This window comes from Natrix helvetica (genome assembly GCF_964273705.1).
Source record: "Natrix helvetica genome assembly, chromosome: 5".
NCBI lineage: Eukaryota > Metazoa > Chordata > Lepidosauria > Squamata > Natricidae > Natrix > Natrix helvetica.
The window spans coordinates 40,212,082-40,265,749 of record NC_138551.1 but is presented as its reverse complement, the minus strand read 5'-3'; the positions used below and the strand labels follow the sequence as shown (position 1 = coordinate 40,265,749).

At 36.2% G+C, this 53,668-nt stretch overlaps 1 protein-coding gene across 6 annotated transcripts; it reads right to left on the bottom strand.

Annotated features, from left to right (window-relative positions):
- Positions 1-16,114: 16,114 nt before the first annotated feature.
- Positions 16,115-47,428, bottom strand: PER2 (period circadian regulator 2). 6 transcript variants are annotated; one of them, XM_081956162.1, is made up of 22 exons: positions 47,171-47,428; positions 43,186-43,597; positions 41,358-41,512; positions 38,115-38,236; positions 36,962-37,163; positions 35,140-35,191; positions 34,715-34,848; positions 31,413-31,491; positions 30,597-30,703; positions 29,385-29,538; positions 28,305-28,410; positions 26,916-27,047; positions 26,646-26,745; positions 25,994-26,159; positions 25,764-25,894; positions 24,601-24,792; positions 24,126-24,386; positions 22,408-23,207; positions 21,097-21,280; positions 20,817-21,006; positions 18,371-18,521; positions 16,115-16,982 (listed from the first exon to the last, which is right to left on the bottom strand). In XM_081956162.1, exons 2-22 carry the CDS (start codon positions 43,419-43,421, stop codon positions 16,953-16,955), a joined length of 3,684 nt encoding a protein of 1,227 aa, XP_081812288.1. In that variant the 5' UTR covers positions 43,422-43,597; positions 47,171-47,428; the 3' UTR covers positions 16,115-16,952. The 6 variants fall into 6 exon arrangements, with proteins under 6 accessions (XP_081812288.1, XP_081812287.1, XP_081812286.1 ...); XM_081956161.1 differs by lacking the exon at positions 47,171-47,428 and adding an exon at positions 46,933-47,142; XM_081956160.1 differs by lacking the exon at positions 47,171-47,428 and adding an exon at positions 46,937-47,142.
- Between the last annotated feature and the right edge of the window lie 6,240 nt (positions 47,429-53,668).

Sequence of the window (53,668 nt, the reverse complement as noted above, 5' to 3'; positions counted from 1 at the left end):
ATATTTGCAAAAAACACTACATAGTACAATGTGTTGAGATAGTAACTTTGGAACAAATGAACAGACTTCAATTAAGTCTTGCAAGAGGATTTTTCTTCTCACCTTGCTATGTGTTTTCCTTTTGAACTGGACTTTTGCCCCATCTCCCTTGGAAGTGTAGCCGCACAGGAGGCTGCAGCCAGAGGTGGGAAAACACATGACAATTTGGCCACAACAAAACAGAACTGGGGATTGGAAGATGTAAAATAATCTTCCAATTATTTAAAATGTAGCCATCCTCATTAATGAATCTTTGTGGTTATGGAGGTACAGTGAAAAGGCAACAATAAAAGTTCACATATACACTTTATGTCAGCACCACTGGATATAGATAATAGATATGTTGACCATTTCTTCTGTTTTAGAGGATAGAGCAGATAATGGTAAAATCCTGCCCCTGTCATATTTTGCACTATGGTTTTATGTGAGAACTGCCAAATCTTCATTATCAAATCATCTTGATGTGGAAAAGGTCTCACATTTCATGTGCAAAAGCATGTTTGTACGTGTGAAGAAGCCATCAAAATAAGCCAATAGTTAACTTCAGGAACTACAAAGTAATATAAAGTAAGAAAAGGAAACAAAAGAGATCAAAGAGAAAGCTAAAAGTGCAAGAATTTTTAACTTTATATTCATATTAGTTCTTCCCTTAAAAATATTTAATAAAAATTAAATGTAAAAAAATAAACTCCAGTAACTCACCCTCTCAGTTTTACCATGGATAGAATGGCATCAAGGCAACCGCAATAGCAATAGTCTTGAATCAGGTATGTTGTGCATACATATAACATCTGTCATATATGCAAGGTAGAGTCGATCAGTGGAAAACTCCCTAACTGAAAATAAGATATAGGGTTATCCAAGAGATGGGACTCAAAAGGTGAGGGACAGTCTGAAATAAAGGATGATAATTATCCACAATCTATTCTTCAAGACTCTTAAGCGTCTTAAAAATGAAGAAAAAATAGCAATGTTAAGAGTAAATACTGTACCCAATTGTTAATGTCTACTAAAAGGCTAGGAGCATGATTTGCAGCCTGAGTTTACAGTAAATCAACTAGTTTAACCAGTTACAGTGCTGATGATCCTCTTCCCCACTACATGGAAAGGGAGTTGCAGTTATTTTTGCTGCAGTTCCCCTGCTCTATTCAGGCTAACAAATTCTAATGGGGGTGGTGGGAGGGGGAGAGAGAGAGAATTAATAGTTGTGCTTCAAACTGAAGGGAGGTTTGATTTCAGAATTTGAGAAATGTCAATGGTTTTTTTAAAAGGATGTTATGAGTAATACAGTAACAACATAAAGTGGAATTCTGCTGCATTGTTTACTGGCTAAGGCACTAGAATTAAAATAGAAGATAAGTATGTAAAGTTATTCTCCCTTTCAGAAAAGTAGGTTGGAGACCATTTCATTGTTTTCTTTTTCAACTTGCTAATTTATAATTTAAATGACAAAAAAGACATTTGAGAAATGTTAGAGATACTTTAATCCACAAATTAGGTTTACAGAAAGTTTATATCCCTTGATTAGGTGTTACAAGGTTTTCAAGAACTTTCACTTCTTTATTGCAGAGGTGTCAGATTTGACACTTCCTTGATAAAGGCAGGAAGAGGAACACTCCAAGGGATGGGGGAAATGTGATTTCCAGCAGTTATACAAGGAGTATTCATCCTTTTTCTCTTTTTCCCACCAACTTCCTCTTTCCTCCTCTAGTGATTGCTTTGTAGTCTTATTATGCTTTGTAATTACTTTGTTGTTTGTTAAGGAATAAAAAAATTGTAACAATCTATTATTGGGCAGTTATTTATTATATTGGTATAATGCTAGATTTGCCAAGAATTCTCAATACTTTGCAATTCATTTGATTTTAAATGTATTTGATTGTAAACCAATATACATCCCTTACCCTATCATGCTGCAACAAGTAAAAAATAGATTGGAGATCCCTAAAGCAATTAGCTTTAACATCAATAAAGTTTCTTGTGAATAATTTTGATCCCAGTAAAAAGACTTCAAAGGAAGCTTATTGATACTTAAGTATACAACGTCAATGGAGGGGGGGAAATGTTTTTATTTGCTTTATGTCCCATTTTTTGAAAAAGGAGTTCAAAGCAGCATACCTGATGCTTCCTCCTATTTTTCCCACAAAAATCCTGTAAGGTATGTTTGGCAGAGGGGCAGATACTGGTCAAACTCACTAAATGAGCCTCTGTGATTGAGGGTGAACCAGAATTTGGGTCTTCCCCACTCCAGTTCCAACCCTTTAACCCCTACATCACAATGGTTCTCACTGTGTACAGATGATATTGTCGAAATAAGTGCATTTAAGTTTTAACTGGCCAGCAGGGGCAAAAGTGCAGAAGGGGAATTATCCATTAAGGCTTGGAAATGGCCAACTAACCCTTTCTCTTCATTGGTTGTTTAATGTCTATTTGGGCATCCACATGATGGTAGAGTTGATTATTGCTTGCCAGTGTTTGCTCACATGGCACAATAAAGATTCATTTCAAGACTGACTGATGGATTTTTTTGTACTCACGTTGTTTAAACATAAACAAGGTGAGTACAAAAGTCATGAAATCTGTGAATATACTAAAGCAGTCTTGTGATTTGAGGAATTGCTAAAGGAAGTTGATGAAATTAACCCTGTGGTAAAAAGGGCCTCGTAGGATGATCAGTCTATGATTGCTGATGCTCTTTGGTGTTTCATCTGTTGAGGAGAGAGTTGCTTGTTACCTGTGTAAAGCTTATCATGGCTATGAAAAGAGGTAATTATTCCAATCAACTGAATAGGGACTAGATAAGCCGCCCTTCCTATTCACAAAGTCTTAACATGGTGTTGATTGCAATGGAAAAGATTCAGTTCCTGATTCTCAAATTCAGGAAACCATATTGCCTAATTTAGAAAGAACAATTATTTGTTCGAAGGTTTGTCTATCAAACTCCAGTTGGAAACTGTAAGAAGGTAAAGTCAAGAGTTTTACATGAGTCATAGACTCATTATGCATTTGAACAGGTTATGCAGACCTTCTTTCCTATTATATCAATTACTTATTTCTAAATATATAAATCTGTGAGTACTTGTAGGCATCACTCCTTGTCCTCTTCTTTTGATGATGCATTTTCTTTTTGCGTTTTGTATGGCCATTCTACATGTGTACAGATAGGTGATACAAACTCTTGTTATGTTTATGTTTATGTTTATTGGATTTATATGCCGCCCTTCTCCCAAAGGACTCAGGGCAGCGTACAACATTAAAAAAAACACATATTGCAAAAGTTAAAAAGAAATTAGATAGAGAATCCAACAAACCCAATTAGTATGAACAATAACATTTTAAAAATTGGATTAAAATTAACAATTAAATCAAGCATTTATTTTATTTTGTTCAGGCCATGCCAGCGTGCTGGAAAACCCAACTTTTTAGGGTGCGTTGGAAGGACCGGAGATCGGGGATTATGTGAAGCTCCGGGGGCAGCTCATTCCAGAGGGAAGGTGCTCCCTCAGAGAAGGCTCTCCCCCTGGGGGTTGCTAGCTGACACTGTCTGGCCAATGGCACCCTGAGGAGCCCAACTCTGTGGGATCGCCCTGGACAGTGGGAGGCTACTGGTGGCAGTAGATGGTCTCGCAGGTACTCTGGGCCTAAGCCATGGAGCGCTTTAAAGGTCATAATTAGTACCTTGAATCGTACCCAGAAAACAACCGGCAACAAGTGCAGGCTGCCTAAAAGGGGTGTAACATGGGAGCACCTAGGTACCCCCATGATAACCCGCGCGGCTGCATTCTGGACCAGCTGAAGCCTCCGGGTGCTCTTCAAGGGCAGCCCCATGTAGAGAGCGTTGCAGTAGTCCAGGCGAGAAAGGGCGAGGGCATGAGTGACTGTGCACAGAGCATCCTGATCCAGGAAGGGGCGCAACTGACGTACCAGGTGAACCTGGTAAAAGCCCCCCCTGGTCACGGCCGTCAGGTGTTCTTCTAAACTAAGCCGCGTATCCAGGAGGACTCCCAGATTGTGGGTCCTCTCTGAGGGGGCTAAAATTTCTCCCCCTATCATCAAAGATGGAACAAGATGCACAAATCGGGATGACAGAAACCACAGCCACTAAGTCTTGGAGGGATTGAGCTTGAGCCTGTTCCTCCCCATCCAGATCCGCACAGCCTCCAGGCATCGGGACATCACGTCGAGGGGATCGTTTGGGTGGTTTGGGGTAGAGATAAAAAGTTGGGTATCATCAGCATATTGATGATACTGTACCCCAAAATTACAGATGGTTATGGTAGTATATAAATATAAATAGGTTCAAGAAACATCATAGATAAGCAGTATTCATACAAATACTCTAAATACCTTTGTTTCAAATTTCTTCCAAAGCAAGGTGAACTTTCATTCATTCTAAATCCAGAGTAACTGTTTTATTCTAAGGTAATTTTGCTATGTAGAGATTTGGCAGCCACAAGAACGTAACATTTCTCCCCATTATTTAGCTGCAGGGATTATTCAATAGCTAATCCTTGTGCTAATTAAAACACCACAGATTATTCCCGCAGAATTTGCTTTAGGTAAACATATTCTCAAAAAATTCAATGAAGAACATATATATTGTAATTATAGGTAGTTCTCAACTTACAACAATTCATTTAGTGACTGTTCGAAGTTACAATGTCACTGAGAAAAGTGACTTATGACTATTTTTCATACTGATGACCATTGAAGCATCCTCATGGTCAGGTGACCAAGATCTGAATGTTTGACAATTGGTCTATAGACAACTGGTTATGACCGTTGCAGTGCCCGGGGTCATGTGATTCCATTCTGTGACCTTCTGACAAGCAAAGTCAGATTCACTTCACAACTGGGTTATTAATTTAACAACAACTTGTTCCTAATTAAATTAACTATGTTTATTCCAGTGTGTTTAACTGCAGAAAAGTTTTGAAGCAAGGAGTGTGAGAGGATAAAGGTAAGACCTAAAGTGGGTGGGAACCCTCATTCTCTGTGCAGAAATGGGCTACTTTGTTTTGTTTTTCCCAGAATTATGAATTCTTTGTAATCACCTTTTGAAATTAGTCCTGGGGATACAGCTTCTCCTGCCTGCCCTAGTATAATTATAAAAACGTTGACATCTAATCCAGGAGTAACTTTACAAAAAGAATTTTAAAATTCAAAAGCTTGACCTCATCAGGGAGGGAATAAGAAGTCACACTGAATTCAAAGGAATATTCTTAAAATGAGTGGTGTTAGTATTACTGTCAAAAAGCTATCTTTGTGGTGCATGAATGTTTATAATTGATATTAGACTGCAAAAAACAAAGCCATCATATGCTACTGATGAGCCTTCATGTACTTTTACCAGTGTAGAAAAATGGAACTGGTGGTGAACTGGGATAAGAAAGATCACGGTACAAGTCCCCAATATATCAGCCCAAGTTATCTCACAAGAGTGTTCTGAGAAATCTTTGTATGTATTCTCATTGCTGCATAGATCATTGTATGTATTCTTTGTATGTATTCTCATTGCTGCATAGAAATATTTGTATGTATTCTCATTGCTGCATAGATCATTAAACAAGTACAAGAAACCACTCAGGATAGCTTCACCAAAATTCTGGCAGCAGCTAAATGAAAGACAGGTAGCTACTCTCAGGAGGAAAAAAGAACATTTCCATTACTTTTCCCCTTGACAATTGTAGCAAGTAGCATGTGGTTGTTTTATCTTGAGTCATCAGTGCCCTAGACAGGGACAATTTACATTTCATTGACTGACCAGATAACTTATTGACTTGACATGTCCCAAATCTATAACTACTGTAGGTGTAAAAGCATAAACTGTGCATTGGGCTTTCAAAATGTGAGATGTGGAAGAGCAGAGTAACCAACTCGAATGAAAAGAACTCACGGATACAAAGGGCTGCTTCCTTGTCTACTTAAAAAAATCTAACAAGGGACTAAATATCACGGAAAACTGACTTTTAATTATTAAGCTCACAGAAATGCAACCCATATTGTTAATACACTTTAATTCATTTTTGTATGAATTTATTTATTTATCTATTTATTCCTCCCCCTCAGTTCCTGTTCAGCATCTACAATGGTGTGAAGGAAAGATTAAAATTAAAATAAAATAAAAAAGATTAAAATTAAAAAACAATTTATCTTGTTCTTGTTAAATGGAAAAAAGAAACATAAATGGGGGACAGAGGATAGGCAACCTTTCAAAGATATTATGAAGTGGTTTGCTTTCTTGCCACTCAAATATTGCTAATTTTTTAAAAAAATTATACAAGTTAAGGATAGTAGTATGAAACTTGGAAACATCACAGCTAATGATACATTAGTTACTTAGCCATTCCTTTCTCTACTTGCTATATCACTATGGTAGCCATATAATTCCAAAATGTAATATTTGCAATTTTAATGATATATAAAATGGCTCAAAATCATAGTGATTTATAATGTATTGAAATATTAGTAAATAATTATTTTTTTAGTTACACATTAAAGCTTTATATTTGCAAGATAATACACTGTCAGTAAAACTTATACCAACTCTTTAGAATACATTTTAAATCAAAGCTCTCCAATATAACAGATCACCTCTAAAGTATACAGACTTCAGATACTAGGTTTTATGGCATTTTGGAAGACAGCTGTGTCTGGCTTTAATTACAGAATCTCCCTAGGTCTAGAATCCTTCAAAGGCTACACACAACATAATTGTTCAATGACTTCCTCAACATTTGGATCCTTTGATCATGTCAAACGCATTCAACAAAGAACTTTACCTGTAAATATACTGCTGTCAACCTAATGGAGCAAAAGTTAACACCATAAAGTTCACAGGTTTTCTACAGCCTAAATAAGGTGACAAAAGCAGATCTTTTGGACTGCAAGACAATAGACCTCCATTGCAGTGTTTATATAAAGATGCCAAAGACTGCATCAGCTCAACTGAACTTCATGGTCATTTTGTTTCATATTTCATTTGATTAAAAAGTGATTCTTTCTCATATTTAAATTATTTTCCAAGCATGCTCTAATATTTATTGGAAACAGGTTGGGATGGGATTGATTTAATTTTTCTAGCACCCTGAAATAATGTTTAAACTTTTATAGCATATAAAAAAAATAGTTCACAACTACGCATGAGATTGTTTTATGAATTCTAGTCTTTGGATGAAAAACCAAGTACTGTATGGTAGACTATGAAGTGACAAACACATCCCAGAGTGAATGAGACTAGATAAAATTTTAGATTTCTTTGAAGATGAACTCCTTGAAATCTGTAAATACACTCTCCCCCCCCCTTTCTAATCTTTTCTAACCTGGAGCAAATGTGGTGCAATTATTCCTGATATAGCCCAGCTAGCTAATAGATCTGCCCTTTCAACCCATCTGAAAGGTTATAGAAATAGAAAGTCTGGGGATATAGATCCCACCCCCACCCTCGAATTGCCTAAACATTTGTTTGGAATTCCATTCGATAAAGTATTACAAAGTTTAGAGTATCAACTAATTATTGCACCAAAATAAAAACTTTTACGGGATAAAGGAAACGTGTTCTGATCAGGACCAATTTGTCTAAAGTAACCTGGCCCTAGAAATGAAATTCCCATTGGACTTCACTGTTATCTTTTTTGCAGATATGAGGGACTACTTTCTTATGACATTTAAATGTATTTTTTTACAACAAGTCTCCCAGCTTTCAAAACAAAACCATAAACGGTTCTCTTTTTTTCTTGCAGAGAAATGGAATTTCAGGGAAACTGGGGTTTTTGTTGGGATGAGAATCAGATGCCTGGATATACATCCATTCCCCCTTGCCAACAGAATGTCTGGGTAGAGCAGATGGAACATATGGCCTTCAGCGCACAAAACCAGCAAGCAGTGCAGAGAGATAATAGAGATGGAACAAAACCGTCTCAGAAAGCAACTGCAGCATACGTAGCTCCAGCTGCTGCTTTGGGGAAAGTCTCAGCATGTTCTTTATGCTATGTCTTTTCACTATTTTGCCATGTTACAGCATAATGTGTTTCGAAACAAATGAAATCAAGCTTTAAATCTGCATTTCAGCAGCAGTTCTTCCAAAAAAGAGAGAATTAAAAGGGTGACTTCTACATAAACAAAAGGGTTTATTAATGCTTTTTTTATTAAAAAAAATCCCAATTTCCTTTTTAAAATTTGGACAAAAAAAAAATCAGGATAGAAATACCGTCCATTGGGTTGGTCTACTTCAGGGGTGTCCAAACTTGACAACTTTAAGACTTGTGGACTTCAACTCCCAGAATTCCCCAGCCAGCTCTGCTGGCTGGGGAATTCTGGAAATTGAAGTCCACAAGTCTTAAAGTTGCCAAGTTTGGACACCCTTGGTCTACTTGAACCCTACTGAAATGAATAGAAATTCTATAGCATTCATTTTATCCCCATGGTATGTATCTAAGACATTATTTTCCCTCCCACATTTTCCATAGTTCTTCCTAGATATATAAATGCAGATCGTTGTGAATCTCCTCCCCCAGTGTCACTTTTGAGAATCACCACAAGTAGCAGCAGCAATTAATTTTGTGGTCTTCCTGCAGGCAATTTCAGAATGGAAAATCTAGATGGTGCCAACCAAAGCCATCTGCTCAATATTCACATATCATTTACAACTCTCTGCTCAACATCCACTGCAATGACTTGCTGCTTAAATATCAGCTGGGTGAGCAAATGCAACTCACAGTTGAAAGAATGACATTTTAAGGCGTACTTCAAGTCCATTCTTTAAAAATAAAAAGTCATTGAAGCATTTAATAACTCAAAAGCCTTGACATGTCAGCCACATTATTTCATCATTTTATACTAGTCAAGTATGAAGTATCATTAGAAGCTGAGTCAAAAGACGGGGAAAAGAGCTATGGAACACTTTAGGAAATAGAGAAGTAGAGAAGTCCAAATAACAACGAATTATAAAAGGGCAATCTCTCCTTTTCACTAAAACAGCTCAATGAACGCTCAGCCTTTCAGAAAAATGGGGAAACGCAGGATACTGAAATGGCATATTGTGAAAAGGGAGGGGGGAAACACACAGAATTCAGGACAATGGTATGTTTATGAGATGTAGATGCAGTACATCATTTGCTGAAGGCAAACCAGTTCTGTACCATAGCTCAAAAAAGAAGGGCAGATGCTTCCAAAAAGTTACCTCTGATGTGCACACATTTTTACATTTGGTAAGGATGGATAAAACCAGTCAAATTTACTGCTATTATTGTTTAAAGACTATTTTTTTCTTTTCAATTGGCTCAGAAATAAAGGATCTCACTATGCAAAAGACAGTTTGCAAATATGGAATTAGCCTAATTATGTTCCAGATGATCAAGTTATCAGATTCTACCAAACCCAGATATCCAACAATCTTACACTTCTTGGTTGGTTAAAGAAAAAGGCTGGCGTTTGCAAATAATAGAAAATATTATTGTGACTTAATTATGGATACATGATTATGGACACATTACTTATGGATAACGTTCATTTTCCCTTAGCAATTTTGTGTGCCCAAAACAGCTTTTGCATGTCCAGAAGGAGTGACAAAAAATGCAGGAAAAACAGAGCTTCTTTTATTGGAGTGGATTTTGATAACACACTGAACCATAGCTAAGGTAATTTAGGTTATAATCTATCATGGTTAGAGCCTTTGATTAAAGATTGCCTAATTTATTTCATACTCAGATTTTAGAAAACCACAATATATTTTAATATGTTTTGGGAATGCAATTTACATGGCTGTCATTGATCTTAAATACATGCTTTATAGTCCAGTGTTTCTCAACCTTGGCAACTTGAAAAGGTGCGGACTTCAACTCCCAGAATTCCCCAGCCAGCCTTGCTTGGTGGGAAATTCTTCTTTGTAGATATCACAATTCGAATTACACCTAGGATGCTCTCCAAACCAACTCAAGCCTTTTAACTTATTTACAATTGATATGGTATCATAGAGTATGTATTAGGTATACAGCCTTTTCACCTGAAAATAGATTTCATACTTTTGTGTTTATTATATGCTAATGCCATTGCATTGTCTTCAACTAAAGTAGGTCTGTAATGTCTTTCACAAATTTTTGTGACTACTTCAAAAGTAAAATATGAAATGTAATGATTTAAAAAAAGGGGACATCTGTATACCCTTATGAGAATTAGAGAAATAATTAAAACACATATGAGTTTGAGGTAATATTTTATAGAAAATATAAAAAAATGGAAATAAAGAAGTAGGGATGCCTATTTATTCCAAAGCTAGAAGCGTTGGGTCTGCCTGCCTGCCTGCCTGCCTGCCTGCCTGCCTGCCTGCCTGCCTGCCTCTATCTATCTATCTATCTATCTATCTATCTATCTATCTATCTATCTATCTATCTATCATCATTTATCTAATCTATCTATCTATCTATCTATCTATCTATCTATCTATCTATCTATCTATCATCTATTTCCTCATCACTATCAACATCCTCCTCCTCAATCTATCAATTTTTATTTCCTTTAGGGATATTGAAATTTAGTAACTCCTTGGATCATCGTTTCAGATATATTTCCTTATCATATTCCTCAATCCCTTCAACAATATCAGAATTTATAATGTACTTGAAAAATTGTTAAAAATTCAGAGAACTATTCAAAGATGTTTCTGTCTTGAAATTATCCCATGTTGAATTGTATAGCATAGTCATCAGAGTTGACCACAGAAATGTTTAATGACATTTTGTATTATGTCACAAAATGCTTTATGATAATTTTGATGTCATAAAATGTTTTATAAAATTTGCCAAATTTCAATTCTATGGGAGTCATGGGTTCTGGATTTTGAAAGCATTCTGTAAGTTAGCCCACTTGATGTAGCTTGATTTAAAACTTTTGCCATATGATGCATGATTAAAGTTAGTCCAGTGAAGATTACAGACAAAACAAATTTAATAATATGTAGATAGAAAACATTCATAATAGAGTATTAAAACTTTTCCTCTAGTATTAGCTTTTCCTCTAACAGTTTGTTCTGATATCCATGGAGTAGAATTAGTAAATTACATCTATGTAGACACGTGCAGCAATGTTTATAGGAAGAGGGGCAGATCCAACAGACTTGCTCTTTAGTTGCTGAGTTGGTTTTGCGTTTCAGTGTAATTTTGTTTTTAATAGAAGAGCAATTAGCAATTTATTTGTTAAATTTGTATATCTGGCTTCAACTGACTGCAGTATGACAAATGTACCGTTTTCAATCAAAGTTGAATTCTTTGGGAACTCTGTGAATTTAAATATATAAAAGTATATAAAGAGTGACACCTAGAGGATGGAAATATTTGAGAGACAATTTTTCAAAGTTTTGATCATCTCAGGTACTATATATTATTCTCTTCGCGATTTGGAACTGGCAACAGACTTTAATAATTTGGTTTAGTACTGGTTACATACTTAGTTGTCACACTAAATCACCATGTACCCAAAAGTAAATCATATGCATTAAAAAAATCAAAACATTGAAATAGCATTGAATATCTAACAAAACACTGAATATCTAAAAAAAATGATATCCAATGTAGATAAAAGTAAGGTTTTACATTTAGACAAGGAAAACAAAATGTACAGGTACAGATTAGATGAAACCTGGCTCGATAGCAATAATTGTCAGATGGATCTTGGAGTGCTAGTGGACGATCACTTAAATATGAACCAGCAGTGTGCGGCGGCAGCCAAAAAACCCAATACAATTCTAGGTTGCATTAACAGAGGAATAGAACCAATATCACATTAAGTATTAGTACCACTTTATAAAACCTTAGTAAGATCACACTTAGAATATTGCATCCAGTTTGGTCACCAAATTATGGAAATATGTTGAGATTCTGGAAAGAATGCAGAAAAGAGCAACAAAGATGATTAGAGGGATGGAGGCTAAAACATTTCAAGAACAGTTGCAAAAATTGGGTATGTCTTGTCTAGTGAAACATAGGGCTACTAGGGCTGACATGATAGCAGTGTTCCAATATTTGAGAGTCGGTCAACCTATTTTCCGAAGCACCAGAAGGCAAGAAAAGAAACGATGGATGGAAACAACTAATCAAGAAGAGAGGCAACCTAGAACTAAAGAAAACTTACCTAACAGTGAGAACAATTAACCAGTGGAACAGCTTGATTTCAGAATAGAGTAGAGTAGAGTAGAGTAGAGTAGAATAGAATAGAAAGAGAAACAGAAAGAGAAAGAGAAACAGAGTTGGAAGGGATCTTGGAGATTTAGTCCAACTCCCTGCTTAGGCAGGAAACCCTACACCACTTCATACAAATGGTTATCCAATCTCTTCTTAAAAAACGTCCAGTGTTGGAGCACTTACAACTTCTGAGGCAAATTGTTCCACTGATTAATTGTTCTGTCAAGAAATTTATCCTTAGTTCTACGTAAGTTGCTTCTCTCAGATTAGTTTCCACCCATTGCTTTTTGTCCTACCCTCAGGTGTTTTGGAGTATAGCTTGACTCCCTCTTCTTTGTGGCTGCCCCTGAGATATTGGAACACAACAGAAGTTGTGAGTGCTCTGTCACTGGAGGCTTTTAAGAAGAGACAAGGGGATAATCACTTGTCTGGAGGGTCTCCTGCTTGAGTAAGGGATTGGACTAGAAGACCTCCAAGATCCCTTCCAACTCTGTTATTTTGAAATAATAAATTCATGCTGCCATGCTATTGCAAGTAATTTCATGGCAGTCCTTCCATGAAGTTCAGTTCTCCTTGCTTTTTAACATTTATATGAAGCTGTTGGCTGAGATCATTGTGAAGTTTGGGGTATGTTATCATTACACTGATGTACTCAGTTGTACAGTTCCTAGATGTAAAAGTGATGCTATTGATGATGCCTTGAGGATGTAATGCAAAACAACAACAAACAAACAAACAAACAGGCTGAAATTATACTAAGATGGTGTTCCTGTTGGTTGTCCATTGGTGTTCTCTGGTGTTGCCAAGATTGGTCCTTAAAGGGTGGGTACACCTGTAAAGGAGTATATCTACAATTTGGGGTTCTTCGGGACTCACGGCTTCTGCTTGATCAGCAGGTTAACACAATGGCCAGATCAGTCTTTGCCACCTATAGCTGGTATGCTAATTGCCAGAGGCAAGAGGCAAGAGGGCCTAGCTACTGTAATTCATGCCTTCATCACCATTTGTCTTAACTCCTTCAGTGTCATTGATTTAGATGTGGCTGCCCTAAACAATTACTCAGAAGCCCATGTGCTCACTCATGCTCTTTACTGGGAGTATGACATCCATTTTGTGGCCTTGGCACTGATTGTTGAATAGTTTCTGGGTACTATTTAATGCACTATTGACCTTTTAAATTATTTTTGGTTTGGCACCTAGATACCTTCAGGATTGTCTGCTTCCACCAGTATTGATCTAATCACTTTGTAGAAGCTGTGAGAACTACTTGTAATTCCAAATTCTGAGAGATCCAGGGGCTGAGTCACTGTCAGCAAAACACTGAAAACATGAGATGCTACCCAAAACCTTATGTATAATTATGGCACTGAGGAGCTGGATGTGAGAAAACAAGGATGCAGAGAACTGTACAATATTTTTCAATGTTTTAAATAAACCTTCTAATCAAAGGTTGAAAGAGGCATAGCAGTGACAATGTGACATCATGTAATAAGGCCAGAATTTTTATTACTCTTTGGCACTGAGGTGTGGTTTAAAAAAATAAGAGATTTATTAGGTTTTCATAATGACTTAATGTATCTATTTTCCTACCCCAAATCAGCAGGTCAATTGTTCCTTTCTTAATGAGTGTTTTTTGGGAGACAACATCCCATTTTTTTCTTGAGTTACAAACTGGACCCCTTTCAGTCAGGGCTCAGGATTGATATGGGACCAACATAGCATTAATTCCATTCTTGGACAACTTTTGGTGGAGTAGATGGTATCCTTCCTTTGTTCCTTGCTCTTCTTGGCCTTTCAGCAGTTTGCAATACTATGGATACTATGTTGTATCTCCTCCTTTCTCCAGGGTGATTTCAGTCCATGTTGATGGGGGGAGAGAGCCAGCACATGGCATCTACTTTGTGGGATACTACAGGATCCAGTTCCTTCATTCTTCCTGCTTAACATTTACATGCATTTTCTGGTTGACACAATCCAGTACTATGCCATAAGGTATCACCAGTAGGCTGATGATACGCCACTTTATATTTCACCTCTGAATCACCTAGGTCAGGGGTGTCAAACTCAATTTCATTGAGGGTTGCATCAGGATTGTGTTTGACCTTGAGGGGGGAGGGTGGCATGGCCAGTTCAACATCACTCATGTCGAGGGCATCTGTGGTGGCCCAGGTGGGGCTAGGGTGATCCATTTTCTCTAGCTGAGGAAGGCAAGACCAGGAGAGCACCAAATGATGGTCTCCTGCAGCCCTCTGTCAGCGAAAATGGAGTTCAGGTCCCACAGCCCTGTCAGTCAAAACAGAGCTCCATTTTTGCTGGCAGAGCCACCATGGGCCGGTCCTTTGCTATTTCCACTGTGGTCCCATGGGCCGGATTCAACCCATGGGCCTTGAGTTTGACACCCCTAAGTAATGCTATGGATGTCCTGCCCATGTGCCGGGGGGCCCTGGGGGCCTGGATGAGGCACAACAACTTCGGCTTTACCCAAGCAAGTCTGTATAGCTTTGGGTTTTTAAGCCTTGTCGTGCCAAGTGGTTCTTACATTTTTGGTTCTGAATGAAGTGGCACTGCCTCAGACAGACTCGGTGTGCAATCTGGGAGTTCTCCTGGATTCACAGCTCCTGCTCAAAGAGGAAGATAACTTTTGAACAGGAGCTATGCACCTTTCAGGTTCTGCACCTGTTCCTGGACCAGGAAGCCCTGCTTCTTATCATTCATGCCCCTGTGACATCCCATCTGGACCACATCTCATTTGGCAAGGCAGTTTACATGAGGTTGCCCTTGAAGAGCATTTGGAAGTTTAAGAATATGACAGAACAGATAAATGTGCTACTTGTTGCATGCAACGTCGCTACGTTAATTGATACTGTGCTTCTGCAGACAGTTAATGGTGCTGATTGTCACCTTTAAAGTGTAATGGTATGTTGCAGCAAGACTACTTTATCCACAGAAATGGAAGGTCACCTCGATCCCCACAATGGATGAATGGTAGCATAAATTGATGGAGATGGCTGATTGACTGTTTTGATCAAAGAAAAAAAATACAAATAGTTTTATTTTTACTTGGAAACCGCTTCTAGACTTTGTTCTTGAGGTGGGGGGGGGGAAAGAAACTTTGATTTTGGGTTTTACCTATTATATTTGTTGTTATACCATAGATCTGGCTAATTTATACTATTATGTAAAAGTAAAAAGTGGAGGTTTGATGTTAATGCCTTATTCTACTGCACCAAAGGAAGTCAGAAGTCAATGCTTTTTTTTCTTTTTTCTTTCCCTCACTTTTGACTTCCCCGTTTTCCCTACTACTGGTATTTACTTTTGTATTTTCTTTATTTGCTACATTATAAACTAATAAAATGTTTTAAGAAAAAAGTAAAGGTATGTGGGAAAGATCTTGGAAGCCTGGGTGAAGAGACGTTAACAAGAGAACAGTCAGATTGCTTTGAATGAGTAGTTAATCGATTGTTGTTCAGGAATAATATTAGGACAACACTCTATTGCAGAATCTTTGGATTGAACTTTTGAAACAGAAGATTCAAAATTAGATGGACTAAACATAGCAACAGAGTTAGACAAAGCAGCAATTTAACATTTTCACACTACAAAAAAAAAAGTTGCTGTTCATTCTTTGACTGAAGAATCAGGAGAGTGAGTATACTGAATGTAATCCAGTTGATTAAAACTACTCAAGGGTATCACACAAAGCAAAACAAGGCCATTAATGATTACTGTAATCGAATTCACTGTGTGATGTTCCTTTACAATAAATATATATTCTGCTATCACACAACAGAAATTATTGTCAATGTTAAGATTAGATTCTCCTTGCTGGGCAATTATTTCAGTACAGAATATGATTTTAAAAATGAGCTGTGACTTAAAAGAAAGGACATAAAAATTCATTCTGAGGCATTAGCATATTTTTACAGTTATATGGAGAAGTATCTTTCTAAAACAAGAGTGACAAATGAATTCTAAGGCCAGGACAATGGAACAAATTATAATATTTACTGAATACAAAATGAAAAGGTTAAAACATATTATTACAAACAGGTATTATTTTCTCACCTGAAAAAAAAAATATCCCTTAGATGTGGAGATTACAGAAAGAATAAGATACTGTTATTGCATTTAAAATATAGCAGTAAACCAAAATGTATTTAATGGTTAACAGTGGATTTATTTTATAACTGAAATACTTGTAAAATATTTGATCTATTAACTTCAAAATCATTTAAGATATTTCTAAAGTGGAAAATATATAGTCCATATTACAGGAGAAAAAAATAGAGTCAGGAAATAAATGTTAGGACGGCAAAGTATTTTTATATTTTTTATGGAATCCAGTGAGGTTTCAGTAGCATTTTCTATAATTTTAATACACTATAACTCTAAATGTAAACATTTAAAATTGAAAAGATTTTATTAAAGCAAACAATCATTTTCAGAAATTGCTCACAGTAATAGAAATGCCCCCATAAAAAGATATTATTAACAAATGACCTTTTATAGAACAAAAAATCCATTTGTTTGCTTTATGAGATTCATTTCACAAGAAACAAACTTAACCTTTAAGATTGAGCAATGCATTTGCCTTAGCTGAAAAGCAGATGGTTTCGAAATTATTTCCATGGATTACACATTTTCACTGTTGAATTGCTTCAGGATCGGTGAACTATTCTCACCACCTCATTCATTAAGCTCCATTTCATCAATTTCTCCTTCATTTTGTATGTAAGATCAGCTATTTTCTTCACAATTAACACAAAGCTTTAAAAGAAAAAGTGAATTATAACTTTTAATGAACTGGAATCTTCACTTCAATATTTTTTCTTAGAAATATTTGATCATGCCCATAAGTGTGTGCTCATTAAAACAGTTGGTTGGAGTAACCTGAATTGAACACATTGAGATTAAATTCTACTGTTAGTCTCCTTCTGATTGGACTATTGCACATAATCTATACATAGGTACCCTGGAAGGGCATTTGAAACTTCAGCTAGCCAAGAATGTGGCAGCAGAATCAGTTTTTGGTACACCATGATATGGCCACATAACACCATTGTGATGGGGGCTGTGTTGCTTCCCAACAGTTCAACATACATTTCAAGGAGCTGGTCATCTGCATGGCATTTGGTCGGATTATATGTAGCATCAGCTTCCCCCAAGGGTTTATGGCTGTCCAACATGATCAAACAAAGAGGGCAAATGGCAGGTCTCTTCAGTAAGGGGGAGTCACCTACTGAATCCTAGGAAGTGGGCTTTCTCTATTATGGCACCTGCCCCATGGAACAGCATCTCCCCGAGTTATAGATAATTCCAACCTTATAAGATTTTTGGAAGGCTGTGAAAACCTGGCTCTTCCCTCAGAGATTGGGGCCATGTTGATAATTTGGGAACTAGCATGGATGTATGCCAACAGTATACCATATTTTTCGGAGTATAAGATGCACCGGAGTATAAGACGCAGCAAGGTTTTGAAGAGGAAAATAAAAACAATATTTTTTGCACTCTGCAAACCTCCCCAAAACGGCCCGTTTTTCGCAAAAACGAGCCCATTTTTTCCATTAAAAAGGCATGAACAGCCTTTAGGGAGCTTGCAGAGTGTTCCGGGGAGGAGGCGGGGGGGGGGGCAAAATGAGCAAAAAATGGCCCATTTTTAGTGAAAACGTTTTGCGTAAAAAAAAGGGGCACGGATAGCCTTTAGGAAGCTTATAGAGTACTCTGCGTTTTATGCTCATTTCTGCCCTCCCCAGTCCCCAGGAGCTCTCTGAAAGCTTCTAGAGGCTATGCACAGCCATTTTGGTGAAGGGGGCGGGGTGTCGGGAGGCAAAAAAAATCTGTTTTCAGTGTATAAGACGCACCCAGATTTTCAGCCTCTTTTTTGAGGGGAAAAGGGTGAGTTTTATACTCCGAAAAATAAGTAAGTGTTTTGTGTTTTTAATGAGAGGGTCTCAATCTGACTTTTTTTTTCTATTACTGATTTTTTAATGGTATGTTCCATGCCGAGCATTTAATTGGTTAGATGGGTGGTCTTACCGGTTTACAGAGAACTAATGTGGTATACGCAAATGTTGCAATACTAATGTGACGTACGTATCTTTATTATTATACCAGCTACAAATAAAATAATTTTTATACTTATCTCTAAAACATACCGAATTTGCAAGAGCCTGAGGGAGTTCACCTTTATGAATCCATGGATGAACTTCAAGTAACTCCTTTTTTTGATCCTCCGTAAATATTGGCTGGAACATTTGCATTTGTTTCAGTTTCAATTTATCATCTCTCAAAACAGTTTCCAATTTTCTAACATAAGCAAATATAGCATAAACAGTTTCATTTTATCCTTGAAATAGCCAAAATGTATAAACATTAAAAATAATCTCAGGCAAAATATTACAGAAACAATTTAATTTTGGACTATACATTTTATTATTTGATGTATACATTCAAAGTTGACTCTTATATTACCTGTTATCAACATTCACGTGAATGTTCGCTATTTGGGAGAGAAGGCAATTCTATATTCTGCTGATGGCAAAATAAGAACTGTGCACAAACCAGGATATAATTAATTGTTAAGAAATTATCTATTTTCTTGATCTCTGAATGACTCATGTTGCATGGTAGGTAAGATTTCATATCAAACTTTCCAATATATATGGATATGCTGAAAGAGACCCAATTACTGCCAATGCAAATTATTATTATTTTTTAGGATAGTGATAGGCTGAAACAATTGCTTCTGTTTAGATGGCACAAAGAAAAAATGCAATTAAGAATGTTGTTTATTGGCTTATACAACGGAGCAGATGATGAATATGTTACTGTGAAAGTCCGAAATCTGGTGAATGTCGACATTCACCGGTGAATGTCGACATTCACATAGTCGCTTGGTGTATGTCCGAAATATTTGCTAAATACCCTTATCCTCTCGACACCCTTACCCTAATACCCTTATCCTCTCGACACCTTGGCTCCTCGCTTCCTTTTAAGCATCTTCTATTCACGGACTTCTTTTTTTTTAAAACCTGCGATCCTGCCTGGTTAGAACGAGTAGTTTCCAGGACCGCGAATTGAAAAGCAAAAGTAAAGTGTTACGCTGACTCATTATATATATGTCACTATGAAAGACCGAAATTGGTATGTATCGACATTCACCGGTGAATGTCGACATTCACCAACATTCACCGGTGAATGTCGACATTCACCAATTTCGGTCTTTCACGGTGACAAATATATAAAGCTCTCTTATGCCTAATTCTAAGTTCCACATATAATTCTAATGGTAGAAAAACCACTAAATCGCAAAGAAGTAGGGTAAAGTTTTTTCTTTATAATTACTGATAAAAACCCCAGAGCCATCCAATTAGGTCTCCATGGATGCTGCCGTTATAGCTGTGGATCAAACACTTATACCTTATTTTTAGATTATTAGGTAAATCTACATGTCCTCTTTTTCAAAGGAAATAAAGAAAATGTCATATCTCTGTTGCTTGAGCATCAACATCACTAGTGCAAGAGAAAGTCAGAACAAGATATATTTTTCCTATAAAATTCATGGCTTTGGTACAAATGAACTAGAGGCAATTTGATTTCTCTTACTATGAGCATCTATTCTAAATACTGATGAACAACAGAATGAGACATGATACAAAGAAATGCAAAGTTATTTGCCTGGGGGGAAAAGGTTCAAACAAGAAGGATACCTGGCTTGGTACAACCATATGTATGACAAAAATATTACAATTGTGGCTGAACATAAGCTGAATGTATCACATCATGGTGTGGATGCTAAAAAAGGAAAATGTAATTTTAACTGCATCAATTTAAGGTTCCTATTACAATGCTTAATTCTATATTGTATTAAAAACTCAATTTTTATGTGAAGTTAGTCACGTAGATAGTTGTCGACTTTCCAATCCTGGTAAATGAAACTTCTACTATATTATATATTAGTTGAGTTCTCATAATATCTCATGTACCTTCTGTAATTTTAGGAACAATCTCAAAGAAGACTATTCTAAAGAGCCATTTGGAGGAACTGGGTATTATATTTTTAGCATTAAGTAAAAGGTAACTGAAGGGAGAAATATTTAAAAGTTCTTAAACAGATATTACAAAAGTCAAGTGATGTTCTCCATCATCCTAGAGTGCAGGATACAGTAGGATGATTTTAACTTGCAGGAATGCAAATTCTGACTGAATGTTACTAAATAATTCTTAACAAACAAATTTGACAGTGGAATTAATTACTGAAGGAATGGTGAACTCTCTTTCACTGAATGCATTCCAGGAGAAGCTAAACAATTATCTATCAAAAATTCTTAATTTGGATTTAATTTGAAAATCAGTGAAATATGGTGTTGGTCCTCTGCCCACAAAAGTAAAACTTGGTTTAAGGGAATTAAACCAATGGTGGCTGTGGGGGCCAAGTAGGGACAAAGTAGTCATTCTGGCAAAAGTAGCAAGAGCCTGTAGATGCCACTGAAGAAAATATACGTTTTCATATGAACAATAGACAATGGCTGATAGAAATCAGAAATGTTATTACTTAGTTGAGATATTATGCAACTTTACTCAAAATTAAAACTAAATTACCGTGATGGAATCTGGTAAGTCATCATAACAGTATCATCTGCATTTGCCATCAAGAGCCAAAGAGGATCCTGCAGGACACTTTTAATGTACTGTCTATTTTCTTCCATTTGTGGACAGTTTGTTTTAGGATTATTTTTTGAGGAGTTAATACTTCCAATATACTTGCTGATATGACTTGTCTCACTACATCCTACAGAAGGGAAAAACAATATGTTCATTCATAAAACTTGACCCCCCCCCCATTTAACTGCCTCAAAAATACTGGCACATGCCACATTACCTGCTCCACAAATTGACATATCACATCCATTTGATCCAGAATCTAAAGACTCAGCAGCTACTGAAGCAAAACTTCCTGATGAAACAGAACCAGTGACTGAATTTGTGTCTTCTTGAAGTAAATCAAGTAGATCAATAGATAAAGAAAAGTCATCACTATTCTGAACTTCCATTGGTGTGTTAACCTTAATAAACAAAAATAAAACAGTATCCCTTTAAAGATTTAAGGAAGAAATTTTAGTTTTCAGTAAGTGGATTGGGTTCAAGCTCATTATATAAGATTCACATAGCAATTATATTAGTAGAAGAGAGCTATGGACAAAAAGCATAGTTTAGTTAGGAATTTAATCTAAATTATAATAATGTACATTCTATACTTTGTACAGGAGTCATGGGCTGTCTTTTGCTGGAAGTCTTTAAGAGAGACCATGCAACAACCTGTGCTATTGTCTATGGAGATTCTCAGATTGAAGAAGTTTCTTGGATAAGAAGCAAAACGTTTTCTAGGGGAAAAAACCCAAGAAAGTCCAGTTGTCTTTTGAAAAGCACCTTTGGAACAATCTGTCCCCAATTATTGCTCTAGATTTTCTACAATAAGCAGAGACTTGGGCTACATGATCTATAAAGTCCCTTGAAATATGTAATTGCCTGCGATATAGGCTCAACAGACAAATAAGAATAGTTAGCTTTATTGTGTAAACATACTAAAAACTGTTCATATTTTCTAGTTTGAAGATTTCCAATTTTAATGTAATACAGTAGCTTTTACACCAGTTTGTGTTTTGATTATATACCTTTAAAACAATCAGTTCTTAAAGAAAATATGAAACTGAAGATACTATGCACTACAGGTAGTCCTTGCCTTACACCAATTTGTTTAGCGATCTTTCAAAGTTACAAAAGCACTGAAAAAAATGACTTGTATCCATTTTTCAAACTTATGACTGTTGCAGCATCCCTTAGTCTCATGATAAAAATTTGGATGCTTGGCAACTGACATGTATTTATGAAGGGTCTTGGGGGTCATGTAAACACCTTTTGTGACCTTCTGACAAGAAAAGTAAATGGGGAAACCAGATTCACTTAACAACTATGTTACTAAACTTAACAACTGCAGCAGTTGACTTAACATCTGTGGCAAGAAATGGCATATAACGAAGCAAAATTCACTTAATTGTGTTGCATAGCAACAGAAATTCTGGGCTCAATTGTGGTTGTAAGTCAAGGAATATCTGTATCAAGTAAATGTAATGACAATTTGTAAAGAATTTCCCACATGCATAATAAATAGGTAAATATAAGTAATGCTTACGGCACATGATGCTTTTCTTTTATCATTGCTTAATTGTTCATTTGTAATCTCGCCATCATTTAAAGTCCCATAATTTCCCTCTATAGCAGCACTTCCACTTGTTAAGGTTTTTGGCATTTCTTCTAATTGCAGAAGATTCAACTGTAAAGGAGAACTGCACCGTGACTGGAACAACGCTGATGAGGACTGACCCAATGACTCTGGTGTACAGGAACGGGGCAGCTTATTTTGGCATTCTACAACAGGGTTCTTTTCACTATTTGCTAGAGAATTATAACAAAATGGTTGTGCTGAAAAATCTACCTCAGGAGGGAACTTGTTTGAGGCAGCAAATGAAGGAAGTGTTGTAAGCAAAGTTTCTGAAGAGAAAGAAGGCTGAACAGAAAAACCAGATGGCTCAAGACAAGATGTCTGAGGAATACTATTGTTTGTCTGAGGACATACAGGGTTAGGGAGAACAAGTGCTACTACTGGAGTCATTAAGGGTGGAACAAACTCAGTTAATGGCAGAGGACAATGTTTTTTGAAATCCTGTGTTTCATTAAAATAAGATGAAGAAACTTCAGGACCCGCTGGTCTGGTTCCTGTAGATGGAAAAACGGTGGGCATAATCGTTGAAACTTGTGAATTATTTGATGGATTTGGGCTAAGCAGAAGAAATTTATGCAAGGGTTTGGTACCATATGTTTTATTGTCTGAAGAATCAAGTTGCTTGTGTCGTTTTTGTTTAGATTTCTTGATTCTCCCAATTTTCTTGCAAGATAAAGCTATTCCAGAACCATGGTGTAATCCACACATATCTAGAAAGAGAAGGTATTTAATTGTGTCTGAACATTTGTTTTGACTCTATTCTATTTTTAAATTTCTATCCAACCATTCTTTTCATATGCAACTCAAAGCAGCAAACCTACCAATACGCCTTCCTTCCCGTATTTTCCTCACAACAAGAACATTATGAGGTGAGTTGGGATGAGAGAGCGGCAGTTTTTTTAATGCAGGGGTGTCCAAACTTGGGAACTTTAAGACTTGTGGACTTCAACTCCCAGAATTCCCCAGCCAGCATGGCTGGCTGGGGAATTCTGGGAGTTGAAGTCCACAAGTCTTAAAGTTCCCAAGTTTGGACACCCCTGTTTTAATGCCTAAAGTGGGACTAGAACTCACAATTTCTCATTTTTAGACCACACCAAATTGTCTCTTCCTAGAACAGCAGCCACTAACCTTTTCAGTGCCATGGACCACTTCCATGGAGAGAGCTTTTTCTGCAGACCAGGGAGGCGTGGTTTCACATTCTGCTTGATCCTGCACATGTGCAGATGGGGCTTTGCTCATTTGTGTGGCCCTGTTTCTGGTGCATATGGACCGGTGCCAGTCCATGGCCCAGGGGTTGGGGACCCCTGTTTTAGAAGACACACATTGTCTCCTTGTTTTGCATACAAAGTGACAAATCACACTACTTGTAGATTTGGAGGAAGAGGAAAGTTACATATCTCTGAAAATGATAACTTAATCTCTCATTCATTTGGCTAACAGTGTTTTTCAAATTTGGCAACTTTGATGTGTGGACTTCAATTCCCTAGCTAGCATGCTGCTTCATGGATCTGAAATATATTGTTGCTGTTTGGAAGAAGCATATAATACAGCACATATCTACATTTTTACTGAAATATATATAGATAAGGTCTTAAACAAATTAACAATAATTATTTTAAAAGACATACCATGTTCTCCTGGGCATCCTTTGGGTCTTTTTTGAAAGTAGCAATTGTAAGCACACTTAAAAATATGGAATCTTTTTATTTCTTTGCACTTATTCATAAAACTCAATTCTTCTTTTTGAGTATGTATTGCAAGGCTATCCTTTGTAAGGCAAAATTTCTTAAATATAGCTTTTCTCCTTTTCTCTTGTGAACTATTAGATTGTAGAACAATAGTTTGATTCTCTGTGGATTTTATCCCAGATAGATTGTCTTCTATAATTTCTACAAATAAATTTGAAGACAGACATATAGCATTTTTAAAATGTTATTAAAAAGTTGTAAACATGTTAAATATAAATGTCTATAGCAGTCTGCCAAAGTTTATATAGGAAAGAGAGCACATAATTATTAAAATTAAATATCTAAATAAATTTCCTACATTTATTCTAGAGAATAGAGAGTCATATTCTACCTCATAACAAAAGTGGTACTATACCTAATTCAGGCTGTGTTTTTTTATCTCCAACATGAACTATGGTGCTGCTGTAGCTGCATTGACTGACAAAAGATATTACACTTTCAGGTTGTCCAGGAAAAGTCAAAGAAGCATCCATAAGAGCTGAAGCATTGGATGTGTCAGATGTTTCCAACACTGCAGGACCTATGTGAGTTTTTGACTGACCCCTTTCTTTTCAGTAACAACATAAACACACCATATACACAAAGAGAAAAGAATAAAAAGAATAAATGCAAATTTTTCAAACAAATAAAACATGATGACAGGTGAAACTGTCCAGATCTACTAGACGGAGTCAAAAATATGATAAAGATTTGGAAAGATTTATATAGTGTAGTTTTTCATCTTCCTATAATTTTTTTAAATTATGTGTGTTTCACTTTTTCATTTCATGAGCTTGTAAATATGTTTCCCTGATAAAAGTTTCCATCATTGTCATCAAGACTAAAGCATTGAATTGTCATTCCTTCTGCCTTTTACAGATTTACACTGGGGAAGAGGAATAAAATATTAGTACTGCTTTTCAAGTATTTTATTTATAATGAAAGCAAATATTCCCTGCAATACTTTTTTAAAGAAATGTTTCTGAATGACCACAAGAACATGAATTATTTTTCTCTTAATTTCAATATTTAGAGTATTTAAATGCCCATGAACTGTAAAGCAATTTGTTCATAAACATGATGTACTAAATGCTAAGTTAACAAAAACTATACAATATGGTATAAATAGTAAACCTATTTCTAAGATTGGCATTAAATCAAAATGTTCATATTTTGCTTGTTGAAAATTATTGTATACTTTTTTTCTACCACGTTCTCTGGTCTTTGAGAAACCTAATAATACAGAATAGACAATTACCAGTAACATGAATATATCACAAGTTTCCTTGCTTCACTGTTGCTGGTTCTTGCTGGTTAACTAAATATCATCATGGCTGAAGAAGAAAAGATGGACTGTTTCTTAAAGTGACTGCTTTACATGCATTGTAGGGCTCAGCTTAGGAAAGACCATGTTATAAGATTGAATGTTGCCCAAATGGAAGCTGAAATCCTAAACACACTTGGGTAAGGAGTAATATTAGCTGAAGATAAATGTGCATAAGACTTCTCTGTGAAATCCATAAACAATGTCTCCAATACCTGTGGATATGTTTGTTGTATCAGCATTCATTTTCTCTCTATATATATCAGTATTCAGTGCTACATCAGTATATGGTGACAGGTGAGTAATTTTCTGCATAGTATCAGCTGCACAGCAACTTTCCAAGTATCTACAAGAAAAAGCAACTTTAAAACTTTATAAAAACAATCAGTTTAAAATGTGCATACACATACACACCAATAATTCAGTGAAATACATTATTGTTTACCTGATAACGTTATCTAAACAGCTGATCTGTTGATATGAATATATCATTTGTTTCCCCCAAGTTGATTCTTTTGCAACTAGACTCCTTTGACAAGCAGTCCCAATGCCATCATTTCCAAACAATTGAGTGGTACTATTGGTATGATCACGGAAGTCAGTGGGTTTCTCTGAGCAATATAAAAATAAAACAGAGGTTCATTCAATTTTTCTTCCATAATTAAACATTCTAGAGTCAGGAAACTGATAAAACCAAGCCTAAGAAGATAAGCAACTCAAGATCCGGTGGCGCAGGGATTAAAGTGCAATATTGCAGGCACCCTCTGCCCACAGTTTGATGTCGATGGGGCTTACGGTAGACTCAGCCTTCCATTCTACCAGGTTCAGTAAAATGAGGACCCAGATTGTTGGGGACAATATGCAAATAATGCTTCTACATTGTAAACTTCCCAGAGAGTGCTGTAAAGTGCTATGGGGTAGTATATAAGCCTAAATGATATTGCTATTGCTATCTAAGATACAGGAAATTACCACACAAAATGACTACCATTAGCGGGGTTGGACTGAGTGCATTTGACAAAAAGTATAGTTAAAATAACTGAAGAGATAACTAAAATAGCTGATAGTAATTTTTTTAAATTGACTTTGCTTTATACCTCTGTCAGATTTCTTCTGATTTTCAAGCTTTAATATAGAATCAAAGGAGGCATAAGTTCTGTCCACACTTCCATTTTTATAAATATTTTGAAAAGAATTCTGGAATCAAGAGAAAACAAACAGTCTTTAAACCATACTTGATGCATGTTTAATTAGCATTGGAATAATTAATTAGCAATTGTTTAATTGGGTCACATTTATAAGAAAAACCACCACTACCTTTTTCTCATTAGATTGAAAATATTAATAGAATACAATGCCAAACTTACAGTTTTCTGTATCTTCTGAGTATCTTCATTGTTCCCATTGCTGTCACTGGATGAAGCCACACTCATTAGGTGCTCATGTGATCCATTGCTTCCCAAACTTCCATAGCCACTAGAGCTACTATTATATATAGGCTAAAAATATAGATATAGCTATATTGTAATAATGAAGGACATTGCTAGTCAGAAACCTTATTTATTTGCATTCCTCCTTTATTATTTTCAAAAATAACTCAAGGATGAAGAACACAATCCACACACTTTCCTCCTCCCATTTTCTTACAACAATAATCCTGTGAGGTGGGTTCAGCACACAATAAGGATATTTGGAAACACCAAAAGCAGAATTCCATTTGCAAAACTTTCAATATTTTGAAGGTACCAGTTATGCAGATCAAATATTTATGTTTGTGTCTGTGTGTGTATAGGTAGTCCTCAACTTACATCCATTTGTTCAACAACTGTTCAAAGATACAGTGGTCCTAAAAATGGACTTATGACTAGTTCTCAAAGTTTTGGCTATCACAGCATCCCTGCAGTCACATGAATTCAATCTGGGTTATCAGATTGTAATCATGACGTTGCAGTGAGCTGTGTCATGTAATCACCATTTGCAATCTTCCTTTTTGGCTTCCCACAAGCAGTCAACGTGGAAATGAGCAGAGAAGGTTGCACATCATGCCCATAAATTGCTCCCATCACTTTTTCTTGAGGAGCCCCACTACAGAATGAGAAATCCTGGGGATCATCTCTACCTGCCCACACTCCTTGTTTCATCACCCTATTTGTCCACAGCCTCTACCTGCCCTCCTGCTTCTTCCGTAAGCCCATATGATTCTTTGGAGTTATAATGGCAATAAAGACTACTGGGACCATCATCACTACATGACACGGTCATGTGACTTCATGCCTTACCAGCGCATTGCTTAGGGATGGCATTTCTGGTCCACACTGCCATTTGTTAGCTCCGAGGCCTGGAGCTGCCATTCAGGGGAGAAGACTGGGCCAGCTGCCAAGACTCACCATCCCACCTACACAAACTGAAGAAATTCATGCTAACAATCCATGATTAATTGCCGGGTGGTTTTGCTCTGGGTCACAAGGTAATGGGTGTGTGCACGTGTGGGGTGCGGCTTATCTCAATTACCAATGTAGCTGTAAAAGGTGGTGGGAAGCACAGGGTGGCAGCTCTCACAATTTATTCATTGCCTTAGTGCTTTATTGGTCAGTTCGTGCCGAAGGAAGAATACAAACTGCATTTCAAACCGTTTCTGTGTTTGGCTGGTTTCATTATCCCTTCGGAACCTGACACCATTGTAACTCGAGATTATCTGCTTCTGACATGTGTGTATGTATATCTGTGAATAAATATATAATAAATAAATATCATACTTGTAGTAAAAGCTTATATATTTGCTCTGTAATTTCTTCAGTATTAGGATGTTGCATTTTTTCTTCTCTGTGCTTAGGTACAAATACATCTTCATTCAAAGGGCTCCTAAATTGCATTAATAATATACAATGACAAGTTTGTTTATTTCAGTTACATGTAGTCTGTTTTTTTTCTCTCTTGCATCTATAAACATTTAAACTGATCAAATATTCAGGCTTACATTCTCCAAACATGACTTTATTTATGTAATCTGAAGCAACTCTTGACAAGACTTGAAAGATCTGGGATAACTGTAAGTTTCTTATAAACATTTAGTATTCAACACATGCAAATTTAAATGCAATTGTTAGCTCCCAATTCATTAAAGAAATCATTTCTAAAATATGCATGCAAATTAGTGCCACTACCTTGACATTTTGACTTTCCAAAAGGTATTCATAATTACTAAATGAACGTAAGCTAGAATATCTTAGATTCTAAATTTATCCATGTACTACCCACATATCATATATATCACTTAAAAAGAAAGCTGAGAAATCTTCACAGGACAACATCCAATGATTTCAAAAGGTTTGTGTGAAATTGTTAGACTGAATTGCATAAACTTAGATAATTTAATTCCCACGAGGAAATCATTAAAGCCTCTTTAGTGTAGGTTTGAAGGAATACTATATTGTATAACTAGTCCCTGAATAAGCTACTGTATATTGGATACAGTCTGCAATGGCATCCATGATGGAAATGTGGGTGAGATCCTAGTGTAAGACGCCAATCATACAACTGACAACAACTTTTCTAAAATACACTAATCTGGACCTTGTTTCAAGGGAAGGGGATAAGGAGAACCTATTATTTTTTTACTGCCTTACCAATTTGGACTGGCCTTTCCTAGTACCAGCTTTTACACTGATAGAAAAGTTCTCCAGGAGACCTAATTTAGATGGGTACCACACCATCACCATCGTTTTACACAGAGGATCTCTTTAATTGTATAATTAGATTTTGGCACATTCTAATGTAAGACCTCCTGCAAACAATTCATCTCATGAATTCTTGTTTTATTGACACTAATTTCTTACGTTCTAACTCTGTGTCTTCCAATTATAAATGAAATCTTTCGACTCCAGGGATTGATGAAACTGGACCAGCTTGTATCCAGAGTTACATATTCACCATTTCTAGTACAGAATCTGATTGGTGAATAATCAAATGGTTGTCCGCCATACTGAAGTACTGTAAAAAAAAATCATGCAAGCTTTAATGATAAAGAAATAGAGAAAAGTGATCTTTTGAAAATCAATAGCACTTTAAAACTACATAACTTGTAAATATTAAAGGAGAAATGATTTGCTTGTTACTAACAGTTTGATGAAAACAATTCTTTGAACTTGAGACTAGCATGAATTATCTAATTTGGTTTTAGCTCAGTACAAGATGAAAATAACTGCCGACATGAAAATGTAAAATTAACTTATTTTGTCTTTGCAGTGCTGAAAATGGGCAAGAATAATATTTACCCAGTATGCCTAAATTCAAGATTCTAAATTTTACATTGAATCTAGACTTGGAGCAATTAGAAGGCTGTAATTAAATTCTTCCACAATATGCTAACAATATTTATAATGTTTTAAATTGTCAAATATTTGATTTTTTTTCTGAAACAGATTAGACTGAGGCTATTGAGGAATTGAAGGTTACTGAAAGGATGCAACTAGATATTAATATATTTTGCATATATACTTGAATACTTGAAAATAAGGCTGTATAAAGCATTCAAAAGGTGTTTTACAAAGCATTGTTCTTCATAGTGTTAAAGCTGTCACATTCTCTGTGACAGATCTGGCATAGTTGATTCTGTAATTGTTTCCTTACAGGTACAGAAGACATTTCCTTTGAGACTGTGAACAATCTCAAATCTTAATGGAATAATATTTCAGTCATAAGTATACACATATACATCTCAATTTTGAATTCTTTAGGTATCATGTTCTTTGGGTGTCATGTTTTTTTGTTTTTTACATCAGTGGGCATAATTATTGCTTCATCTATTCTCTGTCACCAATAATGTGATTAAGATAGAAAAGTTGGTACCACTGCTCAGATACTTGAATCTACAAATAAACAAGACAGAAGAAGCAAATGGTGTGGAGAAAGTAATCAAAATTTAATCAGGAGATCAATCTGTTAAATATTTCTTAAAATTCCATGAACATCCCTTATGCACTATTGCATTTGTTTTCCTCATTTTTTGATTCCCACCCTTCATGAAAAGCAAAAGTAGAAAAACATACTTTTTTGGTGAATTGTTAGCATTAAAGCTCTGTCACTTGGATGAAGATGTGGTAAAACAGGAGTTCCAATTAAGTCCTGGGGTAAATATCCCAACAGAGGCACAGCTCTTAAAAAGAATTAGAATAAAAATAGAGCATATTTTATATAGAGTATATCAATTTAATTTCAATTGAAATTAAATAAAAATAGGTACAGTATATCTGGAATTTATATCACACTTAAATTTGCAAAACAGTGGGAAAAATAGTTATATTTATCTCTTTGTAAAAGTTATCTATATACAGTTATAAAACTCAGGTAGCAGTATGAATATAGCTATGCTGTCCTTTAATCCACAGGTCCCCCAACCCTTAGACTGTGGCCCACTGCTAAGCCGTGGGCTATTTGCACCTGGGCCACATAAGCAGTGGGCTGGTGTGCGAATGTGCAGCTCAACTTGTGTAAATTGAGCTGCACACACCGCCTACACACAAGCTCACTGCTCACGTAATCTAGTTCCCCTCTTCCCCTCATCAGGCTGCCAAGCTGCAAAGGTTGGGGAATGTCGCTTTAATTTTTGTAATGCAAGTTTTTCATTCAGAATTTAATGCTATTAGTAATGGAGAGAAAAGACAAACAAAATCATTCTGAAAGAAATTATATTTCATTTTTAAAAAATTTTAGGCAGATCTTTTTTCTTCATAATTTGACAACAGCCAACAACATAAATCCATGCATTATTATAATATGTGTACATTACCTGTTTTAATTATTATTTTCATAAACAAAGCAGCAAAACATATATAAAAAAATTAAGCATGGTAGTTTTAATTCACCTTTCATCTATTTCTTGGAATAAGCAGCTTGGTGTATGGATGGTTGTAAAGATTCTTTTATTAGAAGGAATTCTAAGTGCTGAAAGAAAAAAAGAAGACATTTAATAGAAATAAAAAAAATATGTAAACAGAGTACACTAAAGAAACAGATAATTTTTGGAGTGTTCAATTTCTTTACAGCAATTGGTACTAAAAGCAAGATGACCTGTGAAACAGTGTGATCAGTTTGTTTGCTTTTGTATTTTAAATAGATTTAAGACTAATCACTTGATAGAAATAAACAAGTTATAATTATTTAAATTTATGACATTATAATCCTATTATAATAAATATAATTAAAACACTGAAATCTTGAATCTAATCATTTTATTGAGATTAGCAAAGCCTATTTTATTGAATAATACTTCGAATATTACAGGAAAGGATAAACAAAATCTTTATTGCCCAACTGGTAGTACATGAACTACAAGCAATATTCTAGGTAGAATATGTTTTCCTCCTTTAAATCAACAAAGAAGGTAGACATGAAGCAAAAGAGTCAAGGGTGGAGGAAAGCAGAGGATAGCAGCACAACAGGTTTCCAGTTGGATGTGGAGATGAATGGAACTGAGTGTGTAGGATCAAAGGAGCCCACATACATCCCTGCGGCCAATTCGCTCTCACAGGGAGGGACTTCTCCTGGTGCCGTCCACTAGGCAATGCCAACGGGCGACACCAAGGAGTAGGGCCTTCTCTGTGATGGGCCCAACCCTCTGGAATGACCTCCCCCCCCGACATTAGAACCACTTCTGACCTCCGCTCCTTCCGGCAAAAATTGAAGACTCACCTGTTCCGATTAGCAGGCCTGGCATAATTACAATCTGTCCCTCCTGGCAAATGTATTATTATCTGGCTATCTTAGGGGTTTTTAAATTTGTTGTGTCTGTTTTAGGGATTTAAAACTTATATTTATATTAGCTTTGTACAGTTCTTTTAATTGCATTTTAACCTCCTCCAAACTGTACATATTTCACTTTTTTATTGTATTTTGTGATATTCTCTATGGACTGTACACCACCCCGAGTCCCTTCTGGGAGAGGGGGCGGTCTAGAAGCACCAAATATAAAATAAATAAATAAATAAATAAATAAATAAGGAATACGTTTGTCTGTCAATCTTGACTGTGCTGGCTTCATTATGGCATGCGGGGGTGGGGGGGAGATGAGATTTTGGGAGGAGTCAGTAAGTAAATTTTCATACGTTCTGTTAGGCAAGATTACTATAAAATGTACACATGCTAGGAGCTTTCAGCATGGCTGTTATACAGGAACAATCTATTAAAAAAAGTCATGGTGATAACAATTAAAGAAAGATCTCCCCCTCACTTGTCCTACCTAAAAGCCGTTTTAAATGTCAGGTTACTTGCTATTAAGACTTTTCTCATTGAAGCTTTAACCTCTGAATGAAAATGCTGATGTATAAGTCATCTATCACCAGGAAGATAAATATTTTCCCCCTCAGATCTGTTTCCAAGGTTACTTAGCTGTACAGACCAGATCGACTGTGGCATGGTAAGTGTCTATTGTGGTAGGAGTCTATGAAAATTCCATCTTGCTGATTCAATTTTCTATGCAACAGTTGACCAATTTATACTTTTGGGCCTGGGTTTATTGGGATTATTTTGGTCCACTGTCCAATTTGTTACCTAATATTTCCAATTTTAAGATACTGTGGGCACTTTGAAAGAGGCATGGGTTGAGTACCTCAAATTTTGAATCAATAACCATGGACCTTCCCAATTACTATCTGACTATACAAATGGAATTTAGCATACTCTCAATCTGGTAGTCTGTTAGAGTAAAGTTGGTATTCTAAAAGGCACAGTAGTTCTATGTAAGATCATTGGCACAAATATTATTTGATCAGCTTTAATTTGGTCACTAGTATAACCCTCTGCTGGAGTAGTGAACTGGTTAAAATAGTTTATTCTATATGACTGATATATACAAATGTTTTATTGAAATCACTTCAGATTTTCCTGCAAATTGTAGCAATACTACTAATTAAAATGGTATGGGTATTAGACAAAATTATTCAATAAAACCTTCTCCTTTGCAGAAAGTCCCTTGCTTATTGGGAAACTGAGGGATCTGAAACAGAAAGCACAATAGTTTGAGCACAAGGAAAATTTGGAGACCAAGCAGGGACTGAAAGCCATTTGCAGTTAATTTCATAGCAGTGAAGGGAGTTAAGAACTCTTATTTTTCTACATCTTATTTGCCTCACTCCAGATGTGTAGCCTTGCACTCTGGAGACATCAGGAGAATACTGATTATCTGGATCCATTTCAATCAGGTTCAATTGGGATATGGGATTGAAACTGCTTTCCTTGTCTTGGTGGATGATGTATGATAGTAATAAACTAAATACATTATTATTTATTTATATCCTTAGACCTGTCAACTTCTTCTGTCAACTGGGCTTTGATAGTTTTATGACTGTTATAATCTTTTTTGCTAGATAATGCTAAAGGACTACTGTTCAACAACTAAGCAACAAGACTACGGGCTCATATGGAGCTCCATCTTTCTCCAAATTTATACAATTTCTGTATGAAACCATTCAAAGAAATCTTTACAATGAATGTTATGCTTATGACATCCAAATATATTGCTCCATTTAATTTGATTAAATACTAAATTTGATAATGAAGTACATAAGCATTAACAAGCTAAAATTAAAATCAGACTAGATAGAGCTTTTTTGATAAGTAGAAAACAGCTCTAGGATTTGAGTTCAGTCTGTTCTGGATAAAGTTGAATTACTCTTGAAAGGTGTACAATAAGCCAACCAACTAACCAATTGATCATAACACAAAAATAAAATAATCATTCTTTAAACTGTCAAAACTATTTTAATCAGAAATTATACTTTAATCAGACATTGTCAGCTGCCTTAGGTGCCATATGAGTAGAAGAGCTGTATATAAAGTATAAAAGTAAGAATAAATAAAATATGGAAATAAGACTACCAATTCTATGCATACTTATATATCCAGTTGAAACCAATTAGCTGTATTTTCTAAGATACATATATACTGTAAAAGGAGGAATATGAAAAATAGGGAGGCGTTAAATACTAATACCAAGTAAACTTGATTAGTAACAAAGGTTACTTTAAACTAATTATCTTCTGAGTCCCTTTTTCTACAAAGTACAATGGCGTTTCATATGGGAACAATGGTAGCTTCCTCAAAAGATGAGTACTTTTTGTGAAATATTATGTCTTTTTTTGCTTTAAATAGAAAAATAATACAGCATTACCTTCATAACCAGAGTGTACCTTTTCTGCAAGCAACATGCAACAAAGCTGATCTTCTATATCTTGTATTTTAATAAGGTATGGGGTCATACGGAACGGGTGGTAGTCGTTCTCATTTATATTCACTTTTCCTGCACTAAAATGTGAAAAAACATAGTTCAGTTATTACATTGTTATAGATTATTAAATATGGTATAGTTTTGGGGATTTTCAAAAATGAATTTATAACATTTTCCATTCAAATGAGGAAATTTCATATTTTTTTACTAGCATGGTTCATTTATGTCTTCTCAATAGTAATCATGAAAATCAAAGGCAGGGATTGCTGCAGGGAAAAGTAGCAACTTTTCTATGTGGAAATACAAGGGTGTGCCTGAGTCCAAGTCCCCACAAAATACTGACTATTGATTATAATAGTTTGCTTTACCTGAAGCGGCAGAAGAAAGATTTTTCCTTCATGAATTCTTGGGTAGCAGATTCTATAAAAATATTTAAAACATTTGATAAGCTACAAAACTCTGTGTTCCTTTGGTATTAGGAAGCTCTTTAGTTATTCTGGTAAAATAGAAGATCGATGCTGAATTGCTGGCGGAATAATTCTAAGTGAGGGTTGCACCAACCAGAATGTTTTTATACCCAGGGCAAAGCTTTTGGAGGTATTCTTCAGGAAGAACCCAAACATGCTTTGCTTTGATAGCAAGGTAGCATACACATTCCTTTAGACAACATACATTTCACTGTTAGATAAGGTATGAAAAAGATTCTCCAGGCTGGCATATACATGGCAAAAGAATAAAAAAATAAATACTACAAGACAAAGTATTTTCAGTTTTACATTATAATTGATATATTCACATTTAACCAAAAGAAAGCAGGAAAATGTTTCCATATGGCATTGCTGTATACAGTCGATTTCCAATAGTGTGAAAACTTTCCTCAATGAAGAAACTTTTGCAGATACAATAGTTTTATCATTATCAGTTTTAAATTTATTACAGGTAGTCCCTGACTTGTGATCACAATGGAGCCTCAATTTTTTGTTGCTCTGGGAAACATATGTTAAGTGAATTTTGCCCCATTTTATGAACTTTTTGCCACAGTTGTTAAGTGAATCACCATTATAAGTGCTTATAAAGTTAATCTCGCTCCCCTGTTGACTTTGCTTGTCAGAAGTTCTCAAAATGTGACAACATGACCCTAGGACACTGCAAATGTCATAAACATGAACCAGTTGTCAAGCATCCAAATTTTGTTGACATGACCATAGGAACAGGTTGTAAATGTGGAAAACAGTCGTATGTCACTTTTTGCAGCGCTGTTGTAGTTTTGAGCAGTCATTAAATGAACTATTGCAAATTGAGGAAACTGTATTCAGTTTCCCAGTTTCACTTGGGAAACTGAAATTGGTTACTATTTTCAAATAATTCATAACTTAATATTTTAAAAGTTTCCCTCATAAACTCTGACAGGAGTATGCAAGAACAACTGTTAATCATTTGGAGTTATGTGAAGAATTGCTTTAATCTGAAAGATTAAAGCTAGCCACAGAACACGTAACATTCTAATTAAGACAGTAGTCCCCAATCTTTTTGGCTCTGCGGACCAGGGGGAGGGGGGTGTTTAGTGGTCAGAGAGAGGGAATGATTTTGCACAAGTGGTGGAATCATGTGCCCGCCGCTTGCATAAAAGCAGCTTTGTGTGCTTGCCTAATAGATTCAGTTCCCACAGTGTGTGGTCCCGCTTGTGTGGTACTGGGTGCAGCCCAGAAGTTGGGGACCCCAGAATTAAGAGACTAAATAATTAATTTATGGAAAGACTATATAGATTATTTGTTCCTGTGGAACTCATTTGGAACCCCTTCTTCTGGGATATTTTTCATTTCCTAATCTAGATTATAGCCCTGATATTCCTGCGATTTCACAGCCCTGGCCCAACCTTGCTTGTCCACTACACTTTTACAGGTGCTGTCACCAGCTGACACTTCATGAAAACTACAGTAATGAAATCAGTGATCAGAGTTTGCCCAGAAAAATGGTTTCATCATAAGGAGAAAAACAATCAGAAAAGCTCAAAAGAGTTAGTATTTGTAAAAAAAGAACTACACAATTATGGCTCTATATTTTTCATGAGCCAAAACAATTGTAATTATCTGTTATTTAAAGAAATATTACTTCTCAAGTAAGTATTACTTCTCAAGTAAGTATCGGTAAAACATATTAATGTACGCACAATTGAAGAATTTAACTTACCAACTCCATTGCAAATACTCCAAGATGGCAATCTATATGGTATAGTTGAGCTATAGAACACACTGACATCCTGAGGTGCCAGAAACTCCACAAATTTGGCATTTTTAAATAAATCTTTCTTACAATGGAGGATACAGGCAGCCTGATCAGAGATGTACAAAATTTTCCCAGTAGCCAAAGAAACAGCTACAGCAAACATATCCTAAAATATGATATATATTCAATGAAATACATTTTAGACTGGCAAAAGGAAAATAAACACAAATGCTGTGTGCTACAAATATGCTAAACTAAATATGACAAAATTAACATATTATTTGGGTAACAAGAGAATGAATAAATGAATAAATGAATGAATATATTATGATTTACTTCTGACTATTAACAGTATGCTTCTATATGGATTCTGAATTAAATTTAGATAGTCCAGATATCTGAATCTGGATCTAAATTAAGATCCCTTTTAGGGACATATATTGTGTTTATATTGGGAGAATCAACAAAATTGCCTTTTATTCACTAAATCATGTTAAATAAAATTATGGCATGCCTCAGTGATCAAAGAGGGCGAGCGTGTTTGCAAACAATTCCAGAATCAAGCTCTTGGAGTAAGAACAGCAAAATGCTATCTAAAGATCTATAAACACCATGCAAATTCAGGCAGTATCTTTTATATACGTAATGGTGTGCATGTGCAAATGTGTGTGTGTGTGTGTGTGTGTGTGTATCGGCATATATATATCTTATGTATAAAATTATCATGGTATCATGGGAACCAATACTCTTGAATGGCTTATTCATTTCACTTACCATTTTATTAAGCTTCCTCTCTCTTCTCCCCACACCCACCCACGCAGGAAGTAGCATATATGGGTTGTCTCCCCGCTATAATTTTATGAAAATGTATTCATAGATTAAGTAACAAACATTGGATTGACTCACTGAATTATAAGGTTCACTATCATTGGAATCAGCATCTCCCTGGTTTAAGTCCAGAATCCCAATGGCTTTCCTTTATGTGGGTTATGTTGGTACTAGACACAGAAATAATTTAAATTCTATATATTCTTTTAACTATTAAAAAGAATTGATAAGATTTCCTATTTGAGTTGAAGAAGATAATTTGCACATTTGTTGTGGTGGGAATACTTACTGCATTCTTCATGGTGTACTCTGCAGTAATGTTTTTAACATCTTCCACAGTACAGGCTAATATATCAAGATCACAGAGATAGCTTTCATTAATCATTGTCAACTGATAATATTCTTCATTGGCTACAGAAAAAAACAATGTACAATTATTTAACCAAAACAATTGTTAAAAAACAATTCAGCTTTTTAAATGCTCTTTTCATAAGGGTATACAATCTTTTATTTAGGCTATTTAATTGTATTTTTAAATGAACAATTTTCCCGAGCTTAATTCAGATAGAAGTGTACTTCCCAATTAATTTGTTAATTATGAACTTTGAGTTAGTATTTGGGTTCTTTTTTAAACTAAGGGTCAAGAAATACGAGTCCCTTTGGGGAGAGGGGGCGGTATAAAAATCGAAATAAAGGTAAATAAAGGTTTTCAAGTTTCTTTTTATAATGATTTTTGAGTTATGTCCCCTCTTAAAATGCTAATTATCAGATCACATTTTTACCATATTTACATTTGTCCTTACTTGAGTCATTCAGAGTAATAAAATAGATGCTTAAAAAGGAGGCAAGTTTGTCACATTTAAAATCTCCTTGGAACCTATGGTAAAATCCTTAGTTTAGCACCTTGACAGAAAACAGTTTAAAATTTCAGAAATATGGGATGGGAAAATTAGTGAAAGTTATTGGAAACCCCCTTGTCCATTTTAAAATTGTGTGTAATCGTATTATCAGTGAATCTCCATGAGGCCACGTCATTTTGTCACATAAGCAAGCCTTGTGCTATATCACTTACCATTTCAATTTGATTCTTGAATAAACTTTCAAATATTCTTATATTCTTATTCTTGTATAAGCTTTCAAATATACAAATTCATATATACTTATTTACTTATTTCCCTATGGAAGGAGTATATTTACTTCCACATGGGAATAATGAAAAACCTTGAAAATGTAAGCATGCTTTTTCCTAAGTGCTTTAATATTCTCTCTTTTAACTTTTACACTTGGATTATAAAGCAATTTTAACAATTTTACTTTTCATTTACATTTACTATGCCTTTATTCCTTTTCTTTCACCGTTCAATAAAAGCTCTCCTCCAATGAAATATTGATATTCTAAATGTGATCAATTTGTAAGCCTCTACATTTCAGAAAACCAAAAGATTTTTTTTTAATTTTGCACATCTTAATCTTGAGAGACTGGATGATTCCTCTTGTATTCAGAGAGATATTCTAGGAACTTTCATAAACAAGAACATAAATTGAGTTGGTAGGGATTAGAGCTGTCTGTCGATGCATTTCTACTTGGATCTGCTCATGTTTCCATGATTTGACAGTTATGAAGAGGCAGATGGAGGCAGGTTGTCAACTATGCAGTGACCTTAATTTTTAACAAATAGCAACTTTTCTAGAAATTTAAGTTCTTTGAAATAGTGAAACATGTAAGTATTAAATGAAAATACTCTTTCACCCCCATAGCTTTAATTTAAACAGGAGTGTTTTAATAAATTAAATACACATTTTAATAAAGGAAAATACTCTAGGAAATCTATTTTGTCATCTGCGTTTGCTATACATTTCTGCCAACAGAAGAAAAGCTATTTAAAGCTATCACAAAGAATTCCACTTTTTGCCTCTTGAACCAAATCCTGACAGTTCTTACCATCTCTTCATCTGAGCCAGATGACCACAAAGATATTCTTTCAATTTTGGGAAAAGGTGGAAGTCACATGGTGCCAAGTTTAGTCTGTATGGCGAATGGAATAAGATAGTGAAATCCAACTCCATATTTGCCTCTTGAGTGGCTTATGAGGTGTGAGGCCTTTACTATCATAATGCACCACAATTTCTTTCTTTGACTTCCAAATTCTTATTTAATTGTTGTTTCAAAGTTCTGAGTGTTGTAACACGCTGAGTTGATACTGATAAAGCGAAATCCATGTGAATCTACCTACTTGTATTCCAAAAATATGTAATCAAGTCCTTTTATGCTTAGACCTGAGTTTTATATATATATAAATATTTATTTATTTGTACGGAAATCTTTTTGATATTCCATGGACTGATGCTCGATTTTTAGGTCGTAATTGTGGGCCTATGTCTTGATTACTGTCACAATCCTATGGATAAATTCCTCACCTTCATTTTCATAGTATTACATTTTTTTCTTCAATTGTGTCTGATTCTTGTAGACTGCCTGCACAATTATTGCTAGCAAACTTCACCTCTTGAAATGGCCGTTTCTGTCATAAGCAGACTAGGAACTCTTCTTGCACAAATGTCTTGGTTAAGAATATCAATAATGTGATCCACACATTTTGAACAGCTCAATTTAATAGCAATTTTGCTTTGACTGACTGTCCTTAACCAATTCATCAATCTTCCTCATGAGAAACTTATTAGTCATAGATCCTCTACATTGATCATACAATTCAGCTCTTCCTAGTTCCATATCTCTATATTTTTGGTCCAGCAGCACATACAGTAGTATTTATCTTAATAGTCATCACTTTAAAACAACCTGGATTTGGTGATGGATTTCAACTCAAGTGACTCTTCCTCAATCTGAAATTTAATCATGGCATGTTGCTTCCATTTTATGAATAGTAACTCAATCTTTTTTTCCAGCAACTTCCAGCAGTGAAAGAATAGAAACTGAGGAATACCGTATCTCAGAGCTTCTCAAAAGCCAATACTGCCACCTGTTGGTGATCTATTATAATTTTGGACGCATTTCATGCAACCTTCATATATTCAGTTCAGTTAAATAGTTAAGTTGGAAAAAAACAGCTATGTTAATATATCAATCTAATTAATGTAAATATATCCTGGAGTTAAATTCATTTAAATAGAATCCATATCAATCTTATATATATCCTATCTTATTCTATTAATCAAACAGTAGCGTGAAACACACATTCAAAATCTTGGGGCTTGTGTGATACTCATGTGACAGGTCTGTCAGTATGTATGTGTATTATATGTATGTGTGTGAGACAGACGCTGAGGTATAATAGGTTAATATGAACTTTCATAATATGATTTTATTTTATTCTATAGTGCATACTGTTATGAACTGATGTTTAGGTTTTGACTTTAAAAACAAAGTTATAGCAATTATATCAAGATCGTAATTAAAAAAAATATTACTGTTGTTCACAGACTCTCTTTTATCATAGGCTTGCTTCCTGTGGTAGTTTCTGGATATTGCTTTAGTTTCCTAAATGGGAATATGAATGGTTAATATAGTTACCTTTAATTTGCTTAATGCTCCTAAGTGCATATTTCAAAGTTGCCAGGATACTTGGTTTGCCTTTGATCTTTTTATGAGGAGGAAGATATCCTTTTAGATCTTGCAATGTTTTTATCAACTCCTTCCGAGTTTTAGATTTAGAAGACCGTTCACTTCTGTACATTGTAAAGGAAAATAATTCAAGTTTAATGTAATTTTGTAGTAAAACCCAATATTTAAGATTTATTGAATTATTTATAAAACAATGCAAGGTGATATAAGCACACTGTTCTCCAGACTGCTTAAGTATATTTTATTTTTACAATATACAATTCTTTAAAAATGAGACTCTCAAAAATGTGAAATATACTAATTCTTCATTTAGTCTTCCAACAAGATAAAAAATGTTCTAGGATTTTTATGAATGGACTAATGTTTTATGATTAGACTAAAATGAAATTCAATGGTGAAAAGAGTAAGGTTCTACATTTAGGCAAGAAAAACAGAATGCACAGGTACAGTAGGTGGTACCTTGCTCACCAGTAGTAACTGTGAAAGGGATCTTGGAGTCCTAGTGGACAACCATTTAAATATGAGCCAGAAGTGTGCAGCAGCTGCCAAAAAAACCAACACAGTTCTAGGCTGCATAAACAGAGGGATAGAATCAAGATCAAGTTAAGTGTTAATACCACTTTATAATGCCTTGGTAAGGCCACACTTGGAATACTGCATTCAGTTTTGGTCACCACGATGTAGAAAAGATGTGGAGACTCTAGAAAGAGTGCAGAGAAGAGCAACAAAGATGATTAGGGGACTGGAGACTAAAACATATGAAGAACGGTTGCAGGAACTGGGTATGTCTAGTTAAATAGAAAGAAGGGCTAGGGGAGACATGATAGCAGTGTTCCAATATCTCAGGGGTTGCCACAAAGAAGAGGGAATCAAACTATTCTCCAAGGCACCTGAAGGTAGAACAAGAAGCAATGGGTGGAAACTAATCAAGGAGAGAAGCAACTTAGAACTGAGGAGAAATTTTCTGACAGTTAGAAAAATTAATCAGTGGAACAGCTTGCCTCCAAAAATTGTGAATGCCCTAACACTGGAAGTCTTTAAGAAGATGTTGGATAGACATTTGCCTGAAACGGTATAGTGTTTCCTGCCTAGGCAGGGGTTGGACTAGAAGACCTCCAAGGTCCCTTCCAACTCTGCTATTGCATTGTATTAATTACTTTCTTGCTGCAAGAATAATGTACTCATTAAGTTAGAAAGTTGATAAAAACATTTTACTGGATACTGCAATTAATTCAACATAACAGAGAAAACTGAATTGTCATTGAACAGTAATGAGTACTGTACATTTAAATAAGGTTAGTCTGATTGTCCAATACATCAATACTTCTTTTGAATATAAAAAGCAGTGCACATTTAGTCACAGCTAAAGGATTATGATAAAATTGGCAGTCTCTTTAAAGCAAATTATTCCATTTCTAATCACAATTAAAATTTAAATTGGCAACCTTCTTAATTCTTGTGCATTTTAACGTCAGACATAATTGTAGAGGCTGGAGAGATTTTGCTATTCTACATCCTTACCTCTACTATAAATGTAAAAACAGCAGACACTTATGCAGTGGCGTGAAAACTGCACAAATAAAATTCACCCATCATAACAATTTCAGTTAATATGCTGAAATGCAGTACTTTAGGATTTAAATAAATATATCCTGTGTCTGTCTCAATATGACCAATTAGATATGGAACATCCACAATTATACAAATTCAAATTACATATAATCATTGCTACACATATCCACAGCATCAGGACAATTATTTAGGATCAGAATAATACCTTTTATAGTAATCAAAAGATTCCATAATCATAGTTGTTTCTTTATCATTTTCTTCACCCTCATTGCTGTGGGAATCATGCCCGTTGGAATAATTTTCATTGAAATCATTTCTACTCATTTCCCCACTCATCTCAATATCTTTCTGAAGAATATCCAAATTTTGTTCATTCTCCATTTGAATATCCATAGTTTCTACAATAATTTTATCACTTGCTGTTTTCAAATAGTTGCTCATTCTAAGCAATTTTAATGCCAATAAGTGCCATATAAATGTCAAAGAATCCAAAAGGTTTCTCAGAGCAAAGAATATTTGGCCTTAGGGTACTCCATAGTGTAATACTAATGTTTTCTATTCCATATCCACATGACAGTGTTTTCCAGTGTTCAAACTTCAAATATTATTTTAGAAACCTAAGAAAAGAAAAAAGCCCAAAGAACCAGTTTGTTTTTGTTCTCTATATTCTTATTTATCTTGTTTGTCAAATAAAAATAGAATTGAAACAAAGAATTATGTAGTAGTTCAACAGCTGGCATTTATTAGTTACCTGCGATCCAAATAAATCACAATCCACCCTACAGTGGGTCACAGAAAAAAAGTCACATTTTATTGCTCACATTTACTGCAGAATCTGTGAGAGTGTGTCACTACAGGAAATGAAAGAAAGGCAAATGTATTTGTATGAGTTTAATAAAATTCACATATGCATATTAAAGAACAAGCCACAGTTAATTGTTATAGCATGTTTGATAGTTTCTACATTAATGCTTTCCTATTTCTGTAATAGGAAAAAATGTAATGGTTATTTTTTTTGCTAGTGATATACAGTAGTTTGCAATTGTTGAATAAGAAAAGTGTCAGGAAAAGATGTCTTCCTTGCTGGTGATATATTAAAAATAAGGAGTGGCCCTTCCAACTGTCTGGGATGGAAAGTTACCATTGTTGCAACTAAAGTTAATTTATTTAAGTGCCACCCATTTGGCAACTCTGGGCGGCTTACATACATTAAAATTGATAGACATTAAAATAATAAAACAACAAATAACAACAATATTAAATACAATTAAAACATGGGAAGGAGGGTAGCACGAAATAAATGGGGGAATGGGATCATTTCTTCCTCTAATAGCCACCTCCAGAATGATGCACCCTGTTGGGGCCCCAGACCACCTGGCAGAGCTATGTTTTCAGGAAGGTCAGTAGGGAGTGTGGATCTCACCTTCTGGGAGTATGATGTTCCCTACAAGCTGAAATTCCTTGACTAATACTGTCTGCAGCATGTCCTTTTTATTGGTAGGGATTGGATGGGCCGATCCCTTTGGGATGAACTGGTTCTTCAGATAAACTGGACATATGCCACAAAGGGCTTTAAAGGTGATAATCAACACCTTGAATTGCACCCAGAAGCAACCTGCAGCTAATGCAGCTCGCAAAACAGTGATGTAACATGGGCCACCCTAGGGACCGCAAGAACTTCCTGTGCCACCACATTGTACACCAGTTGTAGCTTCCAAATACTCTTCAAGAGGAACTCCCTGTAGAGCATGTTCAATATTAGAGCCTCACTTCTAATATTAATGAATATTATTATATTAACATATTATATTAGTATTAATTAATATTAGAAGTGAGCAGTATAGAGTGTGTTAAATTCTAGCATGTGTGGTGTGTGTGTGTGTTCACTGGTTTTGAAGCTAATGTTTTAGCAAGTTAGAGCCCCTACCTCCACCCACAAGCCTTACCATGTAGATTAAAATGAACTGCATTGTTGTGTAGATAAGATCTGCATTTATTAAAACCAACATGTAGAACAATAAAGGGACAGGGTCCTGTATCAGTATATTTATTGATTAATTTCATATAGCTGCCTATCTCACTGAAGGTGACTCTGGGCAATGCACAACAAATGTATGGATTTATGTGTGTATAGATAAACAAGCACATGGATTTTTCTGCTCACTAATGTCTAGCGGCGAGTTGCAAAATACCAGACTCCTCTTTATAGCTAATGAGAGGCTTACTGGTTTTCTAAGAAGTGCTACCACAAATTAAAGACTGAAAAAGCAGTCCTTTCTTTGGCTTTTCTTTGAGGAAAAATAAAACTAGTTGTAAGCCAGATGAACTGGATTTATGCCATATTGCTGGATACAGTGATTTAACTTTTTCTCCTTTTTCGATTTTCCAACTAAGTATTCTACCTCCCGCTGTTTGGTTGAAAACATAAAGGATAGTTAAATACTCTAATATTTTACTCATTTATTGGTCATACATTTATGCTGCAGCATCATAAAATATATACAATCCTCTTAAAATGTTCCAGTAAATAACTTGTATAAAAATCTTAAAAATGAGAGGGGTGTAAACAAAAATAGGAGCTACTTTATGTTCTAAGCTTTTCAATGAATAAAATTTGAAAAACTTATACTATGAAATGACTTAATTTCATATTAAATTTATAATCATGGTAACTAAACATCAAGAGTTGTTTGCATAATGAACTGTAATAATTAATTTTCATTTCAGCTACATTAGCTTGGGTGTGGTGGAATTATTAGACTATACTAACCATTGAAAGTGTCTGGGAGTTTTGAGCAAGTCATACACACACATACACACTCTCTCCCTCTCACCCACTCTCTCTGCCCAAACTGTCTCATAGATTTGAAGAGGTGTGTATTGCGGGAGTGCCACCCTCCAATAAATCCCCATACATGAAGCTTATGGAACCTGCACTTGTAACAGTGTAATATTACTTTTGTCATTTTGATCCTGCAGATATCTTTGCAGGGTTGCTTTTGGGGGGAACCTGGAGAATCAGCTGCCAAAGGAAAATAAACAATGAATCACAATTCACTCATTAAAGAAACATTTCACAACTACAAAATTTAACATGAAACAAAACAGGGAAAAGCTGTAGCAGTTAGTTTTAAAAGGCATTCATGACCAAAAATGTAAGTGCAGTACATATCCAAATAACTGTTCTATTCCTCACTCTCCTACTGACCTACTAATTTTTCTCTCCTAGCCTTTAATGCTCCAAAAGCACCTGACTAGTCCTCCAAAATCTACTTGCCAGTTCACCTACACCAAATACATTCAGTACCTTGTTAAGACATGACAGCATCTGCCAGTTTAATTTAAACACCACACATAAATTAGGTCAGTGACCCAGTAGCTGCCTCTGAGTAGAATCCACTCGTGTTGTATCAAGTGATAGACACAATCTTGGACACGTCTAGCAAATCCCATTAAACTCAATGGCACATATCCCCCGTTAAACACATATCCGATATTGCGGTTTCTTACACCCCACAAAACAACAAAAACCATCTTAGATATGCCAATAGAGGGAAGCATAATAGAGATGTTGGCACTTCTAGATGACATAAAAACCACACACTCTTCCAATCAAATAACTGAGCGCTCCGATCTCCACCCATCCTAACCTTTTTCTTGGTTTCATCCGCTCCACAACTCGCCTCGTTTTGTTACACCAGTTTTTAAACAAACCCTAACTTTATTTTCCTTTATTTTCTGTGACTCACGGCAGGGGACTGAGAATAAATCTCTTTCTCCGCTGACCGCGCGGGGTCAAACCGGGCATCCTCCCACCACTCTCGCTCCCCCACCCGGTCCATTGAATTCAGCCGTTCACACTCCCGTTGCGTCTCCGCCGTCTCTCGATTTTCGCGGAGGGGGCGAAGTCCGGCCAGGGCGGGCCCGCTTCTCTCCCTGCTCATCCCCTCACCTACTTCCAATATCGGCGCTGGCAGCGGTAGCGAAAGGCCGGTCAGTCGGCGGAGACTGCAAGTTGTACAAGTTAAAACTGCCGGTTTCCGAGTCTTCCCTCAGCGAAGAGACCCGTGGAGAGAAGAAGCTGACAGGAACGGATTAGCAGCCCCTATCCTGCCTCTACGAGCGCCCCCTTTCGGCGACCGCCTTCCGTCTGCCCTCTTCTCAAGCACCGCCGAGCTCGGGTTTCATACCTTCAGAAACGTGACCCGGTCTGAGAAACCAGCTCGCGCAAGCGGCGATTGGCTAAAGGAAAAGTTTGACTTTCCAAAGAATGGGTGGGCGCACCACTGAGATGGTTACTATTGGCCGCGCCGGACGTCAGTCCCGTTGTATAATCTTCACGTGTGACTCCACGTTTCTTTCGGAGCAGAAATCTGCGGAACCTTTTAGCTGGCGCGCTTTGGCAGACGGTGTTTTCTACGTTTGTCAGTTGGAATCTTCTCCCGTTGCTTGAGGGAAAGATGCACCCGAAGGGTGTGGTGGCGAAGAGCTAGCGACATTATCTACGCCATACTTTGCATGTGTTGTGATAGGCTGTCTGAACGCATTGGGGGGAGGGAGTACGGTGACTGGAATGGGCGGGTTTCCCACGACACGCTTTATCCGTGTTTACTCAATTTTCATGACACGATAAACTAAACCCGGGTATGAGGTTTACATAACGCGAAAATAGCCTGCGAAATTACCTCTGGTAGCGCGTTCCTCAGGAGGAAGGATTGATTTTCCTTCTCTTGTCACCCAATGAAAGGATGAATATTTGGTATTTTGTTTTAATCTCCGTAAATTAGGGCGATTGCGTCATTGTTGGGGAAGTACTCCCAGATTACTGCCACTTTTTCTGATAGAAGCAGAAGTCCTGCCAGACTTCAAGTACTGCGCGTTTGGTCACTTCATGGCAACTTGATATTTTAATTAACAATGGGGAAATGTCGGGAGTTGATGACCTATGTAGCCTATATCTCTGGGGTGTTGAGTGGTCTGCTGTCCAAATGCTAACCTGCTCCACCTTGCTTAGCTTTTGAGATCAGAAAAATTCAGTTAATTTGCTATCATGTGCCCAATGTCAAATTGGGGAGAAATTGTAAGAAAAAAATAGAATGAGAGACTGCAGTATAGTTTTGTGATGTTTTGCCAGCCACTGCCAGCTATTTGGTGTTGGTTCTGTATATTGGATTTTTTTAAAAAAGAAGTAGAAACATTGGAAGGGCTGGTAGCAACTTTTGCGACTAACAACTTGTATTCAAAAGCATAAGCTTTCATAAGCTGCAGTTCACTTCAGATGCATTAATTAAAGGATTTAAATTGAGGTGAGTCAAGAGGGGGAAGGAGGCACAGCAGTGGTGGGTTTCAATTTTTTTTTGGAACCTACTCTGTGGGTGTGGCCTGCTTTGTGGGAGTGACTTGCTGGCCATGTGACCAGGTGGGAGTGGCTTGCCAGCCATGTGACCAGGTGGGAGTGGCTTGCCAGCCATGTGACTGGGTGGGAGTGGCCAAGATGATGTCACTGAATTCCTTGCCCCAATGGATGAACTACAATAAGATTAAAATAAGTACAAAAACAATAAAAGAACTACTTACAGAAGGAAGATGACTGTTCTTGCCAGTCTTCAGTATAACTGACTCCAATGAATGGGCTGCACAAAGAAGAGACACAGAAATGAACTCTTTCATTGCATGCAGTGCATCGAAACCAGCACACAAAACAATAAAGACAGCTACTTACAGAGGGAAGATTACTGCCTTGCTGGTCTTCTGCACCACCACCTCACCACCTTGCTCCAATAACCTGCACAAAGGAGAGACACAGAAAGCAAGACTTTACTATCTCAAGGATGAACCCACCACAGAGCACACCCAGCAATAAAGACAGCTACTTACAGAGGAAGGATCTCACTGGCTTGACGGTCTTCTGCACACCACCTTATTTCCTTTTTCTGAAATTTAGTTCTAAGTTCCAAAAAACAGGAATATATGAATTAGGTTCAGTACTTAGGTCGGTCCAAGTAGCTATTCAGAAGTTAGTGGTTAGAAGCAATGGTAAAGCAAGATATGGAATTAAAACCAGAAATATTTTGCTGGCTATTTGAAAGGAAGTACAAAATATATTTAATTTTACACATGTTAGCAGCTGCTGGAATTGTGTTTGCACTTTTTCACGTGGGATTTGTTTTAGCAATTGCTAACTAAAAGAAACAGAAATTAGAAATCCAAAAGTATGAAAGAAAACACCAATTATGTAAGGAAAGGTCACTAAAATGTATAAGGAAATATTACTAGATCATTATTAATGTATAGATAACTGCGGGACATTACACACCCACACAACTATGACAGTGCCAGGAAAACACCAAAAAATTAGAATCTCCCCCCCCAAAAAAAAGACTGCAAATGAAACCAGTTTTTTCTTCCTAACCCAAAGGACAGGAAAGACAAAGCCACTGGAATAAAAACCATCAAAGCATTGTGGGAAATGATAAAGAACAGTGCCAGGAAGCTCACAGAACCAGCAACCACCTCAGAATTAGCTAAACAACGAGGGTGAACACAAAATCTGGCAAAGCTGCCTTGCACCTACCTGGCCTGCCCATAGAAAAGCAGCCACTTTGAGACACATAAACCTGGTCTGAACACTTAAAAACAACATATTGCATCACAAAGAAAACATTTACAAAAAGGAATAACATTTCTTGTAGTAAATATATTTTAAAAACAATTAAAAAATAAAAATGCCCTAAAAATAATTAAAAAAAAGATATTCTATAAATAAAAAAATCCTTAAAAACCATTGTTAAGTATTCCACCAGCAATAATTTATACTGTAACCATTTTAAGGTATTGTACCAGCAATAGCATACTGTAACCATTATTCCACCAGCAATAATTTATACTGTAACCATTTTAAGGGTACAGCAATAATTTCAAGCTATCCCACACACAATAATTTAAAATAAAACCATTAAAAATATTCCATACACAATAAATTACAATAAAATGATTTAAAACAGTTCTATGCACAATACATTTTAAAGTATTGAGTATAGAATTTTTAAAAATGGTTTATTTTAATTTATTTTGGATAGAATCTTTTTTTAAATAGTCTAAGACAATTTAAAAAAAGAATCCACAAACTATAAATTGAAGTAAACCATTTTAAAATATTCTATACTTTTAAGTAAAATTATTTTAAAAAATTCTATGCACAATAAATAAAATATTATTTTAAAATACATTAAAAAAAATAAAAAAACGGGTTACTTACCAGCAGGCAGAATCAGCAGCATGGATCCGACTCCAATGCAATGGATGGATGCAACAGGGAGCAGAAAGGCAGAGAGGCAGCAGGACAGGTAAGACACTGGACTGGAGTGACAAGGCCAGGGTTGTCACTAAGCAGGTCGCCTGGCAGGCTTAGCCAGCCAGGTGAGGCTGCAGAGAGGGGGCAGGGGGCTTTTGGCCTTCCCTCGCAGAATCCAGCCACCTGCCGCCCATGCCGCCCCCGCCAGCCCATGGCTTTAACGAGGGAAGGCCCGAAGGCCTTCTGTCGTGGAAGCCAGCCTCCGACCGCCTGCACCGTCCCCGCCACCCCACGGCTTTAGCGAGGAAGGCCCAAAGGCCTTTCGTCGTGGAAGCCAGCTGCCCACCGCCCGCTGCCCGCGTCGCCCCCACCAGCCCACGGCTTTAGCAAGGCGAAGCGAGTTTTGAAATGGAGGGGGGAATGTTGGCCGTTGGCGCCACGCTTTTAAATGGGTCACCTCCAGCCCGCTTACTGATTGGCTGGACTCCAGCCAATCAGTGAATGGTGGGCTGGGCTAGCCTAGTTTAGTGCGGATGGGTGGGGAGCAAGCGAGCTGCAACAGGACGGCAAGGGCGATCGAGCGACAGGGCCGGTGCTGGTTCCCAGAAGTTACTTCCGGGTCCGGTCACGAACCGGTTCGCCTGAACTGGTGCGAACCGGCAGAAACCCACCACTGAGGCACAGACAGGTTGGCTCTGTGGATATGTTATGGTTATCTATATCATTCAGTTATATGAGAAAAATCACAGGTATTTTACCAATTAAAATTCTAATGTATTAAAAATCCATTGTTTGTTAAGACTTGAAATTGCCTGAAATCTTTTCATATATGTGAATTCAGCAAACTTTCACTTAGTGGTGAAGTCACTCGTATTTTTCCAAAACAGCCACTTTAAGGCCTGTTCTAGACTTTTCTGAGAGGTTGAAATACCTGGACATTAACATTTGAACCACTATAAGTCCATATATTTGCCATATGTAAATAAATAAGTAAACTCTTATACTATTTTGTCCTTGCCTTGATGGGTGGCTGTGTACACAAGTGAACACAAATATGATACCCCTTTGCCTAGAACAGATGTAAGAGAGACCAAAATGAGGAATATCTTATTCTTTCTGATAAATCCATTTGAGTCTTTGCTAATTCCAACACTCCTTTTTTTGTATTTTATATCAAGACACAAAAAGGAGAAAAGAGATTTGTTTCCATACCTTATTGCAAACGGATGTACAACACCTTTGATGTTAAAGAACTCTATATTTTATCTTGAGATTGGATCCGATTGGTTCTTTTCAAAACCCTTTCTTTTTTCACATTTTTGCTTCCAATTATGGATGGAATTTATTCTCAGCAAATCAGAAAGAAATACTTGACCTCTTTAAATACCGTATTTTTCAGAGTATAAGAAGCTCCAAAGTATAAGGCGCACCTAGCTTTTGGGGAGGAAAACAAGGGAAAAATATCTGCCTCTGCCTCCTGGCAATTTCCCTCCTTGCAACAAACAGCAAACAGTACAGACAATATACACTGTTTATAGTGTTACATTTCAGACTATACTTGTACAGATGCTGTTAAAATTGATGTGCTTTCTGTAAGTATAGTTATTCTCTGCTATTTAAAAGAAGATATAATAGTACTGGACCTCTGCAGATCAAGCGTTTATTTTAAAAAGCTTCATTTTGTTAAGCTGTCTAGAACAATAATAAAGCAGTCTTTAAAAACTAAGTCTAATAATTTAATAGGCATTTATAGTTATTGATTTACCTCCTTGCAGCAAACAGCCTGATTAGTACAAGAAAAAAATATCTGCCTCTGCCACCCAGCAATTTGCCTGATGGAATAAACAGCAAGTTTTGCTTTCAATTTCTCCTGATCATCAGCTGTTTCAGGGATTGCTATAGCCTATTGCAGCCTCCACAAGCCCTTGTTTGCTGCAAGGAGGTAAATTGCTGGGAGGCAGAGGCCAAAGGGTTGGGGCTGGTGGGTGGGTGGGTCGACATTCAGTTTATAAGACACACCCAAATTTTCACCCTCTTTTAAGGGGGGAAAAGGTGCGTCTTATAGTCCAAAAATAGCAGTAATTTGTTTTGATTTTTAAGAAAAGGTGGAAAGAAAAATATTTTTGAAAAGTTATTTAGGGATATTTATTTATAAAATATTTCTACAGCTATTCTTTTTCTAAAATTGATAGGGTTTTTTGCATAATGTTAAGAAAAGTGTAACATTAAATGGTGCCACAGTTCTAAGAACAATTTACACAGAATATTCCTAAAAGGTTCAGTACAGTAACAAAACCAGTGTTTTAACTGCTTCAGTAAATATTCTTGTGGAGTTCTTTTTCAATTCCACTATCATTAAAAAAAAACCCAAATTAATTATATGTTTACCTTTCTTTTTTTCTACCATGTAAATATTTAGGAATAATCTAGTAATCTAGGATACCTGGGTGTAGTTTCTGGACATGCTGGCACCTTGGTTATGCAAAAGTTATAATGTGATGACTGTCCATGCCATGTAATTTTGCTTTGTATTTTTGTTGATGTTACCATGTCAGCTTTATCCAGAAATTCATTTTCTTTTAGAAATAATAACAGATATGAATAATGCCAGGAGTACAATCTAGATGGCTATAAGAGATGCAAAGTTTAATTATCTAAATACTTCCTTCAGTAATTAAATTAAAGGAAGTTGGTGTCATGAAATTGCAACTATGTGCACATGTTTACTTCTCTTGTAAGTCACCGCCCAACTGGACAATTTAACAAGTAATCAACAGAGACCCTTTAAAGGAAAAATTCCTGAATCCTGAAGCACTCCCAATTCCTTTTAAAGTTTTTGGATAAAAAAAAAAAAGAATTCATGGTGCTTTCTTTTGCTTGTTCCATCTGCAGTTCTATTAACAATATTACCCTTAATTACTGTAAAATACAGGTTTTAAAATCTTATATGTAATACACTTTAATAGCACAAGCAACTAATATGAGGGAAAGAATGTAAGAAGTAATAAAAACGTAACATCATCAGAGCTAGTAAGTAATGATCTTATGGAATCCACAGAGCACAGAAGCCAACTAAAGCCCTTCCAAACACCCTAAGTAAACCAAAAGACCCAGCAGCCTCAGAAAGAAAAACAGAAGTTAGCTACAATATACAGTGTATTGACTGCAACAACCATACATAGGACAAATAGGCAGAAGACTGGCAAAACGCATCCATGAACACCAACCAGCAGTCAGAAGACATGATGAAAATCCTTTAATTTCACAACAAATGCACAGACTTAACCATAGTTTCAACTGGGAAAATGACCATACGAGACCATACAATAGACTTGGGCATGATGGTGAATTTTCTCATGTTGATATTAGCTTTGCTGAATGTCCTGCATGATCA

Excerpts from the sequence above, each read along its gene's own strand:
- PER2 (XM_081956162.1), bottom strand. The coding sequence starts at position 43,421 with ATGAGCAACTATTTGAAAACAGCAAGTGATAAAATTATTGTAGAAACT. Across the intron at positions 34,849-35,139 it reads TCTTTCTTCTGCCGCTTCAG|TGCAGGAAAAGTGAATATAA; the intron begins GTAAAGCAAACT and ends TTCACATTTTAG. Across the intron at positions 18,522-20,816 it reads ACTTACCAGATTCCATCACG|AAAATTGGAAACTGTTTTGA; the intron begins GTAATTTAGTTT and ends TGCTTATGTTAG.